We start from the raw sequence: 63,852 nt of genomic DNA on the forward strand, positions 1-63,852 counted from the left end.
GGTTTATTGATTGGTTTGGTTCTCGCAACTTTGCATATTACTTTAATTCTAAGAATGAATATAGTACTAATTCATTGACAATTTTTATCTCATGGTATATTGTATTTATTCAAATCAGTTTTAACATAAAATAATAGAATTTAAAAGTTTTACTCATAAATCATAAAAAATATCTACTAATTTAATTACAAATATTTTTTAAAAATTAAAAAATAAGATTCTAATATAAATATTCAATTTAATTACAAACTATATACAACTATTAATGACTAATTATTATACTTTGAAAACAAATAAACGTTTTTTAATTTTTATATGGAAGGAAGGCTGGGGTTGAACCTGGTTATTGGAAGGAGGGGTGCATTACAAAGGGGTGGTGTCAGTTGAGAAGGAAATCGGACCGTGCGAGTAGGTGTGTGCAACTCGGAGGGTGCGACATGCAGCTGCATCCGAACTCGGACCCAGCGGTATGTAGCTCAAAACGCGGATGGCCTGTTTTGTTGCTATGTAGACACGCGTCGTGCAACCCTCACTTCCCAAACGGTGCCCTTATTACCAACACAGTGCATGTATGAGAGACTCTCACTATCTATCTGATATCTCACTTTCACCATTCACTCTCAACCTCCAAACTCCATTCTTCTTCTTCATTCCTCTGCTGGAAGTGGGTGTGTTTGCTGAAAAAATAAAGAAAATGCCAAAAAAATATAAAATCAAAGATGTTGATCGCCCTGAACTTCATATTAGACACTATCTCAGCTATTCTGATTATGTAAGTTTATTTAATATTTTGTTAAATTTTTATAATTATAAATATTGTTCTTAAAATTTAGTTGTTCCTGTTGTTGTTAGGATATGAACTTAGAAATATACATAGAATGGTTATAACTATTTTTTAAATTGTTTTTATTTTTTTTGCTGAATTTTTTTTATTATTTATTTTTGAAAATTGTTATTGTTATGGTCTGAATTTTTATTATTGTTGTAACATAGAATCTGAAAATGTAGTTAGCATGATGTTATATTTATGTAAAACAAACACAGTTATTTTTTTAAAATTTGTTTAATTTTTTTTAATATATTTATTAGTGTTAGGAAGTGAAGTGAATGTTAGTATTTAGGAAATAAATTATAAAATGTAAACTGGATTATTAATAAAATTTTTTGTAGAACGTTTTTTTTTTGAAATTTTTTTAATTATTTCTAGTTATAATTGTTAGAAAAATAAATATTACTGTGGTTGTCAGTAATTGAATGTAAGAATAAAAAATGAATGGTTAGTATTAATTTTTTACAAATATTTAGTTTGATTTCGTTAATTATGATCATAATTGTTAGGAAGTTAATTATTCATTATTGTTATTAGAAAATGAATTTAGGAAGATAATAAGAATGATTATTAGTATTTTTTAAAATTTACATATATGTGTTTAACTTTATTTAAGTAATAGTTAATAGATAATAAAAAATACAAATTATAATATTATATATTAAAAAAAATTGGAATCTACCCGAAATAAATAAATAACCAGCATGTCTAATGTAATCTAATGTTGTAATATTCCTGAGAATTAATTAGGAATGTATTTATTAGTTGATGTCATTAGTAGTTAGTTTTGAGAAATTCCAAGGATTAATAATTCAATTTAGAAGTTGTAAATATTTGTTTTACTTTGACTTAGTCAAATAATTTATGAATGTTATGTGGCTTCGACTAATATGTGTTGTTGAGTTAGTTGTGCAAATTTTGTTAATGATTTGTTCTACTTAAAAGTTTCTTGCCTCCTAGTAGTAAGTTAGTAATTGTTAATTAGTTGACTAATAATTTCTTATGTTTTTTGTAGAAATTAAGAATGTTGACCTGTGATCATCCAGTTCCTCCTGATCGGTACGACGATAGGGTGGAGGAGTATTTACGAGTTACTGGGTTTTATCATGCATCTCAGATTGGTGTAGTACAGTGCCAGAAAGCACTTGTGAATGCTCTAATCGAACGATGGCACCCAGATACACATACATTTCACCTTCCCATCGGTGAATGTTCCGTAACTCTTGAAGACGTGGCTTTAATTCTTGGTCTTCCAACGGATGGTCTTCCAGTCACGGGGATGACAATGAGTAGTTTCGAAGCATTGCAGGCTGAGTGTTTGGATCAATTTGGAGTTGCACCGTGTAAGGAAGAGTGTAGAGGATGCTGCATAAAACTGACGTGGCTGCGCGATCTAAAAGAAAATTTACAGTTGACAGATGATATTAGTATACGTAGATATGTGAAGTGCCACATTATGTTGTTGATCGGGACGATCTTGTTTGGGGATAAATCTGGGGCAGCTGTGCATTGGAAGTTTCTACCATTGCTTCGTGGAGGATTCGGTTTAACCAGTTAGTGTAGTCCTCACCCCATTCTCGTAAATGCTGGTATCGTACTTCATACTCCCGCACCGTCCTCGAATATCCTGTATGATAAAAATATACAAACGAAAATAAATATGTTAACACACTTATAGAAGGTAAATCTGTTAGTAAATTAATTAGATTTGCTGAGCGTAACCTAAATTGACGACCAATTTTTGCAAGTACGGCGCCTTGAATTTTCTCAGAAAATTCGATTCTATATGCCTGATGCAAAACATATGGAAAGCTCTTGGAGGTAATCAAGCACCGTTACTCCTTTTCACAGCGGCATTTATGGATTCATGATGGTCGGACATCAGTCCCACACCATCCCGAGTTACAACATGCTGACGAATGTTACTAAGGAAAAAGTACCATGCATAAGAAGTCTCTCCCTCCACAATAGCAAACGCAATTGGGACGATATTGTTGTTGCCATCTTGTGAAACTGCCACTAGTAGACAACCCTTGTACTTTCCGTACAAGTGTGTCCCATCCACCTGGACAACTGGCTTACAATGTCTGAATGCTCTAATGCAGGTGTAATAACTCCAAAAGACCCGATGCAATACCCGAATATCAGTCACCAAGTCATCACCTTGATATGCTGGCATAGTCTCAAAATGAACAACAGCTGATGGCTCCTTATGACACATGGCCTCAAACCATATAGGCAAGGCTTCGTACGATACTTCCCAGCCTCCAAATATTTTTTTCACTGCCTTTTGCTTAGCCAACCATGCTTTCCGATAACTAACGGTGTAGTTGAACTTCGATTGCACCTCTGCTAAAACCAATTTTACCTTTAAGGCGGGGTCAGCCTCAACCAACGGCTTTCTTGCTTCTGCAATTGTATTCGAATCCAACTTCAAATGATCCTAAAAAATTGTTGCTCTGGTACATGTGTGGCTACCATTATATCTCCTTATAACCCAATAGTACTTCCGGCTGATCATGCTAACACGGATATGCCAATCACACACTGACTCATACTGTGTACACTTAGCATAAAATGTCAACGACTCAGACTCATACACCCGGTAGTCTATGCTTCTTCGTATGGTATACTCTTTTATCGCCTTAATAACAGCTTCCCTGGAACTGAATTCCATCCCAACGGCAAATTCACCATCTGCGATAAAAAAAATTTCTGCCACAATGACAGCCATACAAAACATATTTAAGAAACAAATATTGTAACATCGAAAATGAATGTAAACAATTTTTTACTGCATCAATTATGACATAACTCCAATTTATTTATATTTAACTAATTGACTTATTTACAATGACTGCAAATTTATTTTCAACTAATTTACTAACAGATATTAATTTCTATTTAACTAATTCACTGGTTTACTATTTTACTAATAACTACTAATTTATATTAATCTAATTTACTAATTCACTAATAAATACAAATTTATATATTTACTGAAGTTTTCTAACTTGACTCATAAATCCTAATTGATATTTAACTGATTTACTAATTTCTATATAATTTCTAATTTATATTCAACTAATTCAGTCACTTGCTAAAAAAATAACTTTCTTAAACTTACATACACAAACAGGTAAACAACATTAAATACTAATCCAGTATATTTTCACATTTTACTTAGCTAGTTGGTCCAACTATCAAGATAAATTATTAAAAATTTCTAATACATTTTATAAATATAGAGAATTAAGTACCTGCACTGGTATAATCCGGAAACTCCGGAACATGCATGGCTTCCAAATCCAAAACTCGCATGAATGATAGCTCCTCAAATGGCACTTCATTTGCCAGTGCATTTGCCACATCTGACACATTCGGAGCCATAGGTCCATCACCTTGATCTTCATCTCCATCTGGACCAACAACTTCGTAGTTGCTTTCGAACTCTTCTTCGCTGTCACTATTGTAGTCTTCCCGTAGAATATTCCGGTCGGCCTCAGATTGCTCAAACTCAACATACAACTCGATGAACGTGAGTTGACTCCGATTTTCAATCTACATTGAAAACATCTCTTGCATGCTCGCTTCGTCCGTTACATATTTGGTTTGAAACTGGACGAATCCACCAAACACTTGTATAGGATATCTATATAGAATATAGGCTACTCTTCTTGTCCTCTCAGGATGAATTTTTTCACAGAACACACCTTTGAGCTCTTCAAATGAGATTGTGAAAGGAATCACAACATCTAACGGATTTTCACAAACAAATGTTACTCCTTCAAATGTTTGTAATAAAAACTGACCAAAATAATACACTTTCAATAAAACTCTGTCACTCATTACTCTTAATCACATAAACAAAATAAAAAACTTGAGAACTAGATCTATAACTATTATGCTAAGTAAAGAAGAAACAGAGAAAAGAAAACCAGAGGAAAGAACCGTTAAAGAAGGAGAAGAAAGAAGACGCGAGTAGGTCCTCACCAGCAATCAGACACTTTTGTTTAAAGTCACCAACAAGTCGGACCCTCCGATTAGGTATGCTTCATTCAAAAAAATATTAAAATATCCTAATCGTACCCTCCGATTTGATTAAATGAATTAAAAAAAATACACTCCACTAGCAACTCGGATGGTCCGATTACTACTATCAAAACATTAAAAATTCCATCCTTTTCAAATCGGACCAACCGATTTGTTGGACCAAAACTGAGAAACAAACATGTCGCAGGTCCGACTTCATGGACTTGACACCAGAAAAAAGGCTGCCCCACATATTGGTATAGAACCCCATGATGCCATATCCGGGAATGACACGCACACCCCCTCCATATCAATAAAATTGAGCCACAAATAAATGTATTACTTATTGCTTTTATTATTTTTAATAAAAATAGTTAAATTTTAAATTTAATTAATTTTATAAAATTTTTATAACAAGCATTACTATATATATTTTAATTAAAAATTGAAAAATTTATATACTATTCCTTGTATGGACCAGACATATATATTAGTACTATTCAATGAATAAGTATCTAATCAATCTATTCTGTTATATAAAAATTGAATTTTTGTACTTAATGATGAAACTGATATGTCATGTTTTTAATAGTATTTTTTGATTTGTTGTAGTAAATTATTATTTATACCCATAAAAATTGAAAACGCTGGCATATCTACCCGTAGAAGATGAAAATTACCATTTGTACCCATAAAAAATGATTTTTGCAAGCAAACTTATCCAAACACTAAAAAATTAAATAAAATTCCTAAACTACCCTTCTCTCCACCACTACTACCATCGTCTCTCCCCCTCTCTCGCTCTCTCAATGTTCTCAGCTACTCTAATCCCAAATTCTACCACTACTCTCCTCCCTAACTACCACCATCATTACTATCATTACCATCACCACCACCGCCATCACCACCCTTCCTCCTCCCTCGACCTCTTCGACTCTGATCTCAACCAAGGCTCCACTTCCCCCTCACCTTCTACCTCTTCCAAAACTCCAACCCCATCTTCTCCCCTACCAGCTTTGAAAGGAGCTGGAAGAGTTTGAAGGAAACTATTAACCAGCAAATACTAAGTCACTGCAAACTTTAAACAATTGGTGTAAGAAGAAGATCCATCACCCTTCTTATCCACCTCATCACCATTCACATTCATATTCTCATTACCACCCACTGAGTTCTGTGAGAAAATATTCAAGAAAGCCTTCAAGAAAACCTTCATTAACAATCCTATCTTCTTTCTCACATCGCAGATCTGAAATTCACCATGCATCTTGCTTCACTTGGGCAATCAAACAAACACCTTTCTTGCCCTTATTCTTGTGCCTTAACAGGAAGTAGTTCTCAAGATCCTTTGCAACTTTTCGAATACTCACTTCTAAAGGGGACAACGATTCCTTCACAACCTAAATGAAATTGAAGAAGAACTCAACTGGATCATTCCCAAACACCATTTTTTGATCAATCCTTGAAAAAGTCACAGCCTTTGAGTGTGTGTAGAGAAAACCCAATCTAGTTCTCTGAAATCCGATCTGAATCATTGAATAGTGGAAGTAAAGATGCATAATGTAGAAGCCTTTTCACACACTTTATGGATTTTGTTAGGGTGTTGAATTTCGAGGCCAGATAGTTAAGCTTGATGATGATGGAAGATGGCGAGAATGATGAAGTAAACAGTAGTGACGGTTTAGTCATCCCAACGGATCACTCACAATGCTCGCTAAGCTTGCGTTAGATGATTATGCTGGCTATGGTGGTGCCGGTGCTGTTGAGTCACGACCGACATCGATGGAGGAGTGTGCAGTGAAGGGGTTAGGGTGACGGTTGAGGAGGAGGGTGAGACGGTGGTACTGAGCGGCGATGTGATCGATGTTGGGATTGGGTCGCTGAGAACATTGAGAGAGAGAGAGAGAGAGAGAGAGAGAGAGAGAGAGAGAGGTGAAAATCATTTTTTATGGGTACAAATGGTAATTTACGTCTTTTATGGGTAGATATGTCAGCGTGTTAAATTTTCATGAGTAGAAATGGTAGTTTACTCTTTCTTTTAACTCATTAAATACAATTCATTACGATAAATTAGTTATGTTAACTAATTGATTTGATTAGATATTTAAATATCACATAATTATTATAATTTATATCAATCAATAAATTATAATTCATTATATCAATTATTTTGATTCATTAATTTATAAGGTGTATAATAAAATAGATGATTTATTATTTATTTAGTTATTTTAATTAAATGCAATAAATACAGATTAATTTAGTTAAAAAATTATTGTCTCTCGTATAAAATAATGAATTTATAATAATATTAATTATGAAATAATGTTGTTATTAATTATTATTATTATATTGTTATTGTGTTATATTAGTATTAGATATTATTTATATCACACACAAATCATATGATTTACGTACGTAGGATAGCAACGGGACGGGGTGGAGCGGAACAGGAAGGAGGCGGGAAATACCTTCTCGTTTTTCATTTCCGCTCCTAGATTTGCTATTCGTTCTCGTCTCAATCTTCACCATGGAGAATATTATCCTATCTCTATTATTTGCAGATTTTCATTTTCCACGAGACCCCATCCTCCATCTTTATATATTGATCATTTATGCAAAAGTTCTAATAAAAAATAAAAAAATATTATTACAACGTACAAGGACACAGTCACGCTGCGGTGAAAAGGAAAAAAGACGCCGCGATCAGAGACAATGAGACAGCGAGGAGTGACGACACAATGAGTACTAAGCAGGAGTGATGAGGGGTATAGTTATAACACTATGGGAGATTGGAATTTGCAAGTTCTGGCCTTCTGGAGTGACTGAGGAGTGCGACCATGCAGTGTTAGTGTTATGGAGAGAAGGGTATATATATGGTATGTGAAATGACTAAAAAATTTATATTAGAAATAAATTATTAAGGGTATTTAAGTAAATTTAATAATTTGGGGATTAATGGGGACGGGGTGGAAATCTATGCTCGGGTCCTTACGTCTGCCTCAAAAATGTTTTGCCCCCATTTCTATTCTCATAGAAAAATTTTTTTGCGTTTGCGTTTTTATTTGGGTCAGTCCCCGCGAAAAAATTTGCCATTCTTAGATTTACATTGAAAAAAAAATCATAAAATTTATATAATGAACCAAAATCAAATTATGTAAATTTAAGGATTAAATTAAAATAAGATAATTTATTACTTATTTAAATTGAATACAATAAATATAGATTAATTTAGTTACAAGTTTATTATTTTTCAGTCTTCTATATATAAATATGACTGAACAAAATTGTAAAAATTATTCTTTTATCACTTTTGCTATTTTAACTCTTATTTCTTTATTTTTTATCTTTATGTGTAACTTTGTTTTACTTTAACTTTATTTATCTAATAATAAAATATATTCATGTTAATTCTGTCATATAATAATCTATTTTTCTTCTATGTATTTTAATTTGTATAATTACTATTAGCATCATTGTTTTCGTTTTCTTGAATTATTCTTTAATTTTTTATGACTTGACAATTGAAAGAAAAAAGCAAGAAAAAAGAGAAAAAACACGATGATCAGAAACAAAAGTTGGGAGGCTAAAAGAACAACATCATTCCTAAACATTATTATTATTAATAAAATTTTATTATTAAATTCTTTTGGTCTAATAGATTTATTTTTCCTATTCTTTTGCCAAAAATAATATATATTAGAAAAAATATATATAAATTAAATTTTAATTAAAATTTAAATTCAAATAAGATATGCAAAAGAAAACTATTGTTAGATTAGAATTTAAAATTTATTTCAATAAATTTAAATTCTTTGTATTATTGTTATTGAAATTTTTAAATATCATTATAAAATTTTAAATTTTTTTATTTCATTATTCTTAAATTATACATTATACCGTGTATTTAAAGAATTTTATTTTTTTAAAAAATACGTATGACATTATATACTTTTTTTGGGTACAAAGTATCTATAAAATTAAAATAAATAACAAAATTGTTTATACATGTTTTATAATATACAAACTCTTAAAATTTTTTAACATAATTGATAAATTTTGATTTCAAAACAAATTGTTACTCTGCTTTTTATATTTTATTTAATTCTTTTTTATAATTTTTTTATTTTATTAATTGTCTATAATCATAATAATTCATCACAATTAATTGTCTATAATCATATTAATTGTCTATAATTTATAACCATTTATGAGCTAGAATTTAACCAAAGCATACAAGTTGTGGATGAGATTCGAAGCTACTATGATTATAGATATATATTAGCATGTGAGGTTGCTTGAAAGTTATTTGATTATGAAATTCAAGTTAAGGAGTCTATTGTCATTCATCTACCATTTCATCTACCTAATGAACAATCTGTTATCTATCAGGACTTAGAATGTAAGGTCCCACATCGATTGGGGAAGGGAACGAAGCATGCTTATAATGATGTGGATATCTCTCCCTAGCATGACACATTTTGACGAGTGAGTATGGGGGGTTTCGGCTATTATCCCTATCCTCAAAGGTAAAACTGTGAGTCCTTGTGTGCCAAAGCGGACAATATCGTGCTAGCAGGTGGTCTGGGCTGTTACAGATGGTATCAGAGTTGGAGCCCGGATCGATGTGCCAGCGAGGACGCTGGGCTCCCTTAGGGGGTGGATTGTAAGGTTCCACATCGATTGGGGAGGGGAACGAAGCATGCCTTATAAGGGCGTGGATACATCTCCCTAGTATGACGCATTTTTGACGAGTGAGTGTGAGGGGTTTCGGCTATTATCCCTATCGTCAAAGGTAAAACCGTGAGGCCTTGTGTGCCAAAGCGGACAATATCGTGCTAGCGGGTGATCTGGGCTGTTACATAGAATGTGTAGAGGACGTTGTTAACAAGGCAGAGGACCAAAATACTATGTTTTTTGCTTAGATGAATGCTAACAAGGAATATGCATAGAGAGTCACCGTAACATATTCTGAGTTTTCTATAAAGTTTGTTTGGCAAAAAGATAGAAAAATATGAACACTAAAAAAAAGAAAAAATTTTATTAGTAGATTGACACACGTTCCTACAGGAAGTGGAGAAGATTATTATCTTTGTCTTCTACTAAATATTAAAAAAGAATTGCACTAGCTTTGAAGACATAAGGGTAGTGAATCGTGTAACTTATGATACTTTTAAGGATGTCTACTTTGCTCTTGGGTTATTGTAAGATGATAAGGAGTTCATAAATGTCTTAAATGAAGTAGAAATTTTGGCATCTGTATCATATGTGAGGAGGCTATTTGTAATTTTATTAGTATCAAATAGTCTTTCAATAATTGACTTTGTCTAAGAGAATTATTGGCCACAACTTTAAGATGATATTCTACATAGATATCGAAGGTATTTAAATATAAATGGTATAATCTCACTATCTTATTTGTGTATTATAGAACTTCAAATAATATTTTATAATTATATATAATTTGTTGACCTAATTTTTTTTAAATTGTGATAATTTAATATTGTCTGATGAGATATCAAGAATATTGCATTGTCAGACAGAGAAGATATCATGGATTCTTATGGAAGAAGCTTGCAAGAATATCCTCCAATACCAATTCCTTCTGGTAGTAACTACTCATTGCAAGATGAGCGACTAATAATGAAGAAATTCAAGTATGACAGACATCAATTAGAGACCTTAACATCTTTGATGTTGTGCATGATGACTATGGAACAGAAAGAAGCTTATGACAGAGTTATAAGGGTTGTGAACGAATTCAAGGGAGGACTTTTTTTTTGTTATGGTCATGGTGGTTGCGGCAAAATATTCCTTTACAATTTGATGCTAGCAAAAGTTAGGTGAGGGGATAAAATAGTGCTTAATTTGACTTCTAGTGGAATAGCCTCACTTCTCCTACCAAATGATAAGACTGCACACTCTAGATTCAATATACCTTTTAATTATAGATGAATATTCTACGTGCAATATCCGACAAGACTCACCCCTTGCTAAATTGTTGATAAGGACATATTTAATAATTTAGAATGAGGCACCTATGCTTAGCAGGTATTGCTATGAGGCATTGGATAGATGTTTGAGGGATATTATGAGGTAGGTATCAATTGCTAATGGCGACCATCCATTCAAGGGGAAGGCAGTTGTACTCGGAAGCGATTTTAGACAAATATTGGCTATAATTAACAAGAGGATCTGGAAAAAATATGGTACATGCAACCATAAATTATTCGTACCTTTGAGAGTCTGCTAAAGTTCTATGAATGTAAGGAACATAAGGCTAACTATAAGATGCAAAAATAAAAACAAATAAAAAATCAAGAAATTTAGTTATTAGTTGTTAAAAGTTGGTGATGGACTAATAGGAGATAACCTAAATGGAGAGTCATAAATTAAGATTCCTATGAATATGATAGTTTTAGATTTCGAACAGGCATTTGATGAGTTAATTGACTTTGTCTTTCCAGGTTTGAGTGCATAGCCATCTGTTAAGCAATTACTTTAATGATCAAACAATATTAGCACCGACCTTAGACATTGACAAAATAAACAGTTAACTACTATTAATTATTCCTAGTGATAAAAAAGTTATATATTAGTTTAGATAATCTTTGTGTCGAGAAAAGTAATATGAAAAGACACTTGGAATTCTTTGGTCCAGAAATATTAAATGCTTTTAATTATTTTAGTTTTTCACCTCATAAACTCACACTTAAAATTGGTGTTCTAATGATGTTACTTATGAACATAGACCAGTCAAATAGCCTATGCAATGATACACGACTACAGATTAGGAGACTTAGAAATCACTTGGTTGAATATGAATACTAATAGGAACTAAAGTAGGAGGAATTGCATTAATCCTAATAATGAATATGGTTCCAAATAATGACAGCTTTCCAATTAAGTTTCAGAAAAAATAATTTCCATTAATAATGTTTTTTGGTGTGACAATCAACAAAGTTTAAGAATAGACGTTGAAAATTATAAATCTGTACTTACTAAGATCAATTTTTACACACAGACAATTATACGTGGCACTTCTAAAAATTAATAGCAAATAAGGAATAAAGGTTTTTAATTGAGAATCATGAAGAGATCTTTAAGAATTGCACAATTAATGTTGTGTATAAAAAAATTGTTAATAAATTAAGATGATTAGATACTGTTTAATTAATTAGTATCTCTTTGTTATTAATTGTATTTTTTATTTTTTTTAGTTGGATATATATTTTTATATAAATAATATTTAAATTTTATTTAATATAAGAACAAATATGCAATTTATAATTATACAACTATCAACGTTAAAAACAAAAAATTAAGATATTATTTTATTATTATTTTTTTAATTAATTCAATTATTTTATGAATTTTTTGTCATGTACTATTGTTTAGATTTAGTATTAACCTCTTTGTAGAAATGAAAAGATTTGGATTGGACCTTCCGCTCAATATCGGACCAAATGGAGTGAAAAATATTGCTATGATGTAATGATGGAAGGTTAGCAGTGACCAGTGAGAACCTTGAAGAAAATTTCATGCCCTAAACTATTCAAGCTGTGATGTTGATGGCCAGAAGGGACTAAGAGAGGGAAAAGAATAAGTTGTTCTCATTTTGAAAAGAATGAAAAATCCCTTAAAAAATATTTGAGTTATAACCCCTTATATACTATGTACTCCTTATGTACTCCTACTATATAAAAAAATACAAATAAAAAAAATAATCTAGGTAACACCCTCCCGCAAGCTAGAATTGTATAAATCTAACAATCCTAGCTTGGAAACATTAGTAGAGAAGGAACCCGGTGGTAGAGCTTTGGTAAGAAAATCAGCAAGTTGGTCTTGGGACCGAACTGGCATAAGATGAATGAGACCAGACAGATATTTTTCACGAACAATGTGGCAGTCTACTTCAATGTGTTTGGTTCTTTCATGGAAGATGGGATTGTTGGCAATATGAATAGCTGACTGGTTATCACAGAATAGGGTGATAGATTTTTGAAGCGGCAAACCAAGAAAATCCATTAAGAAAGACAACCAGCTAGCTTCACAAGTGGCAGCTGCAAGAGATCTGTATTCAGCTTCTGCAGAGGACTTGGCAACAGTGGTTTGTTTCTTACTCTTCCAACTGACAAGAGAGCTTCCAAGCATGAAGCAATAACCAGAAACAGAGCGACGAGTATCGGCACAGGTAGCCCAGTCAGCATCGGCAAATCCGGTGAGATGCATATCAGAAGTAGAGGAGAAGAATAAACCAGTTGCAGGTCTACCTTTTAAGTATCGGAGCACACGGAAAGCAGCCTGCAGGTGAGAGGTGGTTGCACAGTCCAAAAACTGACTCAAACGCCCCACAGCATAGGAGATATCAGGTCTAGTGTTTGTGAGGTAAAGGAGTCGGCCAATGAGTTGTCTGTAAGTAGTGTTGTCTGGTAAAATGGTACCCGACTCCTTTGAGAGTTTCTGACTATAATCAAATGGAGTGGAGAGAGGCTTGCAATCTAGATAACCAAAATCCTTGAGAAGGTCCATGGCATACTTCCGTTGATAAATGTGAATTCCCGAGTTGGAGCGTGCGACTTCCATTCCCAAGAAGTACTTGAGATCACCAAGGTCTTTTATTTTAAACTTGTCATCTAAAATCTGCTTGATGGAATTGATTTCACCAATGTTATCACCGGTTAAAACCAAATCATCCACATATACTAGGATGGCAGTGAAGCCTTCAGAAGATTTCTTGATGAAGAGAGAATGATCATCAAAAAACTGCTTATAACCAGCATCAACAAGAGTCTGAGTGAGCTTAATATTCCATTGCCTGCTAGCTTGCTTAAGTCCATATAGAGACTTTTGTAATTTGCAGACCAAACCTGGTTGTGACACATCCAAACCGGGTGGTATCCGCATGTAAACTTCCTTGTCCAAATCTCCATGAAGGAAAGCAGTGTTGACATCCAGCTGTTTCAAATGCCATTTCTTTGCCGCTGCCAATGCCAATATTACTCGTAGAGTAGTCATTTTGACAACTGGACTAAATGTATCACCATAATCCACTCCTTGCACTTGAGTGAATCCTTTTGCAACTAGCCTGGCTTTGTGCCTTTCTATGGTGCCATCGGGATTGAATTTCACCCGAAAAATCCATTTGCAACCCACAGCCTTCTTGCCTTTTGGGAGTTCAGTGAGACACCAAGTTCTATTCTGATCCAGAGCTGCTAATTCAGCTTGTATTGCCTTTCTCCAGCATTCATGTGCAGCCGCTTCCTCATAGGTGCTAGGTTCTGAATTTGAGGTGATAGCTAGAGAAAGAGACTTATATTCTGGGTTTAGTTTATCATATGATAAATATTGTGAGATAGGATATAAAGTGTTAGAGTTGGCAAAGTTGCTAGGATGCGTTGTGTGGGTTATCATACAATGGTAGTCCTTCAAATAAGCAGGCGATCTCTTGACCCTTTCAGATTTTCTAGTGATGCAGTCATGCGGGATGATGTAGTTTTGTGATGCAGGTGCAGTGTTGGTGTGTGGGGTGCTAGTGGGTGCAATGGTATGTGAGGAAATAGGTGAATGCATTGAGCTTGAGAGATCTACAGTTGAATCTGTGAGTGTGGTATGTGTAGGTGATGGCAAATGATGTGTGGATGGTGTATCATATTGAAAAATGTCAATGCATTGTGGAAGAAGAGTGGGTGTCATAGTTTCAGTGCTTGTGGAATGTGAAAATGGAAAATGAGTTTCATAGAAAGTTACATTTCTAGATATGAAAATTTCTTTTGACTTCAAATCAATAAGTCGAAAACCCTTTGTTCCAAATTTGAAACCGAGAAATGCTGCTTTTCTAGCTCTTGGGTCCAATTTTGTTCTTGAATTTGTTAACGTGGAGGCATATGCAAGAGAACCAAATACTCTTAAATCTGAAAGATTGGGTAATGTACCATACAAAACCTTATAAGGACTGACATTATCCAATTTAATACTGGGCAGCCTATTAATTAGGTGTATAGCATGAGCAACTGCGTATTGCCAAAAACAAAGTGGAATTCCTGATTGAAATAACAGTGCTCGAGCAACACCTAAAATGTGCTGGTGTTTTCTCTCTACAATTCCATTTTGCTCTGGTGTTTCTACACAAGAAGTTTGGTGTAGAATGCCAGTTGATGCAAAATAGGACTTTAGAGTGAATTCTGGTCCATTGTCAGTTCTTATACACTTAACTTGTTTTTCAAATTGTACTTTGACAAAATTTACAAAGTTAATAACCAATTGTGATGCCTCAGATTTTGTTTTCATAAAAAAAGTCCAAGTAAATCTACTCTTGCCATCCACCACAGTCAAAAAATATCTATGTCCTTCATTGGAAGGGACAGAAATGGGACCCCAGATATCCATATGAACTAAATCAAAACAATTCTTTATTTCAGTTGTGCTAAGATCAAAAGATAGCTTCTTTTGTTTTGCAAAATGACATGAGTCACAAGGAAATGTTGAAGCAGTGCAATCTATAAAAGGATAATCTTTTTTCATTAAAATTAGTCTATGCATAGGTATATGTCCTAATCTAAGATGCCAAATCTTGTTATGCTCAGTTTGTGAAGATGCTATGTTATGAGTAGTGGTAGAAGCTGCTGCCAATGAAGCTTGCTTTATTGAAGGGGATTGAAGGTGAAAGCATTCTATTTCTCTACTCATTGTATATAGCCCATCTCCGCACTTAGCAATGCCAATCATCTTCGATGTGGATTGATCCTGTATCTCACAACACTTATCATTGATTAACATTTGACAACGTAAATTTGAGGTTAATTTTGACACAGAAATCAATTTGAAATCAAAGGAGGGAATGTACAAAACATTTTTGAGAAAAAAATTTTTAGAAAATATGATTGTGCCAACAATGGTGCTCACAGTTTTGGTTCCATTTGGCAATATCACATTTATTGGAGCAATATTTTGAAAACTTGCAAAATCTTTTAAGTCAAAAGTCACATGATCTGTCGCACCAGAGTCAATGACCCATAGTGCAGATTTTGGAGTTATAATACTCATAATTCTTGTATTAAATTGTAATACAATGATTTTACCTGGAGTGGAGGTCTGAATAGAATTAACCTGATTTGCATTATGAGGTTGTTGCTGCACACTTTTACCTTTGATCAGCTCCAACAAGGCAAATTTTTGTTCTGGAGTGAATTCAGAGCTTGACATTCCAATGTTCTCTTGGAGGCAATTGAGCTGGGGGTGTTTATCATTGAGTACATTAGCAATTGGGGTGGGATGTTGCTGCCGCTGCTGGAAATGGGAGGGGTACCCATGTTTCTTATAGCACACAGCTTCTGTGTGGCCAAGTTTGTTGCAATAAGAGCATACTATCTTAGCTCCACGCCCTCTACCACCTTGACTTGATCTCCCTCGCCCTCTTCCTCTGCCTCTATTAGATGAGGAATTGAGCACTTGTGATGTAGTTGTATTTTGAGTGGAATTGAACAAAATTTTATTGTTGTCCATGTTGGTCAACTGTCTCTCTTGCTGTGTTAGCATAGACTGTGTTAGCATAGAAAATACTGTGTTTAGGTCTGGTAGGGGTGACATGAGCATGATTTGTGATCTAACGGTAGAGTATTGTTCGTTCAATCCTCTCAAAAGTCTTTCGTTCAATCCTCTCAGAAGTCTGACTACTTGATCTTCATCTCTGTATTCTCTTATTTTTGATAGTCCGCAAGAGCATGACTCTGCACATCCGACACAGTTTGGAATGGATCTGAAATTGTTGAACTCCTCCCAGATCTGTTTGAGCCTTGTGTAATAATCAGTGATGGTCAGATCACCTTGCTTGATGGCAAAAAGTTCCTCCTGGAGTTCTGCAATTCTAAACCTGTCCCCTTGGTAGTACCTGTGCTTAAGTTCCTCCCACAAATCAACAGCAACATTGTTCCACATAACACTATCACGAATTCCAGGACTTAATGAAAGATTGATCCAAAAAACAATCAAATTGTTGCATCTTTTCCATGCCTCAGATTCAACATTATTATTCTCAGGTTTTCTTATGGTACCATCAATAAATTTCAATTTGTTCTTCGAACTCAGTGCTCTAATCATAGCATGACTCCAACAACCATAATTGTTAGGTGTTAACACGATTGAAATAATCGGTGTACCTGGATTTTCTCCCGGATGGATAAAATAAGGGCTTGATTGATCTTGAATTGGACTTGTGTTGTTCTTCGAAATCTGAGACTGAAGAGTAGTGAGTTGATGGAGGAGATTGGCTAGTGCGTTTACATCCATCTGTACTGCGTTGCTCTGATTGTCAGCCATTGTTGAGAAATCAATGAATCACAGAATAATGGGGATCCAGATCTTCTTCCTTCTAACTCGTTGATCGGAACAGCTATGTTCAAACAAGAAAGAATCTTGTGAAATAGCCTCTCATCAAACTCTATTGGGTGAGTCTAAAGGAAGAAGTAAGAAAAGGGAAAAGAAAATCTCGAAAGAAAAATTAGGAAAAGAAAGAAAATGGCAAAATTGGCAACTAGATTCACAGCTTGATTGCTTTCCACGCTCACCGCACCATGAAGAAAATTTCATGCCCTAAACTATTCAAGCTGTGATGTTGATGGCCAGAAGGGACTAAGAGAGAGAAAAGAATAAGTTGTTCTCATTTTGAAAAGAATGAAAAATCCCTTAAAAAATATTTGAGTTATAATCCCTTATATACTATGTACTCCTTATGTACTCCTACTATATAAAAAAATACAAATAAAAAAAATAATCTAGGTAACAAACCTAGAAGAGCATACACGGTGGAGTGGACAATTTGAAAAGCGAACAAAATCATTCTGTATTCCTTCATTGATTCACCGGATAATTAAACTCTCCCCAGTTAGTCAAACATGGTATAATAAGTGCAGTGCATGCAATTTCATCCAGAGACCAAGGGCTTTTTGGTGCAGACAACAAAAATGGAAGGGTATATATGGCACTCAATAAAAACTTCCCTTAAATAAGTGAAAGGGTAACGAAGAAAACGATGTGGATGTGGACCGGGTTTAAGTTCTCTCCCTCACACGACAAAAGACCCACACGCAACTCACACAACTAGTGTGAACGACGCCAACGACGTTAATACCTCCCAAGAGTTGCTGCTGCTGCTTCTGCTGCTGCTGCTGCTTCTTCTTCATTCCTTCAATCAGAAATTTATTATCTCTATTCCATCGTTTGCTTCTCCAACTGCTACATCCATTCATTTCAGCTCATCCATTGCACAATCTTGAAGGTGCGTCTCTCACAACAATTAGTATCAAAATCAAGACTCCATTAATTATGATTCAGTGGTTCTCTTCCATATGAGGCGGCATTTATTGAGATAGATGACTACCCCAACTGTTTCCATCGCATACTTATAATTTCCCGTATAATCCGCCAAATGATGCTTTTAATAAGAAAAATCAAAACTTTGATTTAATTTGAGCAAAAAATTAAACCTAAGCTGACTCCGTGCTTCTCTTTTATTTCAGAAGGGTGATGATTACGCCGTTTCGTTCAATTCCAATTCAAAGATGTTTCTTCTTCATCACCACCACACAAGCTTCTTTATCGTGCTCACAATCTTGATGGCTTTGACGAGAGCACGAAACTTGACGAACTGCGATCGCCATTGCGGAGGGAAAACCCTGAACTACCCTTTTGGGTTCTCAGAAGGCTGCGAAGTGAAACTGAACTGTACCGAAGACCAAGTCAAAGTTGGCGGCTTTCTGGTTCAGAACATCACAGCTAGCACCATTTTCATCAGCATACCCGCGAAATGCAACCGCACCATGGGATCTATTAAGCCACTCTTCAATGACAATTTTGCCCCCACGTGGAACAACAGCTTCCTCGTGCAGAACTGCACGGAGGAGCAAGGTGGCTGCGTTATCCCCGCCTCCACCTTCACAGGCGGCCAGGCTGAGGTGGAGAGCTGCGACAGCAGCAGCGGTAACATCAGTTGTTTCACCCCGCAGAGCCAGAAACAGAGAAACAACGTTGTTGTTGGTGATGTTTTGAGTTACGATGAATTGAAAAACACTCGTTGCAAGTTCTTGTTCTCTTCGGTTGCTCTTGGGCAGAGCAAGGAGCTATTATTTCTGCAGTTTCAGGTGGTTGAGTTGGGGTGGTGGATTCAGGGTTCTTGTCATGATTCTGGTTGTTCTCAAAACGCTACCTGTACAGAGGTAACAAATCCTCAGGGGAAAAATAGTTCAGGGTTTCGCTGCCAGTGCCTTCATGGCTTCCAGGGAGATGGTTTCATCAACGGTACCGGTTGCCGGAGAGGTGTGTTTTCTCTTCAGCCCATTTTGATTGAGAATTTTGATATTTAGAATTTTTTAATAGTCATCATTTTATTATTCCTTGCAAGTGCCATCTATTTTTGGTTATTATTATAATAATTGTTATGCTTTTGATTCTTATGGCCGTGGCCATGTGGGGTTTGATGGGTCAATCGGGAATGTAACACCTGGTTGTGGCTTTTTGTGCTGAGCAACCATGTTGCGCCACCTTAGTTTCTGTTTCGTGGAAAATTGGTGTGTTGTAGTTCAATGGATTAGATACATGTTTGGTTTTGAATAATTTTTTTCAAGAAAGATTTTCTTTCTAAGATGTGACCTTAAACTGTTTAAGAATAAGGTAGTTTAATTATACTCCCAGCTGGAGCACTGAATAAGATAATTTGAACCATGACATTTTTCACGCAATCTTATCATCTCTGCAAAAGACTTGCAAGCCTCGTTCTTTGTTGAATTATCATCTTTGATATGTCTCATGAAAGATGTAAAGTTAAGACCAGAATTTCCTTCTTTTTTTTGGGGCACATGAGGGCATGAGGCACATCGACTTTTCCTATGTGATAAGGTTCATTATTTTGATTCCTGTGTTCTCGCGGACCATGAGGGCCCTCATACGTCCCTTGATGTTGCAGTGATGTGGAAATGGAAGTGAAGCAAATGTTCATTACATGGGAGTTTTACTCCTGTTTGAATTTTATGCATACTAATTTTGATGCTCCTGATGAATTCATTGTCATGGGAAATAAACAGTGGATCTGTTTTGATTTTTTTTTCTTTAAGTTATTTTTCTATTTGGTGTACATATTTGGTTTGAATGGTAATATACCAGATAAAGAATCCTTCCAGATCCAAAGTCAACATGTTCTGGCTGCACATGTCTGGTTGGATAGATTTGATTTGAAACTTTTTTTCTTTTAGGGTGGATGGTCAAAGCTTCTCAACATCACCCATAATTTGTTTATTCACGTGTTCTTGACAATGGATATTGAGTGTAATGTGAGTCACAGTTTCTAATTTCTAGTAGATGTCTTAAATCAGAAACAAAGGTGAAAGTTAAAACGTTTTTTGCTTTTCCTATTAACAACTAGTAAATGGTGCGTTACCTGCTATTTGAGGATTTTCTTTTTGAATTACCTGATTTGATGGAACCTATAAATACTTAAATAGTTCAGGTAGTTAAGATTGTGGGCCTTTTACTTAAAAGAAAATGGAGTGTGACTAAGTTGTCTTAACATAATTTGGTTACAAATATTCGTTGTTCTTAAAAGTTAAAACCATCGATTTATACCCTACACCTCCCGGGACATATGGGGTGTCTTTGGTTTGCTTATAAATCGTGGCACTCCATTGGGTTTAATGAACAAAATGTTAATATCCAATAGGGTCTAGCGATTTGTATAAATTAAAAGACCCGTAAGTTTGACTTAGAGTAAACATTTATTCTTTTCAGTTGTGGAAAAATGAGTTTATTATTTTTCAGTTGGAGACTAAACTTAACTTTTTTTAAATAGTCATTTCTCATTTCTGATACTTTGCTTGTTGCTCCCTTGTGATCAATTGATTCAGTTTTAAGTTGCAGTGCATCAACAGTAACATCGGGGGGATGTGGAAAAACAACCAAAATAGGTGTTATTGTTGGAGGTACAACCATACTCTACATCTTTACGCAATTAGCTTCCTTTTGTACTAATTACTGTTAGAGTATGATCTTATATATCATAGCATATTGCATAGATTTATTTCTGGGCTACCGGATGAAGTAATGAATTTCATAGGATTGTCCATGTTGACGAGTTAATCATTCATTCACTAATCACTATGCTGTCATTCAATATGCATGATTCCTTAGCTTCCAATACCTATTTTTCTTCTCTTCTATTTTCCAAACACAACATGCAACAGAAAAATATTTTGATTAATCATAACGTTCTTGTTCACACTTGACAGTGATCACAACTGGAGTATTGGCTGTGGCTGTTCTTCTGTCTCTTGTATGCTACTGTGCCAGGCGCCGTTCTGCTTGGTTGAGCAAACATACAACAGCAAAGCGCCTCTTGCGTGAAGCTGCAGGCAACTCCAGTGTACCTTTCTACCCTTACAAAGAAATTGAAAGAGCAACAAATTCGTTCTCTGACAAGCAAAGGCTGGGAACTGGGGCTTTTGGTACAGTTTATGCTGGAAAACTTCACAATGATGAGTGGGTTGCTATAAAAAAGATAAGGCACAGAGATACCAACGGTGTTGACCAAGTCATGAATGAGATCAAGCTCCTTTCTTCTGTGAGTCATGCTAATCTAGTTCGCCTTCTTGGTTGCTGCATAGAGGAGGGAGAGCAGATCCTTGTTTACGAATATATGCCTAATGGAACACTTTCTCAGCATCTGCAAAGAGAGAGGGGTAAAGGTCTTCCATGGACAATAAGACTTACTATTGCAACTGAAACTGCTAAAGCAATCGCATATCTTCATTCAGCAATTCATCCACCAATTTACCACAGAGACATCAAATCCAGTAATATACTCTTGGATTACAGCTTCAAATCTAAAGTTGCCGATTTTGGGCTTTCTAGGCTTGGCATGACAGAAACATCACATATCTCAACTGCTCCACAAGGGACTCCGGGTTATGTTGATCCCCAATACCACCAGAACTTCCATCTTTCTGATAAAAGTGATGTCTACAGCTTTGGAGTGGTTTTGGTAGAGATAATAACTGCCTTGAAAGTGGTTGATTTCGGTCGACAGCAAAGTGAGGTCAATTTAGCAGCACTTGCTGTTGATAGGATTAGGAGGGGTGCCATAGATGAGATCATAGATCCCTTCCTTGAACCACATCAAGATGCTTGGACACTCTATTCAATTCATAAGGTGGCTGAGCTTGCATTTAGGTGTCTTGCTTTCCATAGCGACATGAGGCCTAGTATGATGGAAGTGGCAGAGGAGCTAGAACACATCAAGCGCAGTGGATGGGCATCCACCGAGGAAAATATGTGTCTAGCTTCATCAGTTGGGTCTGGTAACTCATCTCCTCGCAGAGGAAGTGACAAGTCACTGGGCGGTATTAAGTTGAATAAAGCAGGGCAAGGGAATGAGATATTGATCGTTACGCAGAAGACCGGAAGCTTTTTGAAATCAATGGAGGCAAAGGACAGCTCTCCTGTATCAGTGCAGGATCCTTGGTCAAGTGGACACAGCTCACCTTCAACAAACAGTTTGTTGGACAATGCAGTTCATTGACAAAATCATCTCAGCAATGTGAATACTCGAGGCATATAACAGTTTTCTTTTCTTTTTAGCAGTTAATTGTTATAGTTATTTTGTGTATGATTGGCAATAGGATTCTGACGACCTCCAGGACTCTTTTCATCAGTAAACAATATACAAAATTCAACATGCATATAGGAATATGTACAATGTACAATTACAGCTGGAAATAACATATACCTTTGGGTATAATTTTATAGCTTCATATAGAAATAGACAAAATGATTACCGTGATGTTTGAGCTAATAATTGTTATTCATATCTACTTTGAGTTGCACAATGTTCATAATACAAGAACCATGAAATGCGTGAAAGCCTTACCTACTACATTGCCCTCTTCACCGTGACACTTTCCACCAAAACCCATAAATGTACTGAAATTTCACATAGATTTGGTAACCTACTTCAACAGCACCACGCACTTTATTTTGGTTGACAGAAACAGTCATTTAACTCTCCATTCTAAATTTCTGATGGGATTATACGTTACAAACAAGCAGTGAATATAAATAGTTTCTCGGATATATCTTATAACGCCGATATCTCCAAATAATACGATCAGATGCTACAACAATGATTAAAAGTAAAAAACAAACATGATATACATCAATAATTACAATATTAAGTATTAACACAAGACAAATATATCCAGCAATTATAACGCCAATTCGCACCAACGAGTCACGATGATTTTTGAGCTTCAGGCCCAAGAATACCGTTCACCACTGCCGTCGCAACCAAAACCCCCAAAAACTCCGCTCCGGCCACCACTCCCGCCTGCGCCAAATCCCCAAAGCTCACTGCAGACGTTATCTCCCTCTCCGCCGTCTCTATCCCCTTCTCCGCCGCCTCTAGCCCTCTCTCCGCCGTCTCCAGCCCCTTCTCTGCTGACTCGAGGCCCTTGTCCGCGGCTTCAAATCCTTCCCTCACGATCTCCTCGGCCTCTTCCTCCACCCTCTTCAAACTCTTCCGTATCCCGAACAGTGGAATATCCTCCGCAACCGCTTCCTTTGCCGCCAATCCCGCAGACGCCGTCAGTAACAAAAGCAGCTGCCTCCGCCCCGAGGGAACGGCACCCGGTAAAGCCGTTACTGGCTTGTTAGTTATCTTCTGCGGCTTACTTGAGTACGACGTCGCATTGCGCACGCTGAGACGTTGAAGAGAGAGAGCTGAAAACGGTGGTGAAATTGCACAAACCATAGCTTCCGTCACCACAACACTCAATCACTCACTCGCTGACCAGTGATCCTCAGCTTGTGGCCACTCGCTTTTTGCAAATTGTTAACATATTTAATTTCGAAAATTTCCCCAATTTATGTATCACTATTACCTTGACACGTGTAAAAACCAAACGGTGCGGGTTGAATTGCTTATTTCCGGTTCCGGTTCCGGTTCCGGTTCTATTTTGCGCTTTCCTTTTCATTTTTTCGTATTTTGCGCCAGAATATCAAACCCTAACTCAAACCTTGCTGTTGTTCGAACCGTAAACCCTACCGAGCATGAAAAGAGCGGAATCACTGTGGATGCTACCGTGGAATCCACAGCGCAAGGCGGAGCGGAGTCGGTTTCGGTTTCCAACGGCGACAACGCCGGAGAAGCTTCTGGTAGTGATCCTCAGAAGTCCTTGGAGTTCGCGGATGAGCTAATGGAGAAGGGGAACACGGCCATGAAAGAGAACGATTTTGGAGAGGCAGCTGATAACTTCAGCCGCGCTCTTGAGATCAGGTTTGTCTTTTGCTTCTCGCTGGCGCTTCATTTTGACTTTGATCTTTTCTGCAAAAAGATAGAGAAATAGCCAAATAGGTAAGAGATATTTTATCTTGGAAGTGCACGTTAATAGTATTAGGTTGCAAATCGGATGGATGCATGACCCAGATGGTAGCTAATATTCAGAAATTCCATGGTAGCAATTGTTTGATTTGCATGAATGCAATAGTTAGAGACTTAGATGCGTCACCATCATACATGCTCCATCCCAAAAGGAACATGTAGTTATCCAGTTCGGGTTTAAAATCTCTGCTTTATTAGTCGAGAATATTGATAGATGAAATGAAATCACGTTAGTTCTCATTTCTTACATTATACACATGTCAATAAGTTTAATGTATGCATTTTCGTCTAAAATTTTCACCTAAACATAGCATATATCTTGGAAAACTTTGGGTACAAGTGATGTTTCAGTGCTTGTTTGGGTAAAGCTCCTACGAAAATATCTCTTTTTAAGTGATTTGTTTTAAAAGATCATTTTAGAAAAGTAAAAGTAATTATATGTTTGTATATCTAATGTGAAAATATCTTTTTATCTAACAATTATGCTTATGTACAACAATATAAAAGTACTTTTTTGTTGATTTATTATGTTAGAAACATTTTTTTTAGTAAAAAAGATCCTTTTTTCTAAAAGATGTAAATTGTAACTTTTAAAAAAAGATCTTTTTTTCCCTAGTACTTTCACTACTAAAATTTTGCCAAACACCCTAAAAAAAAAGATCTTCTAACAACTTAATGGCACCCATATAAGCTCTTAAAGTAGTTTGTGCCCGGACTGAGAAAATTATGATGATATTTTCGGATTTTGGTTCCACCAAGTTCATTTTTGTCAAAACCACTTGTTGTACTCTTATTGGTACAAATTGATTAACTGAATATAGGTTTACCATGTCATATCTCCCTTTGCATTTCTATGATTTGTTTTAATATATTTAATGTTCTGAGAGACAATTTTATTCAAAATAGAGTTTCCCGCTATGGTGAACTTGCTCCCGAGTGTGTACACACCTACTACAAATATGGCTGCGCACTGTTATACAAGGCTCAGGAGGAAGCTGATCCTTTGGCTGATGTGCCCAAGAAGGAGGATGGATCTCAACATGGCTCCACAAAAGATGGATCTATGAAGAGTTCTGTAAATGCTGAATCTTCTACTGCATCTTTTTCAAGCAACATTGAGCAGGATGTAACTTCAACTGACCAGGGTCCAGCAGTGGATGATGGTTAGTGAATTGTTTCTAGTGTAAATTGATTATTACTACTAAATTTAGAAATAAGTTCATGTTCAATCTGTTAAGAATGTTCTGTCATGTTTTCATTTGAATGTGTTGTTCTGTTCCGCATTATCCTTTCCTTCACAAGTCATTGCGAATAAGGGAGACTGTTTTATGGAATTTGCCATATGAAGGAGTGCATAGAATTTTATCTTCTATTGAAGGTTACCAGATCAATCATTACTAAACTGTTTAATTGAAGATAGAAGTAAAAATGTTCTTAGAAAGCTAGTTGTCACTTGTTGATGGTTGGTGGGATAAGAAAGCTTGTGATTGGCTCATATTGGGTAGGGTTGTGAATACTAATATGTAAGCCTCGTGAAGTTTTTAGGAATTGACACTTTCACTTTGTGAAAGAACATTGTCACTCATCCATAGTTTTCAGATCTATCTCATTGTTTTATTTTTTAAAATATGTAACAGAGTCTGCTAAGAATGACCAGGAAGAAGATGAGGAGGATAGTGATGCTGAGGACTTGGCAGAAGCTGATGAAGATGAGTCTGACCTGGACTTGGCATGGAAAATGCTTGATATAGCTAGAGCCATTGTTGAAAAGCACTCTGTCAACACAATAGAACAAGTGGACATATTATCAGCATTGGCAGATGTTGCATTGGAAAGAGGTCCTCCTGTGATCTTTTATATAATTTTAATTCAACTGAGCTTTCTTTTCCCAAGCACACACAGATTCACAAGAGTAGAGGATTTATTAAATGGATTTTTCCTATCTTTGTTTTGTGCAGAGGATTTTGAAACTTCTCTCTCTGATTACCAGAAGGCACTATCCATTTTAGAACAGCTGGTTGAACCAGATGATAGGAAAATTGCTGACTTGTATCCTCTTCAAATTTCTTTATCTAGATCCATGATATTACTGATGCGTGTAATCTTCTGCCAGTTTAAATTGGTAGCAAAAAATTGAGACAAGAGATGACTAAATAACGTTCAATGAATTAATGAAGTTGCTGACAGCTAGCTCTTAAATTTATGATGATCGTTTATGTTCTCTTACACTGCTAGATGCCCTTAACTTTTGAATTAAGAAATTTCCGTATATGTTTGTGTTTGGAGGTTGGTTCTAGACCTCAAGAAGCAATTCCTTATTGTGAAAAGGCTACATCTGTTTGTAAAGCAAGGTTACATCGGCTGACAGAAGAAGTAAAGAGGATTTTGGACTCAACATCCTCTGTTTCCGAGTCACAACAGAATGTACAAACATCTGAGTTTGAAAACTCGGTTTCAGATAAACAGGCAGAGATTGAAACTCTCAAAGGTCTCTCAAGTGAATTGGAAAAGAAGGTAGGCTGGAGAAAATCTTGCAAGTTATATCTTTGTTCGTTTGTTATTTTGTTATTGATTGGAATATATGGATTTGCAGCTTGAAGATCTGCAGCAGCTGGTTTTGAATCCAAAATCAATTCTTTCCGAGATCCTGGGAATAGCAGCTGCCAAGGCAGGTGCAAAGGAATCATCTCCAGGAAAAGTGAGCTCCTCACAGATGGCTACTGCTGACAGCAGTGCAGGTTTTGACTCTCCAACCATTTCCACTGCTCACACCAATGGATCCACCGGAGTCACACATCTTGGTGTGGTAGGTAGGGGAGTTAAGCGTCCATCAAATTCCAGTGTACCAGAAGCCAGCGCACCAAAAAAACCATCACTAGAATCAACTGATGGCAAAGGTGATGGCGACAAATCTTGATGTTTCTAGGTCTCGGTCTTTCATATGGAGAGTTTAACTTGAACTTGTAATGCTATCATACATTCTGGCGACTAAAAGAATCGTTTGTAGGGAGTGTTATGTGATTCCTTATATTGTTATTGTATGCCCCGTGCATTTAATTGACGTTATCTCAAGTTTAAACATGTTTAGATGTTAATCATACAAAACCGTGAAAGCCGAACTATATTATGCTAGTTCTGCGGATGGTTAAAGGGGTCAAAATTCATGGATGAGTTTGATTTGTAAAATTACGAAGCGAGCACATCTATGAAAGTTTCTACATCATTTTTATCCCGGAACAAAAAACTTGCTCCAAACAATGTCTTAGATGATACCCGGTCCAAGGTGGATATGAATCCAATGCCAATGGGGGGCTGGCCGAGGCCATACCTCCCAAAACCTGAAACTATTAGAAATTTCTTGGATTATATTGTTGTTTATACCCTGACCCAATAATAAAGGCCCAGGTCCAAATAAAAAGGCCTAATCCGAAGAACTGAGCCTTGCTAAGCACCGACCTTCATACTAAGAAGTCGGTGTTAACTACGACTTACTCTAAAGAAGTCGGACATGAGATTAGCTGGCAGATAAACACTCATTCAAATGAGTAACCGCCCCTAAAATCTCTATAACCGCTTCATCAAGCCGTATCTTAACCTCCCTAAGATAGAGGGACGGTTAACACCCAAAAGATACGGCACTACTCCAACGGTGGTTATTGGCTCACCACTATAAATACACTGACACCCCTCAGGTATTTCTAAGCCCAATACTCTCTAGACTTGCTAACACCCTTGCTAACTTAGGCATCGGAGTGTCTTTGCAGGTACCACCTCCTATTCACTCACGTATACAAGTCAGAAGGAGGCTCCAGCGTGCGAACCAGCTCGGAGACTACCATCCGCGGACGATTGGGCCAACTAGCGCCATCTATTCTATTAATCTCCGGTTACCCACCGTAACATTGGCGCCGTTGCCGGGGACCCGAGAGATCATCCATCGATGGCAGACAGATCCCATGAAGAAGGCCATGTGGAGACAAATTCTGAACAAGAGAATCTGGACATAGGCAATAACGATGTGGATTTCACCCTCCACCAGGAAATCGATAACCAACACAGGGAAGGCACCTCCGGAGTAAAAAATCCAAAGGTAAACTCCTCAGAAGGGCGCGAGTCAGAAAAAGAAGGACCGCCCCATGTAACTGAACTCATGGGATTAGTCTACAGCCGCCTGGAGCAATTAGAGCAGGAGCGAGAGCGGCAAAAGGAAACTGAAAAGAACCTAAAAGAGGAGATGGAACGACGAAAAGAGTTAGAAAGAAAACTCTTAAAGTTGGAATCCTCCCTCAAGAGTCGCAACTCCCGTGACGAACAAGAAGAGCCGCTCTTAGGTGAAGAGGATCCTTTCAGCGAGGACATAATGAGGACAAAAGTTCTGAGAAACTTCAAAAGCCCTGATATGGACCTCTACGATGGAACCACGGATCCAAAGCATCATCTAAGCAACTTCAAAAGTCGGATGTACCTAGCTGATGCTTCCGACGCTACGCGATGCAAAGCCTTTCCGACCACTTTATCGAAAGCAGCGATGAAGTGGTTCGATAGCCTTCCCCCGAGGTCGGTTACTAGCTTTGAAGACCTCTCAAGGAAGTTTTTGATGAGGTTCTCAATCCAGAAAGACAAAGTGAAACATGCACCGAGCCTCCTGGGAATAAAACAGGAGGTCAGAGAATCTTTACGAGCCTATATGAAAAGGTTCAACAAAGCATGTTTGGAGATTCAAGACCTGCACACAGAGGCAGTCATAATGGGACTAGTCAATGGACTTAGAGAAGGTCCCTTCTCGCAGTCCATATCTAAAAGACATCCCGTTTCTCTAAGTGATGTACAAGAAAGAGCTGAAAAGTACATCAATATGGAGGAAAACGCCAAGTTAAGAGACTTGAGTTGGCGACCTGGGCCCCCTCCCTCAACAAAAGAGAGGGAGAGGGAAACCAAGAAAAAGGAAGAACTCGGTCTTGAAAGGCCAAGAAAATATCACTCTTATACTCCTCTGAAAGTTTCCATAGTGGATGTATACCGAGAGATTTGCAACACTGAGAGACTGCAACCCCCTAGACCCATTAAAAATAAAAAAGGGGGAAGCCGCAGCGATTACTGCGAGTACCATAAAATATATGGTCACTCCACAAACGACTGTTACGACCTCAAGAATGTGATAGAAAAGCTGGCTAGAGAAGGTCGGCTTGATAGATATCTCATAGAAAGGTCGGACAGTCATGGAAAGAGAAAGCGAGATGATATGGATAGAAGAGACCCACCACCGCAGACTCCAGAAAGACATATCCATATGATCTCAGGAGGGTTTGCGGGAGGGAGACTTACCAAATCCTCTCGCAAAAGACATCTCAAAAGAGTCTACCAGGTCGGGGAGGAGTCTCCCGACCTTCCTACCATTTCATTCACAAAAGAAGATGGGCAAGGAATAATCCCTGGACACGACGATCCAGTGGTAATAACTATGATCCTAGCAAATGCCCATCTCCACAGAACCCTAGTAGACCAAGGAAGCTCGGCGGACATTCTTTTCAAGCCTGCTTTCGACAAGCTAGGGTTAGAAGAAAAAGAGTTAAGAGCCTATCCCGACACCCTATACGGATTAGGGGACACGCCAATAAAACTACTAGGATTTTTGCCCCTTCACACCACTTTTGGAAAAGGGAAAAAATCAAAGACTCTGAGCATAGACTTCATAGTCATTGACGTGGGGTCAGCATATAATGCTTTAATCGGCAGAGCTACCCTTAATCGGCTCGGAGTTGTGGTATCCACTCCCCACCTCTGCATGAAATTCCCAACCTCAGCGGGAATAGCAACGGTAAGGGGAGACCAAAAATTGGCAAGGAAATGCTACAATGAAAGCCTAAATCTGAGAGGGAAGGGCAGAGAAGTTCACACAATAGAGCTCGGTGGCGCAAGGGCCAGAAAAGAGCTGCGACCACAACCGGGAGGAAAAACCGAGGAGATACAGGTCGGTAAAGAGGAAGAGAAAAACACTTATATAGGAGCCAACCTAGGGGAAACTCTAAAACAAGGGTTGGCTAAACTCCTAAGAAACAATTCTGACCTCTTCGCCTGGAAGGCCTCCGACATGCCTGGGATTGACCCCGAGCTCATGTCCCACAAGCTCTCGGTTTATCCAGGGTCCCGACCTGTACAACAAAGAAGACGCAAGCTCGGGCCAGAACAAGCCCTAATAGTAGAAGAACAGGTACAGGCGCTTCTGGAAGCTGGCTTCATCAGAGAAGTCAAATACCCAACATGGCTAGCCAATGTAGTGCTGGTCAAAAAACAGAATGGCAAATGGAGAATGTGTGTCGACTATACCGACTTAAATAAGGCATGTCCCAAGGACCCTTATCCCCTGCCAAGTATTGATACCCTAGTGGATTCCAGCTCGGGGTACCAATACTTATCGTTTATGGACGCCTACTCGGGATATAATCAAATTCCGATGTATGAGCCAGACCAGGAGAAAACATCATTCATCACACCCAGAGCTAACTTCTGCTACGTGGTCATGCCATTCGGATTGAAGAATGCAGGAGCCACATATCAAAGGTTGATGAATAAAGTGTTTTCCCCTCACCTAGGAACCCTAATGGAAGTATACGTCGACGACATGCTGGTAAAAACCAAGAAGGAAATCGACCTCCTATCAGACCTCTCGCAAGTCTTTGATACCATGAGGCTACACGGGATGAGATTAAACCCCGCAAAGTGTGCCTTCGCGGTAGAGGCAGGGAAGTTTCTAGGGTTTATGCTAACACAAAGAGGGATTGAAGCCAATCCCGATAAATGTAGAGCCATCCTAGAAATGAAAAGTTCGACTTGTTTGAGAGAAGTCCAGCAGCTCAATGGCCGACTTACAGCCCTCTCTAGATTTTTGGCGGGATCGGCGCTAAAATCCCTTCCACTATTTTCCTTATTAAGAAAGGGATGCCAGTTCGAATGGACTCCTGAATGCGAGGAGGCGTTCCAGGAGTTCAAAAAGTTTTTAAGCCAACCTCCTATCCTAACCCGACCAGTACCTGGGAAAGACCTCGTTCTGTACTTATCCGTAGCGAACAAGGTTGTCTCGTCAGCCCTGATAAAAGAAGACGAGGTCGGACAACATCCAGTCTACTTCATCAGTAAAGTTCTACAAGGCCCTGAACTAAGGTACCACAAACTAGAAAAGTTTGCCTACTCCTTAGTAACAGCCTCACGAAAGCTACGGCCTTACTTTCAAGCTCACACAATAAGAGTCCGTAAGAACCAACCCATGAAGCAAATCCTCCAAAAAACGGATGTTGCAAGGAGAATGGTTCAATGGGAAATAGAGCTCTCTGAGTTCGACTTAAGATATGAAACTCGGACGGCGATCAAAGCTCAATGCCTCGCTGACTTCGTTGCAGAATATGCAGGGGATCAGGAGGAAAAACCAACTACATGGGAACTCTACGTAGATGGATCCTCCAACAAAACGGGAAGCGGCGCAGGCATAATATTGGTAGATGAAAGAGGAACCCAGATAGAGGTTTCCTTAAAATTTGAATTTCCGGCTTCAAATAATCAAGCAGAATATGAAGCCTTGATCGCCGGACTAAAGTTGGCAGAAGAGGTCGGTGCTACAAAGGTGATGATATACAGCGACTCACAGGTGGTGACCTCCCAGATAAGTGGAGAATATCAGGCAAAGGACCCAAACATGAAGAGGTACTTGGACAAAACTCTGGAACACCTCGGGCATTTTGCAGAAACCGAGGTTAAACACATAACTCGGGACTTAAACAGCAGAATTTAAACCTCGGATGGATGAACCCCCTAGTCGAATACATGAAATTCGACATCCTCCCTAAGGAGGAGAAAGAAGCTAAAAAGATTCGAAGGGAAGCACAACACTACACCTTGGTGAGAAATGTCCTCTATAGAAGGGGGATATCAACACCATTGTTAAAGTGTGTACCGACCTCAAAAGCTCCCGAGGTATTGGAGGAAGTACATAGTGGGATCTGCGGAAATCATCTCGGAGCAAGGTCACTAGCCAGAAAAATAATCCGAGCTGGATTCTACTGGCCGACCTTGCAAAAAGATGCCACAGAATTTGTGAAAAAGTGTCAACCATGTCAGATGCATGCGAATTTCCACGTAGCTCCACCGGAAGAGCTCATCAGTATCACTTCTCCATGGCCTTTTGCAAAATGGGGAATGGATTTGTTAGGTCCTTTTCCCCAAGCATCAGGACAAGTCAAATACCTGATCGTGGGAATAGATTACTTCACAAAGTGAATAGAAGCAGAACCATTGGCCACCATCACCGCTCAAAGAAGTCGCAGGTTCCTCTACAAAAATATTATCACAAGATATGGGATACCTTATTCCATTACTACAGATAATGGAACCCAATTCACCGACGCTACCTTTAGAAGCTTAGTAGCCAGTATGAAAATCAAACATCAGTTCACCTCGGTAGAGCACCCACAAGCCAATGGGCAAGCCGAGGCAGCCAACAAAGTCATACTGGCAGGGCTGAAGAAGAGACTGCAGGAAGCAAAAGGAGCTTGGGCTGAAGAGCTCCCTCAGGTGTTATGGGCTTATAGGACCACCCCCCAATCCGCCACAGGAGAAACACCTTTCCGACTAGTTTATGGCGTAGAAGCCATGATACCAATAGAAATCAATGAGCAAAGCCCAAGGGTAATTCTCCATGATGAGGTCGGAAACATACGGGAACACAAAGAGGAGCTCGACTTGCTCCCCGAAGTCCGAGAAGATGCCCAGATAAGGGAAGCAGCATTGAAACAAAGGATGACTACAAGGTACAACAAAAAAGTCATTCGGAGAACATTTGCCCCGGATGACTAGGTCCTAATCAGGAATGACATTGGAGTCAACAAATCAGGAGAAGGAAAGCTCGCCGCAAATTGGAAGGGACCATACAAAGTCAATGAAGTTTTAGGAAAAGGTTATTATAAAGTAACCGACCTGAATGGCACTGAGTTACCAAGGTCGTGGCATGTTTGTAATATGAAAATGTACTTCAGTTAAAAGCGAACTCTACTCCCTGATATACTCTTTTCCCAACTTCATGATTTTTTCCCAAAATTAAAGGGTTTTTTCTGGAGAAGGGTTTTTAACGAGGCATCATAGTAGAGGCTAAGGGAAAATAGGCTCTTAAAACCCTTAGTAGCAAGTAGGTACCTCCCCAATTAATAAAGATCTTTTTCATCTATAAAATCTCTTATAAAATCCTTTTCCTTTCTCTAAGTCTTTCTACGAAACGCGCCGACTTAAGCTCGACAAAACGTGAAAATCCCATGAACCGACCTAGACGGTCATCAGGATAAAACGACGAGGTACAAGTCGGTGTAAAGAGGTTATATGAGTTGATCGTAAAAAACTCGGGAACAATCCGACTCATAAGTCGAAATGAGAACCCGAGTAGAAAAGCTCTAAAATACTTCGACCCGTAAATCGGAGCGAAGGACCGAGTAGAAGAAAAACGCATCGCAAAAATAACCTAAGTCATAAGAACTCGCTAAAACAAAGTCGAGTATAGGGGATAACAAAAGGAGATTGGAAAACCTAGGAAAAAGTTTAAAGGCTATCCCAAAAGCTCTTAAATAAGAAGTTCAGAAAAACAAACAAGCCGAAAGGAAAGGTTTTCAAGAAAAGATCAAGGAGACTTCAGAAAATCAAAAAAGCATACACGCATAAGGTAATCTAAACCCTTATCCAAAAAAGGGTATCCATTTATTTTAACTTAAAAAACCCTTATTAAAAAGGGTATTTTTTAATATTTTGTTTACGGCCTGGGAAGGCCAGAAGAAATTGTTCAACCAACACCGCCAAAAAAATAAATAAAGAGTTTAAAAACGGGGGGCCCACAGGCCGGACCCCCAAAATAGCCACAGATCATTTTTTAGGAAGAAGAGTAGACGAATCGCCACCGCCGGAGTCAGGAGGAGCACCACCAGAAGCATCCATGGGAGATGAAGAGATAGGAGGATCTACTGAAGAACTCGGAGCATCTTTAGAACGAGGAGGGGACTCAATGATCCTCTGCCCCCGAGTCTTCAACTCTGACTCAGAAATGATTACGGGGGCAGGAGGATCTACAATGGCACCATCAATAACAACTTTGTCAGGATGTAAAGGAGAAAGATCCAGGTCGGGAGCAATAACTCTGACCTGCTCCAGGGAGATCCTCCAAGACTCCTCGGCGCCATCAGCAATAGAGTCCTCCAAGTCATCATATGCTTTCCGAGAATTCAACAGATCAGTCTTCACAGACACAAGATCTTTGAATAAACTTTGATAGCTGGCTTGCGCTGTTTTCCTCAGATCCATCTCCATGTTGCATTGGGCCTGCAAAACCTTCCCTTTCTCCCGGAGGGTATCTCTCTCCTCCCTCAGCTTGGCAATTTCCTTCCTCAACTCTCCCTCATGCTCTTGGTATGCACGAAGCCTTCCTTCCAGCTCCTCGACCCTCGAGGTCATCCCTAAAGAGCTGAGAGGAGTCTTCTCAAAAATATCCAAAAGCTTGCCACAGACCCCCGCCGCTTTGAGACTCTCCTCGATCATAGTGGTAAGGTAGCTCCGAACAGACATATCATCCATGCCTATACGAGCATGAGGATAGATATTCTTTCGGACGAACGCAAGAGCGTCCGCCTTAACCTCACCAGAAGAACCAGACTCTAAGGTCTTGCGCTTCTTGGGATCAGGGGAAGGTCGGACGACGGGGGGCGGCTGAGAGGGAGCTGAAGAAGAAATCACCATGGGATTGGAAAGAGTCCCAACGTTCCGAGGAAGAGGATGAGGGGAGATAACCCTGGCACCACCAGCCCGAGCGCGAGACTTGGCTTTGGCCTCCTGGACTCTCTGGAAAGATTCTTGAGCGTTTGTCTTTGCCATTTCTGAAAAAGAAAAACAATAGCTAAAGAATCAAACAAGTTGGAATGATCAGTTAACAAGTCGGGAATCTAACAGAAAGCTACCTAACTGTGATTGGACAAAGGTCGAAGACCATTGTAGGAACTTTTTAGTATCCAAATATGGGGACCTCCCCCACACTTCTCGGAGGAACCCCACAACGGCAGCCTCTACTTCATCCAGGTCATCCAGACCATATTTCTCACAAGGGGAGGCCTCCAGCCAGTATAAGAGAAAGCAAGGAGAAGAGTTATCATCCAGAAAAAAGGGGTGATGACCCTCTACAGCTTGCACTTTGAAAAAGAAATTTTTAAAGTCATGAAAAGACTCATCAAAAAGGGTAAAAATTCTCCGACCTTGTATGGCTCGGAAGGAAACCCATTGTTGTTTATTGTTCAGCCCACTAAAAGGCTTGGTCATATGAAAAAGATGGAAAAATATTTTCAGAGAGGTCGGGAAATCCAGAGCATAGCTAATAAATTGATAAATTTTCAAGAAACCCCAAGAGTTGGGGTGAAGTTGGGTAGGGGCAACCCGACAATGCTGCAAAACAGACACCTCAAAATCTGAAAAGGGTAGAAAGACGCCCAGACGGGTGATCATGCACTCGTACATAAAAAAGAAATGAGGAGCCGTTTCATTGGCTCTCCCATGACAAACTCGGTCCTCTGAACCAGGGATAAGCAATTCATACTTAGACTCATCCTCATCCGAAGTACAGAGCCGGTGGTGGATGCGAAGATGAGTAATAAACTCCGCATCAACCAACGGCTCCTCCCCTAGAACAGTAACATCGACCCAATCTATGGAGGCCATTTTCTTTCTCTAAAGAAAAAATGAGAAAACCTACAAAGGGAAAAAGAAAAGAAAAAATCAAAAACAAAGGTCTCTAGAGAGGAGAAAAAGGAACCAAGTAAAAGTCTACAAACCTACTTATCTACAAAGTAAAGGCATACGAAAAGGGCGAAAGAAAAAAGAAGCTAACCTCTTTCCGAAAATAAAGGTTAGAAGAAGCAGAAGTCTCCGAAGCACAGGAACGCAGCACAAATGAATGAGGAACAAAGAAAGAAGAAATTTGAAAAATCGCAGAAACGAAACAATGAAAGAGAGGGAAAGTATTTATAAATATGCTAAGGGGCATAATGGTAAAAGCGGGGCAGTCATTAATGAGAATGCACCGTTACCAAAGTCTACGCACATCCCTATGACGTAACTGTCAGAAGCGAAGGGTCGCAAAAATCACGTCGGTTTATAAGACCCACGCTTCCTCCACACAAGTCGGCTACGAACCCGAGTTAAATACTTGAACCCAAACTCTAATGAGACTTTGGGCTCAAGTAGAGGCACTGTTCATACCCTGGCCCAATAATAAAGGCCCAGGTCCAAATAAAAAGGCCTAATCCGAAGAACTGAGCCTTGCTAAGCACCGACCTTCATACTAAGAAGTCGGTGTTAACTACGACTTACTCTAAAGAAGTCGGACATGAGATTACCTGGCAGATAAACACTCATTCAAATGAGTAACCGCCCCTAAAATCTCTATAACCGCTTCATCAAGCCGTATCTTAATCTCCCTAAGATAGAGGGACGGTTAACACCCAAAAGATACGGCACTACTCCAACGGTGGTTATTGGCTCACCACTATAAATACACTGACACCCCTCAGGTATCTCTAAACCCAATACTCTCTAGACTTGCTAACACCCTTGCTAACTTAGGCATCGGAGTGTCTTTGCAGGTACCACCCCCCATTCACTCACGTATACAAGTCGGAAGGAGGCTCCAGCGTGCGAACCAGCTCGGAGACTACCATCCGCGGACGATTGGGCCAACTAGCGCCATCTATTCTATTAATCTCCGATTACCCACCGTAACAATTGTTAACCTCGTCAGAGTCCATCTCAATTCTCAAGTGAAGAAAATGGATAAAAGTGTGGTGTTGCTTTCACTATTTTAAAATTTTAGGGTGTATTTGGCAAACACGTTAGAAGTACAAAAAAAACACGATTAATCTTTTTTGTTTGATAATTTTTTTCTCTAAACGCCAACATAATTTTGGGTTTAAATTCCCGTTCACTAGTTGTAACTATTGCGTTTAGCGAATTAATTTTTTTTATTAATTTTATCATTTAATCTCATTTACAACAAGAGATACAAAAGATATTTATTAGAATTTTTTAATTTTTTTTCATAGTTATATTTTACAAATAAATATTTTTTTAATATTATTGTTAGTACTCTTTCTTAAGTTTTGATTTTTTAATAATTTTTTATTTATTTTTCTTGTTAATAGTATGAATATTTTTTTTAGAGTTTTTTTATATTCACTGATGTATATTATTGTATTTTCTTAATAAAATTTTTAGTACTCATTATTCATATAGATTTTTTAAATCATTTTTATTAATACATATTTTTTATAGAACCTTATTTTTTATTTGATTTTGTATATTTTTTACTATGTATTCTTGAATTAGTATATATTTTATTTACTATTGTTAATTTTATAATATAAATTCTAGTAGAAAGATATAATTAAATACAAAAAATGTATTAAAAAAGAATACTAAAAAATTATAACAAAAAAAATACTAATTTAAATTATATTTTTTAGTAATTTTTGTCTAAACATAATTTTAAATAATGTAATCCAAATCATATTTATTTTATTATAATTTATTTTAATACAAAATTACGAAACATAAATTATATTAACATTAATTTATTTATTATCAAAATCAAATTTGTAAAATCTTTATAACGCTAGTGCAAACTTTAATCCAAACATGTCGCTATAAGATAATTGCTCTGTTATTGTAACCTTGCATAGAGAAGATGGGCATTGAGGCATAGAGCACGCAACAAGACCTTGTTTTTTGGGTCTCGAACGATTGTTACGACCTACGCGCCAATTGTAATCGTAGGGGACAAGGGAATACTGATATCCATTAATAATTGGTGGTTGCCGATTTAATTGCTAGGCGCTATCTGTGGTTCGGATTTGACAAGGACGAGACAAACAAAGAACGGTTGGCGAAACCGATGTGAGAATGGAATGATAAAATGGGGTATGTACTGCCTCATTGTGTAAGACAAACATCACGAGGTTTACTCTCAGATTTGGAGGAAGATGTGTTATCGGGTGGACTGTAAAACCTGTGGGAAGTACACATGGGGGGGTTGTGGCAGGCATTTGAACTCTCTCTACAACACCATCGATGAGCAAAAGCGCTGTGACTGCCGTCCCTGGCCTGGTGTTGCTGTCACACCCTCTCAACCAGCACCGCCGCAATCTGCAAACCCCTCTCAAGGTCCGAACCAATTATTATGTTTTTTCAATATAATCCATAAAGAGGAATAACACACGCACACAACGTTGACTATTATAATATGATTGTTGCTTTTTTGCAGGCAATAGTAACCCTCAAAATTCTTGAAGCAGCCTCGGATGCTGATCTGCTGTGATTATTTTAGCCTGATGGTGGGATGCAGAGGGATAGAGATGGATATTGTCGGATGCCATCGTGCCTTGCAATAAACAAATGGTTAAGGTCGCTTATATTATATTAATAAATGTAATCTTCGACTAGTCATGAGCTTGTGACTCAGATTATTCTAAATTCTTCTCTATGTTAATGGGTCTATTAATAAAAAATAAAGAATAAATTCCTCTGCTCTTGTGCTAGCTATTTAAATGGCTCTGTTATGGATTTTCTTTTATTAATATTTGCCGTGGTTTATGTGCTGCCATATTTTGCCCATAATACTTTGTAAATTTTTGTGTCCTCGAGCCCTAGGATATTTGATGTTTAGGATAAAATAATGCTAAAATTACCAGCTGTTAAGTAAGACTAACGTTGCCATAACCCAAATCAACGAAAGGATCCACCAATTGCGTCTGCTAATAATCCACTATTATTTCTGAATTGGAGGAATTTTGGTTTTTGGTGGTTTGTCTTTATAATCCTCACTACTCACTTTTTTCAATGAAGACTGCCCAATCACAATTAGTGACATGGCCATGTTATTGACAATTTTGGCACAGCTCTCTTTTATATCGTCTGAGAGAGTCGCCAATAGCCCATGCCCAATAGTGTGAAAAAGGAGTAACATAGATATTCTCAAACCTATTTGCCACATTCTCGTATTTGTGATCTGTCTTTCATTAACTATTTTATTAACAACAATATTTAAAAAAAAATAAATATTTGAAAAACTTGGGGGCATTTGAAATCTGTCTGAGCTCTTTAAAATACACCCCAGCATTTTGAAGTTGCAATGGAGTAACGTATCTTACAATTCTTGTCTAATCATTAAAGGCAGCCATAAATTCTAAGGTAGGAACTATGAGATGGTAGATATGGCAACATAAATGCAGATGTTGGCTTCTTTTGTCCTTTTCCATTTCTTTTTTTAATTATTATTTGGATTGAGAGTAGAGGAGTTGGAGCAGCGTTTATGTCTTGACTCTGAATTGTATAATTAATGTACCGTACCACTCGGTATACATGACTAGCAATTTGCATTTATTTATACCCCAGAGATAATCAAAATCAACTATCTAATGCATAGTCATATAACATTTTTAAGTTAACTACATATATTTATCTTGCTTTTTGACCAATGCTACATTTCTCAAATCTTCAACAATACAGACAAAAATAAACTTACGTTATGGATGGCACAGATTAATTTCATATAAGAAGACTTCAATGAATTCCATGCTTTTGTGAGGTCCATTATCATTGATACTGCTTTGATTAACTAGTTGAAGACATTGTGGAATGTAAAGCTGGTGGGAACATGGCTATGTAAAGGTCCACCTTTAGCATTTGCATATAGTGTAATATAATGTTGGAATGATTTAATTAAGTTAAAACAAGGGAACCAAGTCAATAGGAGATCAAATAAGAAGTTCACTCATAAAATATTCATCCATCAGTTACGCAAAAGCGATATTCACCTAGTTGGCAAGCAATGCTTATATGAGGTAATGCCTGATTAAATCTTTTTCAAGGGCTCTAGGAGGAAAACTCATCAAAGGCAGCTCTCTTTTGCTGAGTCCGATTCAGTAGGTGAGACTAGAGAGTGATATTCTGATCCAATTCAGCAAACAGGAAAAAATAAAATAAAAATAAAAGAGAAGAAAAAGAAGAAAGGAAGTGTTAATAAAGGAAGGAAACAACCCTTTATGATCCCCTTTATAGGAATTTGCTCAAAGCCCCATTTGTCCGCTTTGAGTTTGTGGATTCCATACTGTTTACACCCTACTCTTCATCTTTTCCTTTCTATCTTTTTTTTTCTTTTGATGAATTTTAATCTGTTCTTTACCTACATAAAGTGCAACAAGACAATTTCTTTTCATTCCCATCTTCCATTTTATGCAATTGGCTATTCTAGTCAAGTCTGCTTCATCCTTTGCATCACACACCTACAATTATTTTCGGGTGACCTAAAACCTCTATTTTTCTCCCCTAACATTTGAATCACTCTAATCTCTCATATCCACAAACTTTTCAGTCTCTCTAGATTCCATTTCAACTCAAGTTACTACTATTATTCTGATGATTTTCATGGATCTAACTACCTACTAAGCCCGTACCAGGACTTCTGAGAGAGTATTAGCAAACTTTGCTGAGAAAAACGAAAATGGCGACAGAGAAAAAACTCTCCTCAAAAGGGCAAGCATGGTTAGATGAATCTCTATCTCTCTCATGAGAATGAGATATCCATAAAAAAAATTCATACATTTTCCTCTCTCTGCAGGTTCTGCACAACGGGATTGCCGAGTGATATTGTTGTTGAGGTTGATGACATGAACTTCCATCTTCACAAGGTTAACATTATGCCTACCCTATCAACCATGCTACTTCATACCTTCATTCACATTCACTGAAAGTTAGCTGTCACGTTTTTTTCTTCTTTTTTTTTTCAGTTCCCTCTCATGTCAAAAAGTAGGAAGCTCCACCAACTTATAACGGAGCAAGAAGCCAAACATTCCTCCGCCGCAAGGCCCGAAGAAGCGCAATCAGAGGACGAAGAAGAAGATCAAATCTTAGAACAACACTTTCAGTTAACGTTTACAGAGTTCCCCGGCGGTTCCGAGGCTTTTGAATTGGCTGCGAAGTTCTGCTACGGTGTCAAAATCGACTTGTCCCCTTCCAACGTGGCTTCTCTTCGCTGTGCCGGAGAGTTTCTAGAGATGACGGAGGAGTACTCCGAAGACAACCTCATCTCCAAGACAGAAAGGTTCCTCTCTAGCTCCGTTCTCAACAGCATCAAGGACTCCATTACAACGTTGAAATCCTGCGAGCGTTTAATGCCTATGGCAGAGGAATTAGGCATCGCGAGCAGGTGTATTGATTCCATCGTCTCCAGAGCCTCTTCGGTTGATCCGGCATTGTTCGGCTGGCCGGTGAACGATGCCGGAGCCGACAGCATAGCCGCGGCTAGTGGCTCTGCGTCAAAGCAGGCCATGTGGAATGGAATTGAAACTGCAGCAAGAAGAAGAAGAAATGGCGTGATTAGAGGAGGAGGAGTCACCGGTGGTGGTGGCGGCGGCAGCGGCAGTGGTGGATATTCATGGTTTGAGGAGATCTCGCTTCTAGGTATGCCTCTCTTCAAGCAATTGATTCTCGCAATGAAGGAGGCTGAGATGAATTCAGAGATAACGGAGAGCTGCCTCATGCATTACGCAAAGAAACACATTCCCGGCGTTTCAAGGTCTATCCGGAAACCATTGCCATCGTCTTCGTCTTCCTCTTCGTCGTTAGCTACCGAAGCAGAACAGAAAGATCTGCTAGAGACTATAGTCTCAAACCTTCCGCTCGAGAAGAGTTCTAAGCCTTCAACCGCCACGAGGTTCCTTTTCGGTCTGTTACGAACCGCCAACATTCTTAATGCTTCGGAAGATTGCAGAGACGTATTGGAAAAGAAGATAGGATCACAGCTCGAAGAAGCCACGCTCGACGACCTTCTCATTCCCAGCTACTCCTACCTCAACGAAACCCTATACGACGTGGATTGCGTAGAGAGGATTCTAGGGCACTTCTTGGACGGTATCGAACACCGAAGCGCTTCGGAAATCGATGGAGGCGACAGCGTTCCTAGATCGCCGGCGCTCATGCTCGTAGGAAAACTCATTGACGGCTATCTTTCCGAGATCGCTTCCGATTCGAATCTCAAGGCCTCAAAATTCTACAACCTTGCAATCTCGCTTCCCGATGAAGCGAGACTCTTCGACGACGGTCTCTACCGTGCCGTTGACGTCTATCTAAAGGTATCCGATTCCGTCACAAAGTTATTTTATTATATTATAATAAGAGAATCCGTTACTGAAGGTTGCTTTGCGGGTTTCGTTAACTGCAGGCGCATCCGTGGGTTTCGGAACAGGAGAGAGAGAAGATTTGCGGAGTGCTGGACTGTCGGAAGCTTACTCTAGAGGCATGCACGCACGCCGCGCAGAACGAGAGGCTTCCGCTGCGAGCGGTGGTTCAGGTTCTCTTCTTCGAGCAGCTCCAGCTGCGGCAAGCAATCGCCGGCACTCTGATGGCGACGGCGGAGCCAGGGAGGCCCTCGGTGGCGGCCGCCGCATTGGTGGAGAGAGGTAGTTTTGGTGGGGTGGAAGAAGCAGGTGAGGGAAATCGTGTGGGGAGTGACACGTGGCGCGTGGCTGTCAGGGACAATCAGGTGCTGCGCTTGGACATGGATAGCATGCGGACGCGAGTGCATCAGCTGGAGCGCGAGTGTTCCTCCATGAGAAAGACGATCGAGAAGATGGGCCAGGCCGGCCTACAGGAAGAGGGGGCCTGGTGGGACCCGTTTGCCCTGGGAAGGAAATTTGGTTGTAAATTCAAGACTCATGTTTGTGACTCGCATGGGCCGACGGCTATTGACAAGGGCACGAGTAGGCCCAACCAGCTGCAGCCCCACCGTCCTCGTCGTGAATAAGCAGCAGGTTAGCACACTCCCACGCGGTACGTGGAATCATGATTGGAGTAGTTAGGAAATTGGTCCCACTCATGTTGATGTGTAATTAAACGTTTGTCAAATAGTCGCTGGCGATATTAATGGATGAATATATATGATCTGGAAGTGTTGTTTCCCTTGTAGTTTTCTCCCACGTAATTTGTACCATGCATAATGAAAAAATTATAGTATAATGAAAACAAAAGGATGATAGTTTTGTAGAATGTTTCTCCTTATCTCCAATTATTAGGACAATGAGGTAATTATGAGGTGAGGTGACGCAACTTTTGCGGTGATGGTGATTGGGGGTAGTATGATATAGATGAGTTTCTGGAATTTGACAAATAGATAGTGCGTGACACCTTGCTGACAGCGCATTTTCATGGACATTGGAGATACTGAATTATTTTGCTTCTAATTAAAGTTGAAATTTAAGTTGGTTCTTGCTAGTGAAGTCAAGTGCATGTGTGAGTGAAAAAGAATGCAAGTACTCGTGATCCGCAAAAGAAGCTACAAAGGCTTGCTGCTTTTCTGATGAGGTAGAGGCTGTAGACATTATTATTGCTGCTATTGTGATTGTTGGGGGGATAATAATATCTTTTACCCTGATTTTATTCTTGCTTTAGTCAGTAAGTGATAGTCAAACCATTGATTTCCTGTGGTGTTCCGTAATTCTGCTGCCATTGTAATTATTATGTGGGGAACTCCTCCGTGGTCCAAAAAAGGGTTTTATTACAATTCAAAAATATTATTTGTAGGTTAAAATTAGTTACTAAAATCAGTTATCAATATATTTGGATATAAATATATATGTAATTTAATTTATTTTTAATGTATATTTATATTTTAACATATATTTTATATTAAATTACAATTACTTTACATGTTTTATTTGTAAAGTTATTTTTATACGAATTTGATATTTAAAAATTTTCAAATGATTTAATAAGATTAATTAAATTATTATTTAACAATTTTTAACTATTAATTTTATATAAAAATAATTATATGTAAATCTTTATTTTTATCTTATTATTAGTACTATTTTCAGTCTCTTATTATATTATTAGATAAAAATTCACATTTATTATCTTTAAGTAAAGATATTAATTAAAAGTTATTAGATGATTTAATATATTTGACAAAATTATTATCTAATTGTCTCAATTAATAACTTTATATAAAAATAATTATATGTGAATTTTTATTATATTATTATTGACTAAAAAGAGAAACTGCAAGTGAAAACGAACAGCGGCAGGTAACAAGGGATGCGCAAAGGGACATTGATATCCCTCAAAATCTCTTCACCTAAACATTGAATCATCGTAGATTATTCATATTATTTAATATTTTTATTGTTTACTTATATTTTTTTATAATTATATATACACATCCAGTGTCCTTGTAGGTTTGGGCCAAAAGAGGCTCATCATTCATACATGTATAATGTACATATGTGGATATTACCTGGTGCTTTACCTAGACTTATTAGCCCACTGCATGCTACTATCATAATTGAGTAATTAAGCTGCGGAAGCATCCTCTTAAGTCTTAAATTATTGCCTGGTAGGTCGTAGACACCTAACAAGTTAGTAGGAGTGTTTAAAATCGATTCTATTAGAATAAAATCGATCAACTAAACTAAAAAAATAAAAAATCGAAATAACTGACAACTAAAATAATTAAAAATAAGATGTTTTGTAGTTTTTTTTTTATAGTTTAGTTCGATTTTTATTTTTAATAAAAAAATCCAAATTAAACCAAACTGATTTAGTAATCAAACTCTAAATTTAATTTCTTAAATGATCTAACCCTAATGAACTCTGATTCCATAGTCCTCATCCCTCTTCAATGTCGAAAAAATTGTTTCTCTCTTTCAGTGACAATCTTTTATTGTCATCCCTTTGCTCCGCATTTCTGCCATTGTTGTCACCTCTTCCTGACTCGCGTCCTGTGATCATGTCCTCTTTCTCTCACTTCTTTGTAGTGCCGCTCTCTCTCCGTCGTCCTCCCAGCACGGCTCCACATAGCACGCCGTTGTCCTTTACGACTCCACGCAGGCCCCAGCAACACGTCGTCGTCCTTGTAGCGTCTCTCTTTCTGTCATCTTTCCTGCGCTCTGTCACTCTGTCTGCATCAATAACTCATCAAGAATGGAGTTTGAGTCAGGTTGATTCTTCTACTTCTGATTCAGCCTCTTGTTATTTTTTGTTTTTTGATTTTCTTTGTTCTTTTATTGAATTTTTACTTCTTGATTTACTGTTCTCTCTTCTTTTAATTTTTTCTAGCTGTTGCTATTGTTATTTATTTTTTTAATTTTTAATTGTTATTGATTTAAATTTGTTAATTGTTAATTGTTATTGTTTCTGTTACTATTAATTGTTATTGTTAATTGTTTATTCTTATTATTGCAGCTGCTAATTGATTTTAATTTGAATTTGTTAATCTATTAATTTGAAAAGTGGAGACTCTAAATTTAATTTTGGTGATATTTGTGTGGTTTTGGTGAATTGGTGGAGTGATGAGATTGAAAATAAATAGCCATTGTTGTCACACAGAGTCTTATGCTTAAGTTCGTAAATCAGAAGTGGTAGAGTATTACGACCTCTAAAAGTAAAATGCGTACATAGGCATATAAGGAAAGAAGTTTAACTAGGAGTCTTGAAGAAAACGTTGAACAAGACAAGCAAATAACGTGTCATACATGAAACAGTTAAGCGTAAAAGGGAAATAGATAACAACATATAAAAGGATAATATACATATGATATAGAATACCAAAGACACAAATAGCAAGTATCAGACACGACCTGCGAAGCAAAGGCTTACCAGAATATAATTATATATATGCATATAATCCAAAATATTTCCAAAAGATGAAATAAAATCCTGTTTTTCCAAGTCTACTTCTAGGAGGGACAAAATACAAATATACACAAGGTGGAGAACCTATATACATATATATAATATATGTATGGAATGAGAACTGGGAATACTCAGTATAAAAAAGGTGCCCGCATAAATAATAAACAATATTCCAAAAAGCCAGAGGCATTCCAAAATTCTAACAACCCATAATTGTATCCTAAAGTTTTCACTAAACCAGAATTAAGGTAACTGTGTCTAAGGGATCTAATATAGTCTAACTCTTCATTTTCTATCTCAGTGATCCTCCAAACTCAAAGTGGAACAACCTTCAATGCCTCATCCACCCGCCAGAGAGATCTTTTAGAAACAAACACAGGCAAAACAGACAAGAAAAAATACAGGTATAGATAGTAGTTACAGCAGATAGATCAGATAGCAGTTAATTACAGTTAAGCAACTAGGCAAGGTAAAACAAATTCAAACTCAAACAAAGCATACAAATTCATATGATGCATGCATACTCTATGGCTGATGAGTCTCATCTGTCGGTTATCCAGTCAAACCCGACATATTCGGTAGCAAACCCTGGACAGTCCATGCGAACGTGTATCCCCAAGAGCCTATGCATATATATAATCAATCAATCATTTATCATCTCTTTGGAGAAATCCAGGGAGTTAAAGTGCTCAGGCACATCTTGTGACGGAGGGTCAATAGAGGCCCGATCACATCTTGTGAAGAAGGGTCAACAGAGTACCGTATCTCAACCCGGAGCAAGTGATGGTAAGCCACTGCATCTACCCAGGAAACTCGCGTCTCAGATAATTTTTAATGCATAAGCCAGATGGATCTTTTATATCATCAATATCAATCATCATTATCATTATTATCTATAACTCATGCAATCGCAATTCATCATTTTCAAGTATCATTAGTTCCATTATTCACTTCACCACTATTTCTTAATATCATCCAACTTTCTCCTTATGTTTACTCTCTTTTCTAAGCCTGACACTAACTATAGGACCTTAAGTAGGGTTTATAGAAGTTTGGAAAACTAGAGAAATGGTTGATAATTAAAAATTGTGAGTTTCAACAACATAGTGATTACGGAGGTTTACAAGCTTATCGAGAAGGCCAAACAGTTAAAAACAGGGTTTTAGAGCAAAACAGGACATCAGGCATACGCATCATATCGTGCATACGCATGCACCAGACGGCTTTCCCAGCATGTGCATATGCATCTTAGTGTGCGTACACATAACTTGTAAACTTTTTAGGGTGTGCGCCCTCGTGCATACGCATGAGTCTCACCACACGCTCTGGTTTGTGCGTGCGACAATAGTGTGCATGGGCACACATACTAGAATTTCTGGTTTTTAGCAATTTCTGCAAAATTCTGTTTTTCAACCTAAACTTCAAATGTGCATAATTTTTTCATTAAAATTTATTTTTTTGTCTATTCTTCGAACGTCATCAATTAGTTGGATCGAATTTTTATTTAAGACAAGTTTCACCAAATTTGGGTGTCCGAGGCCCAATTTATAGTACGTCAAAGTTGGTTAAAAATTGTGCTTTTACCAAAGACTCAAAACCTCAAGTTTTCTAAAATTTCCAATCCAAAACCAACTAAACCATAACCAAATCAACACAATTAATTCCTACACAATATCACATACTCATTACCCAATTCTCAATCATTCTAACACATAAATTTCCCAATTTCTTCAAACCATTTTCACATACAAATTTCACCAACTTCATCAAATATATATCAACAGCGCAATTATACATATTTAATCCACTATAACCACAATTCAGAGTATTAAAACCTATCCTATGGCAACTACCCTAAGTTTTCGCATAATATTATAAATTAACTACAAGAAACCAAAACCATACCTTGGCCGATTTTTACCCCAAGCTCGAAGCACCTCAAAATCTCTCCTCTTATCCACAGGCTCCCAAGAGTTCCAAATCAACTCAACAAGCTTCCATCACCACAACTTTGTTCCAATTCACTAACTTGACATCAATTTCACATATATTCAATAGAATTCATATAATTTTATATACATTCACAAATTTAATACCAAACTTCATAGATTTAAAAAATTCACAAGGGATAGGAGTTCTTTACCGTTACTCATGGATAATACGACGGAACCCAGCAATTATCCGCTACTAGAGTGCCATAAATAATCAAAAATCACATAACCATTCAATATCCAACACCCAAAATCACGAAAATGTAAGAGGGAAAGAATTGGATGAAAAATTCAAAATTTTTACCATTTTATTTGGATAGATTTGAAGAACTCAGTAAGATAGTCACATGACCGCAAACAGTGCAGCAATCGGAGCTCCGAATTGAAAGATATGGAAGATTGAAGTTGGATTGAAAATGGAGGTTAGGGTTTGGTGCGATGCTTCTCTTCCTCAGCGTGTTTCTTATGATTTGGGGGAAGGGAAGGCTGAGTTCTTCATTTATATATTGGGCGTTGGGCCCAAAATGGGCTCGGTTCAATCAGTTTGGCCTGTTGGCCCAATTTTGGGCAAAAATCTTTAAAATTAGTGTTAAAATTTCGTATTTTAATTATTTTTACTCTTTCAAATTATAAAATTTAACTTTCTAATTTCTTAGGCTCATAATTAATTTATTAGTTAATTATTTATTAATTTTCAGGATTTTACAACCTACCCCCCTAATTAAGAATTTTGTCCCCAAAATTTAATTACCTGAGAATAACTGCGAATAATCTTTTCTCATCTTCGATTCAAACTCCCAGGTGTGTTCTTCAACTTCATCTCGACTCCAATCAACCTTTACCTACGAGACTTCCTTTCCTCGGAGTTTCTTAACACTGACAACGTCAATCCGAACCCGAATTGCTTGAAACATCAAATTCTCGTTTAACTGAATCGATTCAAGTTCTAAGACATGAGTTGCATCCGATGTATATTTGCAGAGTTGTGATACATGAAAGACATCATGTAGGTTTGAAAGGTGTGGTGGTAAAGCCACCTGATAGGCTATTGGTCCAATCCGTCTCTGAAGGTTGTGGTAGGCTTAGAGAAGGGGGGGTTGAATCTATGCCTTCCTTTTTAAGTTGCTGTTTTGACCATCTTTTGCAAAGTTACAAATCTGATTCTGTTTGAACTCAGCAGCGGAAATTTATGAGACAATTTACTTTTGTCTCATGAATATCAGAAAACAGAACATGACAGAGAAGAAAAGGTAACACCAACATATATCCTGGTTCAGTCGCTTTGTGCTATGCAACCTACATCCAGTCTCCTCCACAACTATGGAAGAATTTCACTATAGTTAACAGTATTACATACACCAATTTCACACTCAAGTTCTAACCTAACTTGACATTGGCTATGCTAACACCTAACTATTTTCTCTTAGTGCTAACCCAACTAAGAAAGGGATACCAAACAGGTACAAGATACAAGACACTTAACCAACCTAAAGAAATCAAAAAATAACCCTAGACTTTTCTCTCAAGTGTTTCACTCAGCCTTTTTCAACTCTTGGCTTTTTTCTCAAGCTTTCTCACAATGCCTTTTCTCTCAAGAAATTTACAGAAAGATAAACATTGAAAAGAACATTACAATCAGTAAAAACATGAAGGAGATTGACTTCATCAACAGCCTCTGTGCTATGCGAAAAACCGGATAAGCAAGCCTCTGATTCAATTCTTCATACTGGCGGAATGCACCTTTGATTTTGGTTACACTGTCCAGTTAGTTGAACTTCTTCAAAGAGCTCTTCTCAGAACAAAACTTTCAAACTCTGGTTTTCTCTCCTTGTTTTTTCGAATGAGCAACAAGCTTCTTTTATCTCCCTCCATGTTGCTCGGTTCTGCTTCCAAGGTCAATCACCTTGAGCCTTGAGCTTCACCAACCCACAAGCTCACTTTTTCTTCTTAATCATCAAAGTAGAACATTTCCTTCTGACTTTTCAACTTGACCGAAAGCCATGAAGGAGTAACCGAAATTGTTTTCCAATGGTCAACCAAATCTGAACCATAGAGATGCAACTTGGTCCCCAAGAATCTCTTGTGACCGTGGATTTGTAGCAGTGAAGAACAGAGATCAACTTTTTCTTTGAATGCCATTTTCGGATAGAATAGAGAGTAGGGAAGAAAGGATGAAGATCTGATGCATGCAAGATGAGATGGATTACCTTTCTTAAGCTTGATTTGTATTAGATTTTCTGCTTTAGCTTCTATGCTTCAAGCTTAGATTTTCTCTTTCTAGCTTCTTTGGTTACTAGCTTATGGAGGAAGCTTTTCTTCTCTTTCTCTTTCTTACTTTACTGAAGTCTTGATGTGACTTGATTAGAAAGGAGAACGTTGCTTTGGTTTGAGCAATATGGTGGGAATTGAAAATCAAATCGGGCTTGGATCGGTTTGGTTCATGTAACCCGTTTGGCCCATCTGATTTCTTTGGCTTCTATCAAATGCTTTTGTTTGGGCTTTACCCATCAGCCTTGTTATTTCATTTTCATATCATTTGGGCTGCTTGAGATTTTGTTGGCCTGCAATATGAAATAAATAATTAGCAACATATACTTGTTAACACTTAACACTAATTATTTATTTTGCCCAAAAATAATGTTTGTCATCACTAATTAATTTAGTTAATTTCTTAACTCAACAGTCTCAACACCTCAAATGGTTCAATGTACCTAGGGTTTAACTTCTTAGTCTTTATTTCCCATCTAATGCATGTGGTTGGAGTAACTTTCAGAAATACAAAATCGCCTTCATTAAATTCCAACGACTTCTACCACCGATCCGCGTAACTCTTCTAATGACTTGGTGTAGTGAAAATTCTAGCTCAAATTTGCTTAATCTGTTCTATTGTCTCAGTTATCAAGTCAGGACCCATAATACTTAATTCACCTGCTCCGTACTAACAAAGTGGAGATTGACACTTCCTTCCATACAATGCTTCATACAAAACCATTCCAACGATTGCATGATAACTGTTATTGTAGCAAACTCCACTAGCGATATATACCATTCCTAACTTGCTGGTTGATCTAGCACACAAGTCCTCAACATATCTTCTAGAGTCTATATTGTCCTCTCTGATTGACCATCGGTTTGAGGATGATATGCAGTGCTTAGGCACAATGGAGTTTTGAATGCCTTCTGGAAAGCTCCCCAAAATCTAGAGGTAAAACGAGGATCTCTGTTAGAAACTATGGGCGTAGGCACACCGTGCAACCTCACAATCTCTTTAATGGATAACCTTGCTAGTTCATCCAAAGAGTAATTTACCTGAATAGGCAAAAAATGAGCGGACTTAGTCAACCGATCAACAATTATCCATACCACATCAAATCCCGCTCAAGTCCTTGGCAAACCAGACACAAAATCCATGGTGATATCTTATGCAGATTTTCAAAATCACAAACTAATCGGCAAGTGTACTGGGTCGTACCAAGTAATACCACAGGTGAGTGAGGGTCAATCCCACGAGGATTGATGGACTGAGCAACAATAGTCGAATGATTCACTTACTCAGACAAGTAAAAAATGGTGTTTGAGGTTCAAAGTGCATTAATCAGTAAATCAGAAAATTGGAAAGGAAACAGTAGATTCGGTGTGAAAAATATGTGAGAGAATAGTTAAGGTTTCAAATATGTTTATTTTTCCATATTTATATTTCTTACTAACTATTTTAATCATGCAAGATTTATTTCATGGCAAACTATAATTGACTAAACCTTAATTCCTTAGTGATTTGGTCTCCTCTAACCTAATCAACTGCCAATTCCTTGGTCACTTAATATAGATTAGAGGGTTAGGTCCAATTCTAGTTTATTAGCCACAAAAACCTTAATTACCCAAATATAAGAGGATTATATATTATGTATCCCGTTAAGTCCAAGCAATTAGTGGTTTAGGAAGAGTTTACTTTTAAGCTAGTATTCAAGTGAGTTAAATTTTCCAAGAATCAATAAGAATTCATGTAGAACAAGAGTTATTTTCCAATACATCAAATTCATAAGATAAAGAACGAAAGTAATTCTTGAATTTAAATCAATACATTAATTAAAATAGAGTGGAAATAGTATCAACCAATAGAATAAACAGAGCTCCTAACATTAACCAAGGATTTCATTAAGATTGGATTCGCGCTACTGGTGTTAAACGCTAGAATCGATGTTTAGCGCCCCCACAATGCAGTAAGCTTTCGAATGGTTGCTGTCTTCCTGGCACTAAATGCCAGGCTACAGTTTAGCGCCCCTCGAGGTAGTGGCTTGGGTGCTAGTTACGAGGCACCTTGCACTAAATGCCAAGTCGTGGCATTTAGTGCCATGATGTTAGAAGAGAATTGTAGACTATTATATATCGTTGGAAATCTCTGAAAGTTGGGTTTCTAATGCCGCTGAAACCATATCAATTTGACGTATGTAGCTCAAGTTATTCACGTTGGAGTAAGAGGAGGTCAGGGTTGACAACATCTACTTTCTTCCTTTTTCTTCTGCACAAACTCTGTCAAACTCGCCCGAATCTTTTCTGAAATTAATAAAAACACAATAAGCCTCAAAGTGGCATCCGAATAGGATTCAAACACTAAAATCTAAATAAAACTCAATAAATTCATATCTAAAATAATAAGAAAATATAGAAAAGTTGCTCGCGCATCAATATCTTCCTATTTCCGTTATAGAATCTCCAATGGTTGCAACATGTCGGAAAGCTTCTGATGTTCAATTTTTACTTTCTGGCAAGTCATACACTTAGATACATGTATCACCACATCATTCTTCATTCCTAGTCACCAAAACATTGCTTTCAGATTATGATGCATCTTCATAACCCCAGGATGAATCGAGAATCCCTCCTCTGAGCCTCTAACAACACCTGATGCCCTAAGTCTCCCACATTCGGCATATGGATTCTCCTCTTGTATCTCCAAGTTCTTTCTCTGTCTTGAGTAACCTCTCCTTATTTTCTCTGTTCAATTTCTTGCAACATATTCTGCAACTCCTGATCATTTTGCTAAGCCTTCCGAATCTCAATCCTGAACTCACTAGAGATATGCAACTGGTTCAAACACACATTCTCTGTTCCTCTCTGATGCCCAAGTTGAGGTCCTCAAACTCTCTCTAAAACTTCTCTTCCTTAATCATCATCCAAGTAATGCTTTGAGATTTCCTACTCAATGCATCCTCCACCATATTAGCTTTTCCCGGATGATAATTCAGCTTAAAATCATAGTCCTTCAGCAATTCCATCCATATCGTCTAACTCACATTAAGCTCTTTCTGATCGAAGAGGTACTTCAAACTCTTATAATAAAAAAAGACTTAGAATTTAACCTCATACAGGTAATGTCTCCAGATTTTCAAAGTAAACACAACCGCAGCAAGTTCCATGTCTTGAGTCAGATAGTTCAATTTATGAGGTCGCAATTGTCATGTATTGAAGGAAGAACAAAATTAATATAAAGTATTAGATTAATAATAAATAAATACACATGATTTTTTTGTCATAGGTTGAAAACTAATCTATTGTGGATCTAAACTCTATTTAAGAGTCTAACGTTGACTAATGGATTGCTGCACACTCAATGCAGGATTTCAAACCCCCCACCCGACATTTACTTAAGTGGACGAGTGAACTGATCATTCAGCCAACTCAAATTGGTTTAAATACACGTGAATTGATACATATATAGATATACAGGGTACAAAACACAAAGCCCAAAAGTAGATATTCGCTTCAACAGAGCCTCCAGCATGCTTAGCAAGGTGCCTCGCATTTTGCATCTGAAAAACAATAATATATGTATGGAATGAGTACCGGGGGTTCTCAGTATGAAAAATGTGCCTGCATAAATAATAAACAATGTCCCAGAAAGCCAGAGGCGTTCCAAAACTCCAATAATCCATAATCGTATCCTAAAGTTTTCACTAAACTAGAATTAAAGTAACTGTGTCTAAGGAATTTAATATAGTCTAACTCTTCATTTCCTATCTCAGCTATCCATCAAACTCTAAGTGGAACAACCCTCAGCACCTCCTCCACCTGCCAAAGGGATCTCTTAAAAACAAACACAGGCAAAACAGACAAGGAAAAACACAGATATAGATAGCAGTTACATCAAATAGCAGTTAAATACAGTTAAGTAACTAGGCAAGCCAAAACTAATACAAACTCAAACGAAGCATACAAATGCATATGATGCATGCCTACCCTATGGTTGATGAGTCTCATCTACCAGTTATCCAACCAAACCCGACATGTCTGGTAGCGAATTCTGAACAGTCCCTGTGTGCACGCATCTCCAATAGTCTATGCATATAGATATAATCAATCAATAAATTTTAATCTCGTTGGGAGAATCTGGAGAGTTAAAGTGCCCGGTCACATCTTGCGACAGAGGGTCAACAGAGTATCGAGTCTCAACTTGGAGCAAGTGGTGGTAAACCACTGCATCTTCCTAGAGAAACTCGTATCTCAGATAATTTTTAATGCATAAGCCAGATGGATCTTTCATATCATCAATATCAATAATCATTATCATAATTATCCATAACTCATGCAATCACAATTCATCATTTTTATGCATCATTAGTTCTATTATTCACTTCACCGTTCTTTCTCAATATCATCTAACTTCTTCCTTAGGTTTAGTCTCTTTCCTAAGCCTGACAATAACCATAGGACCTTAAGTAGGGCTTATAGAACTTTAGAAAACTAGAGGAATGGTTGATAATTAAAAAATTGTGAGTTTCGACAAAATAGTAGTTATGGAGGTTTACAAGCTTGCCAAAAAGGCCAAACAGTTAAAAACAAGGTTTTAGTGCAAAACAAAACATCATGCATACGCATCATACCGTACGTACACATGCACCAGACAGCTTTCCTAGCATGTGCGTATGCATCATAGTGTGGTACGCACAACTTATAAACTTTCCAGTGTGTGCGTGCACACTACCCTCCTGCGTATGCATAAGTCTTACCACATGCTCTGGTCTGTGCATGCGCAGAATAGTGTGTGTGGGCACACATACTAGACTTTCTGGTTTTTAGTAATTTCTGCAAAATTCTGTTTTTCAATCTAAACTTCAAACACGTATAAATTTTTCATTAAAAATTATTTTTCATATATTTTTCGAACGTCATCAACTACTCGGATCCAATTTTTATTTAAGACAAATTTTACCAAATTTGGGAGTCCGAGAGCTAAGTTACAGTATGTCAAAGTTGGTTAAAAATTGTGCTTTTACCAAATCAACATAATTCATTCGTACATAATATCACATACTCATTACCCAATTCTCTATCATTCTAACACATAAATTCACCAATTTCTTCAAACCATTTTCATATACAAATTTACCAACTTCATCAAATCAATATCAACAATGCAATTATACACATTTAATCCACTATAACCACAATTCAAAGTATTCAAACCTATCCTATGACAACTAGCCTAAGTTTTTGCATAACATTATACATTAATTATAGGAAACAAAATCATATATTGGTCGATTTTCTCCCCAAGCCCGAAGCAACTCAAAATCTCTCCTCTTATCCACAGGCTCCCAAGTGTTCCAAATCAACTCAACAAGCTTCCGTCACCACAACTGTGTTCCAATTCACTAATTTGACACCAACTTCACATATATTCAACCTAATTCATATAGTTTCATATACATTCACAAATTCAATACCTAACTTCATAGATTTGAAAATTCATAAGGGATAGGAGTTCTTTACCATTACACACGGACAATTGGATGGAACCCAATAATTACCCGCTACTAGAGTATCCTAAAACATCAAAATCACATAACCTCTCAATATCCAATACCAAAAATCACAAAAATATAAAAAGAAAAGAACTGGGTGATAAATTTGATTTTTTTACCACTTTGTTAGGATAGATTTGAAGAGCTTAGCAAGACAGTCGCATGGCTACAAACGGTGCAGTGATCGGAGCTCTAAATTGAAAAATATGGAAGATTGAAGTTGGATTGAAAATGGATGTTAGGGTTTGGTGCAATGCTTCTCTTCCTCAGCCTGTTTCTTATGATTTGGGGGAAGGGAAGGTTGAGTTCTTCATTTAAACAGGTCTGGTTTAACTAGTTTGACCCGTTGGTTCAATTTTGGACAAAATTTTGTTAAAAATTCGTATTTTAATTATTTGTACTCTTTCAAATTATAAAATTTAACTTCCTAATTTCTTGGACTCATAATTAATTTATTAATTAATTAAAATTTCAAGATTTTACACGTTATTGTAAAAAATTTTACAGGTGGAATAATTTTAAATATGTTTTTGGAACCTTTAATATGGTGCAAAGAGTACAATGAACAAGTCTACTTGTATTACTGGTCTGATGGCTGTTTTTATTTTTTACTTTTAACTTGTTATTGATTCAACGATTTATTGTTATTTTGTTTTTGATTTTGATTCATTGTTGTGTTGATATTTGATGTTGTATCCGTGATATTTTTGTAATTTGATCATAGTATAAGTGATAACATTAGTAAAACTGAAGGTGAAATTGTAGACATGTAATGCTCCTCTAAAGGGTACAATGAACAAATCTGTTTAAAGAAGATTGTTGTTGTTGTTGTTGTTGTTGTTGTTGTTGCCTTTTAATTTTAAGTTGGTTTGTTTAAAGATGTTTCGTTGTTTTGCCGAAAAGAATACTAAAATGTGGTTGTCTTTTATTGAAAATTTATTTTTATCTTTTGTTGTGTTAACTAATTAAATTTTTAATGACTTTAATTATCATTGTAATTTTTTTTGTCGTTGAGTTTCATTGGGTTAAGACTTTTGTTAGTTATTAACTTATTGTGTTGTATGATTTTATACTTTGTGAAATAGTATGGTAGATTTTTATTTGAATTAATTGAAAAAATCGAATTAAATCAAATCGATTTTAATTTGTTTGGTTTGGTTCGGATAGTCTCAGTGAAAAATTCAAACTAAATCGAACTGCAATTTTAATAAATGATTAAATTGAATAATTTTTTAAAAATAATCGAACCAAACTGCACTGAAACACCCTAACTAACAAGTAACCTCTTTAAACTACACAAGCACAATGAAAAATAAGGATGAGGCCTTTCAACATGGGAGCAGAAAAGTACTTTTACTAGTTACAAAACTATTGATAAAATAAATATCCCCTTTATTTCCATGCCTTTTCCATAAAAGCAATTTAAGCTCACAAAAATTAGGGGTGCATATGAGGTGGGGTAAAATTGAGTTCGTTTTTATCCGGACTCAATCCTAAATAATGATAGAGTCTTTTTTTGAAATTTTTATCCAATTTTAAATCCGGTAAAATCACATTATTTTTGAGCCACAATAAAATTCGGTCTTGACCGGGTAAAGTCCGGGTCTTGATAAATTTTATGTCAAAAAATTATGATACTCATTTATAAAGAAGAAAAAAATACTTTTATAGAGAAGTTGATAACCATACTTGAACTTGAATTTGTCCATAAATTTTAATTCCATGCTTCTTTGATCTATTTCCTAATTTAACAAATGTGATTAAAAATAAAACAATAAACTTATAATTAATATAACATAATATTGGAATTAATTAAAACATGTATACTTTTTTTATTCCTCCTATGATGCACATGAGTCGGGTGAAGTCGGGTTCGTATTGATCCGGATCCGATCCTAAATAATGACCGAATCTCTTTTTGAGACTCTTATCCGACCCTAGACCTGGTGAAATAACATCAAATTAGTCTTAAAGTATTTGGATACGGACTGAATCTTTGAACCGGATCAAATCATGTGCACCCCTAATAACAAGCACATGATTAACTCAATTACAGGACAAAACAAGTGTAATTACCCGTGCCATGCACGTGATAAAATTAAAATTAATTTGAATTATAATAATTTGACTAATAAAAAAGTAATGAGTTATGCATTGTTTGTTTTTTCTTAATTTAGTGTTAATTATATTAACTCTAAAATAGTTATTAACCGGTTTTAGTAATCTACTTTTTTCAATAAATCAGACATATATACTGAATGTGACCGTAAATAATCTAGTAATACCTAAATCCATCAACAAATTGTTATATGTGTAAGAACATATCAAAATTAGCTGAAAATGAACAACAAATTATTACAGAATTTTAATGCAGAAAGTCTCCAATAAACAATAAATAATTTAAACCCACTAAATAAAAACTCAACACTATCCTTTGATGCCTGCAAAATATATAGATGAAACAATACTATATCAATGTTAGTATACAAAATTATATGATTAATGTAATCATAAAATTACTTATTAGGAAAATAACATAATACGAATTTTTATGATAATTCTAATATTCTCAAGTTATAAATGTACAATAAGAATGCATTATCCATTAGCACCTAGAATTTGTCAATTTTTTAAATTGATAGTAATAAATTTTAATAAATTAATAAATCTAATTAAGAGATTTCGTTCTTACCTTTTCATTTTAAGCTCTCAAAAACTTTTCTATATACCAAATTCATCGTGCAGTTATCTTCCAAGTGTCCGTGATCTTGCAACAACACTCACAGACCATCTTTATTCGTTACTTTTTCCTTTATTTTTTAAACTTTTTCATTACATAATCTATCATAGGTAATACTGTTGATAGAATCATAGGCCATTAGGTATGAAAAATAATAAACAGAAAAAGAACTATGTTTGAGGTACGAATTCTCTAGATGATAAATAATTATTACAATTCACTATTACTCCTTTTATTATGCCATAATCTTTTATTAACCTTTAATACAACAGAGGCGCTGCATAGCGGCGATTTTTTTCTCTATTAGCGGCGGTTTCAAACCGCCACAAAATCAAAAAGCCGGCGGTTCAGTGGACCGCCCTGTTATAGGCGCAGGGATTAGGTTTTGCGGCGATTTCTAGCAACCGCTGGTATAACCGCCGCTGAATCAATTTTTTGCAGCAATTAATTTAGCGGCGGTTTTAAACCGCCGCGATATACAAGTATTAGAATTTAATCTATTTTCGCTGGCGGTTACGAACCGCCGCAATGTTATTATGTTTTTTAATTTATGAATGTTTGCGGCGGTTATAAAACCGCTTCTAATTTCAATACAAATTAAAAAAATTCCTTTTTTTGTTTAATTTTAAAGATAATTTTTTTTGCCTTTTTTGGATTTTTTAAAATGCTATAAATCTTAATATTTTTCATCTATTGAATATAACTTGTGGCATAAACAATAAAATTAACTGATACATCCTTTGCACTAAACTCAAAAAGTATACAAACCAAAATATAGAGCAACAGCTGTAGGCACATATAGTACGCATTGAAAATGTGTGTATAACAGGTGTCAATCAAGCTCTTAGATAAGTATCAAGTTACAATAAAAGAAAACTAGCATACTATAAACCCCATTCACCTAAAATATGCACGTAGTGAAGAGTAGAGCACACAACCCAACCTGCACTTGCAAAGGTGATAAAACCAATTTCACGATACATTTTTTATCCTTGATCTTGTTGAAAAATGGAAATAAATCATAAAGCATTCATACAAGTACAATAATATCATGAATGGGAGGAGTGAAGAGTGAAAACTACTACAAAAAAAACGGATTTGATTATACAAGAGGATTACTGGGGGAATGGTACTTTTCCATCAATGATGAGGGTAGTGAAAAATGTACTTCAAGATTTGAATCAAGAGGCTTGAATGTTCAGATGCTTAACATCACACGACTCTTAGAGTATAGAAAAGAAGGCCACCCATCTATCTATAGGAAGCAATGGGAGCCTCTAACAGAAGAACAAATTTCTAACCCAAAAACTTATGCAGATTACATACATTGGTGCCTTCCAGGAGTTTCTAACACTTAGAATGAGCTTCTCTATGCCTATATTTTTCATCAATGACCAAAAACTGATTATAGAAATTTGGAATATGCAATGGCAATATGATCGTTAGAGTTTTACTTTTAAATTTTTTATTTTTTTCCTCTCTAATTGGTTTTGAGGGGAGTATAAGTGTAAAGCATATTACCTCTCCTAATCCTCAAAATATCACACATGTGCTGGTGACTTTTTATATTTTGTCTTTGTTTCTGTTTTTGTGTTGTATACTAAGTTTTTTTCCTTAGAATAATGCATGACAATATGACATTACCTTGTTTGCTTCATGGAAAAGCAAAGCATGTTTTAACCATTAGTGACATAAAAAATATACAAGTGGCCAAAGAAAAATAGCAATTGAATTGCTAAGCTTTTGATTATTTATTTTGTTTGACTGAAAGAATCCATAAGAACACTGTCAAGTGACAACTTAATTCAGTGACCACTAGCTGACTCTTGGTATCTTAAACAGATACATAACCTTAGAGTGAATGCCAAATAGCAAACCTAAGGTTGTGAAATTCCCAAATTGACTGCTAAGAAATTGAAAAATGCAAACAATATGATAAGACTAATTATTCACTGACCTTTCAGTTTATTGTGGTTCATCTGCATGGTACTACTGGTGTCCGTGGTGCGCTTTAGTTTGGTTTTGGTAGGAAAAATAATCCGATCCAATCGTACAGAATTGGATTGGTTTGGTTCGGTTTTTTGTCTAAAACCAACCAAACCAGACCAAACCGTATTGAAAGGAATTGGGTTGGTTGGTTTTTTGGTTTTTAAACTAGTTAATAAACCAACTTATCCTAGTCATAATCTGTGTACTAAAAAATTTCTATCTTATTTTCAACCAGTAATATGCACTAAATACCAAAACAAATTTAATTTTACAAATTGACACATTAAAGTCATACAACACAATAACTAAAATAATTGAAAGTTCAACAAATCATCATAGGTCAACAAGAAAGCAAATATCATCAATCTGTGTTGAAAATCAACTATAGGTGTAGCAAATACAATGTCACTTGCATTACAAAAATAAAAGCATTGTCATTAATTAAACCTGCATCAGAAATGGAAGAGCATAGCAAACTAGGCAGTGTCTGTTGATGGTTGAGTCACCCCAAACTTCACCAATAGTTTATTCAATGCCTCAGGGGAGCAAACTTCATACTTGACCTTTCCAGAAGGTGAGAATTATTAGCAATCTGCATGATTTTACATTATTTTGGCTTGTGCATACTAAAAGAGAAGAAGAATATGCCTGGCGTTGTGGCGGCAACATTTCACAGAGATACCAGTGCGTCTTGCAAGTCAAGATTTTGCTTCACCCCCTTTTGTCCTCTGATTATGGCAAGACCAAAGCCAAAATAAAAGACTAAATTGAAACCAAATCAAGAAGAAAAGGTATAATGTGAACCAAAATTAAAATTCAAAGGGGGATTTTTCAGATCCCAACAATCTGAACCAAGAGTATGGGCATACCTAGGATCGGGACCAGAGGGAGGAGAGAGCAGATCGGCGGTGGACCCACTAGTAGGGGAAAGCACCACGCAACTGGTACTGACGGGTGGGGCTACACGGCGGCAAGGATTCACGATTGGATATTTGTTTCGCACCTCTGCTCCCGTTCTTGTTCGCACCAAGAAAATAGGAAAGAAAAAAATACAATTGAAGAATTAGGGATGAGCGTTTACCAGAGACGAGAAGACGAGCCAGCAGCAGGTCCAAACTGAAGACAACGACGAGGTGGTCTGGGATTGACGAAGAGGGAAGAGACGGCATCGCGACCAGCATCTCCGAAACGACCTTCTGGCAACGCGAGGAGATGTGCAGACCTTCGACGGTGAGGGCTGCTTAAGGTGAGAGCTTCCAGAGGCGAGTGCTTCACGGCTGGAAGGCATAGGGAGTCAGGGCTCAGGGTTAGGGCTGGTGGGGAGTGTATAACGAAGGAGAAGAGTGCGGCGAGTGCTTTTGATAATAATAATAGGATCAAGGTCCTGATTAGCGGCGGTTGTTCAAGAAATAGCCGCTAATCAATCAGACTCTGCGGTACATGATGTCAATTGCTGCAATCTTTGATATTTGCGGCGGTTAGATAAATGGCCAGAATTTTTTTGCCACTATCCTCTGCCTATCTTGTAGTGCTTTATGATTAATTCAATGGAGATACTTGCTCAGTATATATATTATCAATATTAATTATATGCCAATATTTTTAAGAAAGAACTAAAAGAAGAGATATATAAATATATATAAATATATATAATATTGTTTCTCTATAGGAAGCAGATATAAATTGCTACGTTCTTTTTTATTATATTATACAACTTAAAGTTATAGTATCATGTTATTATTAATTAAAAATACTTGCTACAATTATATCAAATTTAATTATGACTCTAAATAAATAAAATAGATAACAATCAATATTATTTTTTTCTTTTCTATATTCAATATTTACTGTAAGTATAAAAAATAAAATAAGGAATGAATAAAAATGTGAGCAAAAAATAAAACATAATAATTAAAATTTAATTTGTTAACTAATTAATCTTGTGTCCATATAATAATAATAATAATAATAATAATAATAACAATAATTATTGTTATTATTATTATTATTATTATTATTATCCACTAATTAAAGCAGAAGATAAAGAATTATATAACTAACGAACCATTATTAGAATGAGTGAAAATTATAGCGTGAATTATTGTGGATATAATTATCTACTAATAAAATTGTGGATACAACTAATTATTGTAAATATAACTATCTACTAATAAAATTATTGCACATGAATGAGAATTAGAACTATATCAATTAATATAACTAAAATAAATGAAAATATTGATAATTAATAATTAATTTAATAATGCATTGAATATTGATTTGATATAATTATAATAAAAATATTTTTATAAAATAATATAATTATAAATTATTCATGAGCTAATTGTAATATAATTTAAACAAATTCATTTGAAAAAAATCATGTATAATCTTCATAAATTACAGTAATTTCTTTATTTTTTGGTGATTTAAAAGAAAATAAACAACATCAAGAAAGCAAAAATAAACAAGAAATTGCTTAAGAAATACAGTCCCGTTAAATACTACTCTCAAACTCCTTCCAAGATAACGGAAGCTCTACTTAAGAAGAAAGAGTCCTTATTGCAGTCTTTGCTATAATGTCTGCTACTGTAGTTTCTTTATTTATGTATACGTATGTATTAATTTTGTTAAATAATTCTAAATATTTCCTTATTTATACATACATATATATTAATTATACATAAAAATATGTAAATCACATATATTAAATATTTTTTGTTATAATTATTTTCTTATACATATATTTTATTCCACAATGCGTGCAATAAGTTTTATGTTTGATATTGATATATAATCCAGTCCCAGCCCCATTCATACGCAGACTATATAAAATTTGTTTAATAAATCAATTTTAATTTTTAATAGAGATACTTACTACAATTAAGTAAAAATTATGTTATTATCTTTTATAACATTTATGATTAATTTAATAGAGATAATTGCTCAGTATATATGTTATATATCTACATTGATTATGTGTCAATATTTCTAGAAAAGAGTTAAAAGAAGATATATATAAATATATATAATATTATTGCTATATTGGAAGCAAATATAAATTGCTACGTTCTTTTTTATTATATTATATAATTTAAAATTATAGTATTATATTACTATTAATTATAGATACTTGCTACAATTATATCCAATTTAGTTATAAATCAAAATAAATAAAATAGATAATAATCAATATTATTTTTTTCTTTTTTACATTCAATATTTACTATAAATATAAAAAGTAAAATAACTAATGAATAAAAATATGAATAAAAAATAAAACATAATAATTAAAATTT

The 63,852-nt window shown here is 36.6% G+C and overlaps 4 protein-coding genes and 1 long non-coding RNA gene across 5 annotated transcripts; 4 read left to right on the plus strand and 1 right to left on the minus strand.

Moving 5' to 3' along the window:
- The first annotated feature begins 17,780 nt into the window (after positions 1-17,780).
- Positions 17,781-22,653, plus strand: LOC107487911 (wall-associated receptor kinase-like 14). The gene is made up of 4 exons (XM_016108606.3): positions 17,781-18,134; positions 18,376-19,171; positions 20,752-20,826; positions 21,133-22,653. Exons 2-4 carry the CDS (start codon positions 18,418-18,420, stop codon positions 22,419-22,421), a joined length of 2,118 nt encoding a protein of 705 aa, XP_015964092.1. The 5' UTR covers positions 17,781-18,134; positions 18,376-18,417; the 3' UTR covers positions 22,422-22,653.
- A 295-nt stretch (positions 22,654-22,948) lies between these two features.
- On the minus strand, positions 22,949-23,713 carry LOC107487913 (uncharacterized). The gene has a single exon (XM_016108608.3). It carries the CDS (start codon positions 23,646-23,648, stop codon positions 23,130-23,132), a length of 519 nt encoding a protein of 172 aa, XP_015964094.1. The 5' UTR covers positions 23,649-23,713; the 3' UTR covers positions 22,949-23,129.
- Positions 23,714-23,763: 50 nt separating this feature from the next.
- On the plus strand, positions 23,764-27,339 carry LOC107487827 (uncharacterized). The gene is made up of 6 exons (XM_016108524.3): positions 23,764-24,173; positions 25,185-25,441; positions 25,916-26,116; positions 26,237-26,327; positions 26,537-26,792; positions 26,872-27,339. Exons 1-6 carry the CDS (start codon positions 23,764-23,766, stop codon positions 27,193-27,195), a joined length of 1,539 nt encoding a protein of 512 aa, XP_015964010.1. The 3' UTR covers positions 27,196-27,339.
- Positions 27,340-38,008: 10,669 nt separating this feature from the next.
- On the plus strand, positions 38,009-38,885 carry LOC107487845 (uncharacterized). Its single transcript, XR_001591828.3, has 2 exons — positions 38,009-38,507; positions 38,608-38,885. It is a non-coding gene; the product is annotated as an uncharacterized LOC107487845 (long non-coding RNA).
- A 1,213-nt stretch (positions 38,886-40,098) lies between these two features.
- On the plus strand, positions 40,099-43,388 carry LOC107487910 (BTB/POZ domain-containing protein At5g66560). The gene is made up of 4 exons (XM_016108605.3): positions 40,099-40,886; positions 40,963-41,032; positions 41,132-42,475; positions 42,565-43,388. The coding sequence occupies exons 1-4, from the start codon at positions 40,846-40,848 to the stop codon at positions 43,144-43,146; spliced, it is 2,037 nt and encodes a 678-aa protein (XP_015964091.1). The 5' UTR covers positions 40,099-40,845; the 3' UTR covers positions 43,147-43,388.
- The last annotated feature ends 20,464 nt before the right edge of the window (positions 43,389-63,852 follow it).

Source organism: Arachis duranensis, chromosome 5 (assembly GCF_000817695.3).
Source record: "Arachis duranensis cultivar V14167 chromosome 5, aradu.V14167.gnm2.J7QH, whole genome shotgun sequence".
In the NCBI taxonomy this organism is placed as follows: Eukaryota; Viridiplantae; Streptophyta; class Magnoliopsida; order Fabales; family Fabaceae; genus Arachis; species Arachis duranensis.

What these genes read in the sequence shown, in the direction of transcription:
- LOC107487911 (XM_016108606.3), top strand. Translation starts at nt 18,418, where the DNA reads ATGTTTCTTCTTCATCACCACCACACAAGCTTCTTTATCGTGCTCACA. An exon ending in CGGTACCGGTTGCCGGAGAG is followed by an intron (nt 19,172 to 20,751) that starts GTGTGTTTTCTC and finishes CAATTGATTCAG; the next exon opens with TTTTAAGTTGCAGTGCATCA. An exon ending in AATAGGTGTTATTGTTGGAG is followed by an intron (nt 20,827 to 21,132) that starts GTACAACCATAC and finishes CACACTTGACAG; the next exon opens with TGATCACAACTGGAGTATTG.
- LOC107487913 (XM_016108608.3), bottom strand. Translation starts at nt 23,648, where the DNA reads ATGGTTTGTGCAATTTCACCACCGTTTTCAGCTCTCTCTCTTCAACGT.
- LOC107487827 (XM_016108524.3), top strand. Translation starts at nt 23,764, where the DNA reads ATGTATCACTATTACCTTGACACGTGTAAAAACCAAACGGTGCGGGTT. An exon ending in AGATGTTGCATTGGAAAGAG is followed by an intron (nt 26,117 to 26,236) that starts GTCCTCCTGTGA and finishes TGTTTTGTGCAG; the next exon opens with AGGATTTTGAAACTTCTCTC. An exon ending in GATAGGAAAATTGCTGACTT is followed by an intron (nt 26,328 to 26,536) that starts GTATCCTCTTCA and finishes TTTTGAATTAAG; the next exon opens with AAATTTCCGTATATGTTTGT.
- LOC107487910 (XM_016108605.3), top strand. Translation starts at nt 40,846, where the DNA reads ATGGCGACAGAGAAAAAACTCTCCTCAAAAGGGCAAGCATG. An exon ending in TCCTCAAAAGGGCAAGCATG is followed by an intron (nt 40,887 to 40,962) that starts GTTAGATGAATC and finishes CTCTCTCTGCAG; the next exon opens with GTTCTGCACAACGGGATTGC. An exon ending in CCGTTGACGTCTATCTAAAG is followed by an intron (nt 42,476 to 42,564) that starts GTATCCGATTCC and finishes CGTTAACTGCAG; the next exon opens with GCGCATCCGTGGGTTTCGGA.